The sequence below is a fragment of the Jaculus jaculus genome, chromosome 8 (assembly GCF_020740685.1).
Source record: "Jaculus jaculus isolate mJacJac1 chromosome 8, mJacJac1.mat.Y.cur, whole genome shotgun sequence".
NCBI lineage: Eukaryota > Metazoa > Chordata > Mammalia > Rodentia > Dipodidae > Jaculus > Jaculus jaculus.
The window spans coordinates 54144976-54216759 of record NC_059109.1 but is presented as its reverse complement, the minus strand read 5'-3'; the positions used below and the strand labels follow the sequence as shown (position 1 = coordinate 54216759).

Below are 71784 nucleotides of genomic sequence, written 5' to 3'. Positions count from 1 at the left end.
GTCATCATCAAAGATCTCTTGGCCATCCTCCACATAACCAATACCATCACCATCCACAATCCAGCCATCGTCCTGGCGAGCCTGAACCAGCCTTGAATCAACTTCTTCACAAACACTTGTGAAGTCCTCGACTTCTTATTTATACTTCCCACCAGCTTTAGCCTCTTTCACTCTTTCTAGTGCTTCTTGGCGACCTTTCTTTGACTTTTTACCTCGCCGGGCTTGAGAAGTTACAAAACTCCGTGACTCTGACGCAGCAATGGAAATAAGAGGGCAAGAGAGTGTGGAGACTGTCCGTCGGTCAGGGCGAGGCTACTTACAAACGGACAAACAAACGACCTCTGCGCTGGGTGGCCGTGCCAGGAAGCCGGGTCCCGCACCCGCGGGCTCTCTTCCCAAAAGATCGAGGTCTGTGGCCAAAGAGACCCACGGGGCGATCTGGGAGCTCGCCACTTTCGGGGTGGGGCGAGCCAGCAGAGCCTCCACTACCCGCAAATCCCCGACCCGGAGCCCTGAGCGCCGAGGCGACCCTCACCACTCGCCCCCAGCGCGCAGTCCTCGCCGGGCACAGCGCCTGGCCCCGCAGACTCCTGAACAGAATCTTTTTATTTATTTATTTTATTTTTTAAAATTATTTATTTATATATTTATTTGACAGAGAATGAGGGAGAGAGAATGGGTGCACCAGGCCCTCCAGCCACTACAGAAGAACTCCAGACACATGCGCCCCCTTGTGCATCTGGTTAACATGGGTCCTGGGGAATCGAACCTGGGTCCTTTGGCTTTGCAGGCAAACGCCTTAACTGCTAAGCCATCCCTCCAGCCCTGAACAGAATCTTTTAAAATGCTTGACTAACAGAAGCAATTATTGAGAGTAGTTTTTTTGGGGTGTGTCGGGGGGCAGTGAATAGCATCAATGTAAAAACCCTAATTTCTTCTTAGGGGAAAAAAATTCCTTCTTTAGGAAAAGATCTATAAAGAGAAATGCTAATTGTTTGTCTTAAATATAAAGTTAGCTTAAGTGTACTAAATGTTTCAACTAAAAGACTACAATTAGCAACATGAGTTTAAAAATAATAGTAAGCAGTTTACAAAAATATGAGGATATGCTGGGCATATTAGCACATGCCTTTAATCCCAGGAGTTGGGAGGCAGAGGTAGATGTTGCCAGTCATGTGGACACATGCTTGTAATCCCAGCACCAGTGAGGCCAAGGCAGGAAGATGGATAGTTCAAGGCTTATCTGGGCTGTTGAGTGAGTTCAAGACCAACCTGGGCAACTTAGACTGTCTCAAACTAAAACTCTAAAGAGGGCTGAGGTATTATTTCAGTCATTAAAGTGCTTGCCTCACAAATGTAAGGACCTGATTTCAATCACCAGAACTCAGAGTAAAAAAAAAAAAAAAAAAAAAGCCAAGCTGGGCAGAGTGGCTCATACCTTTAATCCCAGCACTCAGAAGGAATGGAATGAGGTAGGAGGATCACTGTGAATCAAGGCCAGCTTGTTACAGAGTGAGTGAGTGAGTTCCAGGTTAGCCTGGGCTAGAGTGAGACCCTGCCTCCAAAAAAAGAAAAAACAAAAAAGTGAAGCATGGTGACATGTGCTTGATATCCCAGTACAGGCAGATCTTTAGGTGCACTGGTCAGCCAGTCTTGTCTGCTTGGTGATTTCCAGGCCTAGGAGACACTCTCTCAAAAAAGTAACTGGGGACTGGAGAGATAGCTCAGCAGTTAAGGGTGCTTGTTTGCCAAGCCTGACTGCTCAGGTTTGAATCCCTAGTATCCATGTAAAGACAGATGCATGAAGTTCATTTACAGTGGCAAGAGGCGCTAGCATTTCTCCCCCTCCAGTCTCTCTTCTTGCAAGTAGATTAAAAAAATAAATAAAAGGCACATGGTTGTGCCAGAGGAAAGACACCCAAGCTTGTCCTCTGCCCTCCACATACATGTACACACATGTGCATGTACTCCTAGACACACACACACACACACACACACTCACACACACACACACACACACACATGCATGCACCTCCTTTTGTATCTGGCTTACGTGGGTCCTGGAGAATAGAACCAGGATCCTTTGGCTTTGCAGGCAAACGCCTTAACTGCTAAGCCATCTCTCTAGCCCTAAAACATGTTCTTTAGTGCCCTGAAATGCATGCTCTGAAAGATACAAGGGTCTGGCCTATCTTTATTCTGAAGTAAAGGTGCATCTGAAATGTGAAAATATAATTGAATAGAAATCTGTCGAATCCTTAAATCAGATTCTCTCTGCTCTTCTGTTACATACTTGTCCCAGTGCTGGTCTTGAAATTGCTTCCTAGTGTGGCTGCAACTTCTGTGATGCAAAAGAATCACCCATACAATTCCAGGCCTGGATCCTGACTTTAGTGGCCTTGAAAGGACATCTTGTGTAATTTATAATCCAACCCTGATGATTCCTGTGCCCATTCTCCTTCTATCTCTCTATCTCCCTGGGGGAACTTTCCAGTTGGCATTTTCTCTCCTGTTCTGGATGCTTTCTTTGAGCTCACCAGGACATAAAGCTCTTCCTAGTATACTAATGTCATACTGTCTCTGCCACTCCAGAGCAGTGCTCAAACCCGGTGTGTCGCATTGCTTGATCAGAGGGCTCTTCATCCCTCCAGTTCTTGCCTCTGCCACTGAGTGTATGGCATGGACCTACTCACCTCCTTTTGGAATTCCCAATTTCAAGAACTCTTCTTACAAGGGTGCCTACCAGCTGTGCATCCCTCACCCTCCTCAGCTGGGTTTGTTCCCTCCCGATACTTGGTTGGGATTTCTTCTGCTCTTCTTGTCTTTAGAACATCTGATTCATTTCCTTGTCCCAATTAGTCTCTTCACTGCACCAACTCTCTATTGTGTTTCTTTCTCACTTGTCAAATTCTCCTTGCATTTCTACTTGTCCCCATCTTGTCCTTTTGGCCATTACTCTTCACAAAGGTACCTGAAATAAAGATTCTTCCATGACTCACATACTCTGCATATCCCTTGTAGCTCTAGGGTTCCTCAACCTAGAATTTTAATGCTTTGTAAAAGGCCCCTGCTGCACTATTTGGGACGTATAGGTGGGAATTATTTCTAACTCATCTTTGAAGTTCCCATAGCACCTAGCACAACAGTGCCTAGAGGAGGAAACTATTTGCTCAATTGAATTCATGAGCACAAGAAGCTAAGGATAAAGGTAGACATTTCCTTTAATTTACAGGAGGGGACCAAATAGTGCCTTAAATTATTTTTACTGTTTATTAGGAAGTACTTTGTGTGGACCTACGGATGCAAAGTTTTCTGTAGTACACATTCATCGACCTTGTAAGGGTTGTCTCATTCCTTCATTTGCTCATTCAGTGAACATTTATTGATGGAGAAGTGTTAATCCTATAGCTACCCCCTACTGCTCTAAAGAGAGGACATGGTGGGACTCTGCCATTAAGGCATTTATAATCTGGTTGGCGAGTTTGAACTATAAACAAGTGAGTGCCGGGCGTGGTGGCGCACACCTTTAATCCCAGCACTCGGGAGGCAGAGGTAGGAGGATCGCCGAGAGTTCGAGGCGACTCTGAGATTACAGAGTAAGTTCCAGGTCAGCCTGAGCTAGAGTGAGACCCTACCTCAAAAACCAAAAAAAAAAAAAAAAAGAAAGAAAGAAAGAAAGAAAGAAATATAAACAAGTGAATGTAAAACAAAGTGAAGTAGGTGCTGTAATAAAGTATAAGCACAGTCCCAGGAACAGTAGTCCTTTGTTTCTTTTTTTTTTTTTTTTTTTTCATGTACATAAAGGATTTATTTCAATTTACAGTTTTGGTTTTTTTTTTTCAACCTTCATACATACAGATAATATGATCATAATCCCTTTCCATCATCTTCTTTCTACCTCCTGAATTCCCTCCACTGAATCCCTTCTTTCAACTAGTCTCTTTTCTTTTCTTCCTTTCTTTTGTTCTTTCTTTCTTTTCTTTTCTTTTTTTTTTTTGTTTTGGAGGTAGGGCCTCTATCTAGCTCAGGCTGACCTGGAGTCCTTTGTTTCAAGAGAAAGAAGAGAGGGATATTGGAATGAAGATGGTTCAGAACAAGAGGAGCTTGTTGCTCATAGTGGACTCATTGGACCATCACAAAAGAAGCAAAGCTCCTACATTTTTCCGGCCTACCCTGACACCGTGTCTATGTTTGAAGAGTGTCAGGACAGTGGGAAGGAAGAGATCAAATTACTCTAGACTTGTGCTATCCATTGTAGCGATACAAGAATTTGGAGTGACTTTGAGAATGATGGAGCCTTTCTTGGCTCTTGGGTGGGCAAAAGACTCAGGGTTTAGGATCCTGGACTGTCACAGTCACACAAAACTTTCAGTGAGTCGGAGGCTTCTGGGCCATTGTCTTAGGAATTTGATGAATGAAATCCACAGTACAGAGGCTAAGGTTCAGAAAGATTTTATTATAGCTGAGAGTTTTAGGAGGGAGAACTTTAAGAGAAGGAGAGCTTGGGAGAAAAAAGTGGGAGGATCACTGTGAGTTCAAGTCCAGCCTGGAACTGCAGAGTAAGTTCCAAGTCAGCCTGGGCTAGAGTGAAATCCTACCTTGAAAAAAAAAAAAAAAAAAGACAGAACTAATTCAGAGCTCTTGCCAGAGTGGGGCAAAAAGGGGCTCCCCCAAAAATGAGAAGCCCACCTAGAGACCCAGATTGGGGTCTTTTATGGGGCTGGTAAATTCAGTCTTGATGTCAGGTCTTCTGAGAAAGGGCAATCTTCCCAGAAATCTTAATCCTCTAAGAAGGGCCTCCTCAGAAGGAGGAAATCATCTCATAAAGTAGAAGGGCTCTCCCAGGGGGGCAGAGATAAGAAAAGGCCAGGCCTTTCTAACATTTCTGACCCCAGGCAAAGCGAGATGACCTAGATTCTTCCCCTACACGCTCAAAGGCATTCCTTTGTCGGGCACTGCCAGGCACAGGCTGGAGCCTTCAGTAGACAGGCCTGTGATGCTAGACAAAGCTAACGAGCCCCGGGCTACAGGAGGCCAAACCCTCTCCAAACCTGGCACCTCTGAACTTAGACTTTACCCTGTGACCTTTGGCCAGTTGCCTAGGAAACTCCTTATATGGTATCAGCCAGCAACCTTTGCACAGCATTTCCCCCTGTACCATATGCCTTCCCTTTATCATTGTCTACATGCTGGAATGTATGTCCCATATGCTAGTTAGGCATCAGCAAGCAACTTTGTACATCCAATCCCCTGAGGACCCTCAACTGCTTATAAACCCATTTCCCTATTGATTAAACCGAGCTGTTCACAGAGACTGTCTCCCGAAAATGATTCTTTCACGTGCTCACCAAGGTTGTCTGAACACCTTTCGGGGGAACCACAGCCAGCCTTGAGGACCCAGTTTTATTTTGGGAGGAGGCACCCTGTTACCTCTAAAGCCTCATTTCTCCACTCTGAAGAAGCAACCCCAGAAGGGCGTAACAAAAGTAAAGGAGTCAGCAAACAGACTTTACACACCAAAAGTCAGCCTGGAAGTTACAAGTGGCCCCACACCCTGAAGAGTCTGCCTGGAGATACAGCCTGCAGCCTTGAACAGGGAAAACCAGCTCACTTCTCCCCCTTCCTCACTTCTCCCTCCCTCTTTCTGCCAGCACAAAAATGAAGAATAGCCCTGCCATGAGCCACCAGCATGCCTCATGTTTCCAGAGTCCCAGGACTGCTGAAATGTGGTGTGCCCCTCTCAGACTGCTAGTTCTAAGCCTGCCCTTGCTGGGGCTATCTCTTTGCTCCTTCCTTTCAAACTCCCTTCTAAACTTTTCTTTACAACCCTAACTGTGTTAGGGAGTTGGGGCAATGACCCATCTGGAACCATTGAGCTCTGGATCTTGAAGCTTTCTAATCTCTATCTACCAGGAAATTGAGAAGCGTGAAGGTCTAACCAGCTTTGAGCCAGCTCTGGATAGTCTCAAAGATAGAAAAACAGTTGGACATAGAGGACTTCAGTCCATTACTTTTTCTTCCTGCAAAACAGGTCGTGGGCTGGAGAGATTGCTTAGTGGTGAAAGGCCCAAGAATTCAGAAGCTCAGAAATACTATCACACTCCAAGGGGAGCTTAAGCGGGCCCCTGCATACCTCAAACTCCAGTCTTTACTCTCTGTTGGAAGCAAGTGAAGAATCCCTCTTCTCATTATATCAGAGCCCGCTCCTAATATAAAACTAGGTAAAAGGGCATGAGATAGCCCTCAAGGATGGGAAATGAGTAATGAAGTGAACCACTTATTTGGTTTCTGTAAATAGCCTGCACTATAAGCCTTACACTATAAGCCTTAATAGCCCACACTGTAAGCCTTAGTAGCTCGCACCATAAGCTGTAGCAGCCTGCCTCAGACCACCAAGGTCATAGGAGGCTGATACCATACTCTGCTACCCCCATCTAAGGAATTGCGCAAAGACTGACCTCCAAGGTCATAGGAGACTGGTACCACACTCTGCTACTCCCACCCAAGGACCTGCACAAATGCTGACCACCAAGGTCATAAGAGAATGATTGGTCCACGAGGGGCTTGAACAAATTAAACTAATTGGCTTAGAAATTATGGGGTGGCACAAGCTGACTGGCTAATACCCTGCGGGCTCCTGATATTAAAAAAATGATTGGTCTAATGCACAGGCTTTGTTAGAAACCCTATAAAAACTGTCCCGTTCCTGCATTCGGGGCTCTGCAGTCCTCTACCCCTGTGAGGTGTACGACTGTGGGCCCCAGCGCGCTTGGAATAAAATCCTCTTGCAATTTGCATCAAGACCGCTTCTCGTGAGTGATTTGGGGTGTCATCATATCCGGGCAGAGCATAGGGGACCCCCTGCTGGGGTTTTTTCCTTCAGTGGTTAATGCACTTTCCTGCAAAGCCAAAAGACCCAGATTTGATTCCCCTGGACCCACATAAAGCCAGATGCACAAGGTGGCACACGTGTCTGGAGTTCATTTGCAGTGGCTGGAGGCCTTGGCACACCCATTCTATCTGCTCCCCCTCCCCACAAATAAATAAATAAAAATTAAAAATAAACAGTTCTAGCTGAAGGATGGTATAATTCCCCCAGGGAACCAGGTTTCCTGGTGATGTCCCAGTCTCACAAAGGAGGGAGTAGGACCTCAAAGGAGCTAAAATTATATCAAAAGATGACCACCTGGAGAGATGGTTTAGCAGTTAAAGCACTTGCCTATGAAGCCTAAGGACCCATTTGACCTTCCAGGTCCCACATAGCCCTATGCACAAGTACACAAGAATGCAAGGTTGCACATGTGCACAAGGTGGTACATGCATCTGGAGTTTGAGTGCAGTGACTGGAGGCCCTGCATGACAATTCTATCTCTCTCTCTCTCTCTTATACACATTAAAAAAAAAATCCAGGCCAGGCGTGGTGGTGCACGCCTTTAATCCCAGCACTTGGGAGGCAGAGGTAGGAGGATTGTCATGAGTTCAAGGCCACCCTGAGATGACAGAGTTAATTCCAGGTCAGCCTGGACCAGAGTGAGACCCTACCTTGAAAAACCAAAAAAAGGGCTGGAGAGATGGCATAGCGGTTAAGCGCTTGCCTGTGAAGCCTAAGGACCCCGGTTCGAGGCTCGGTTCCCCAGGTCCCACGTTGGCCAGATGCACAAGGGGGCGCACGCATCTGGAGTTCGTTTGCAGAGGCTGGAAGCCCTGGCGCGCCCATTCTCTCTCTCTCCCTCTATCTGTATTTCTCTCTGTGTCTGTCGCTCTCAAATTAAAAAAAAAATCCAGGGCTGGAGAGATGGCGTAGCGGTTAAGCACTTGCCTGTGAAGCCTAAGGAGCCCAGTTCAAGGCTTGATTCCCCAGGACCCACGTTAGCCAGATGCATAAGGGGGTGCATGCATCTGGAGTTCCTTTGCAGTGGCTGGAGGCCCTGGCATGCCCATTCTCTCTCTATCTGCCTCTTTCTCTGTCTGTCACTCTCAAATAAATAAATAAAAAGTAACAAAAAAAATTAAAAAAACAAATCCAGTCTGTTGGGCTTGCCTAAAGAAAATAAATGGCCGGGCGTGGTGGTGCACGCATTTAATCCCAGCACTCGGGAGGCAGAGGTAGGAGGATTGCCATGAGTTCAAGGCCACCCTGAGACTACGTAGTGAATTACAGGTCAGCCTGAGCTAGAGTGAAACCCTACCTTGAAACAACAACAAAATATGACCACCTAATACAAAGGCAGTTGACTCATGGCTCATGGTAATCTATGTAATCCCTGAATCTATTCTTAAAGGGGATAGAGAAGGGTCATGATGACCCAGGTGACAGAAGAAGGATGGGAACTCCTAAGTTGTGAAATTGACAAGTGTTTCATCACTTTCTTGTGAAACTTTCTCTGTGCGGGCACAGAGAAGGATGGCATTTACATACTGGAGGACCCAAACTAAGTATGTGACAAATAACAATGACTTTTGTCATTAGACAGTAAACCCTATTTAATATTCATAACCCTTTTAGATCAATTCTCATTCTTTCCCCCCCAAATATTGTATTTATTTGCAAGAAGAGAGAGCGTGAGAATGGGTTCAGCAGGCCTCTAGCCACTGTAAATGAACTCCAGATGTATGTGCCACTTTGTGTATCTGGCTTTACATGGGTACTGGGGAATGGAACACCTGTCATTATGTTTTTCAGGCAAGAGCCTTAACTGATAGGCCATCTCTCCAGCCCCAATTTTCATTTTTTAAAAAATATTTTATTTATTTATTTTATTTTATTTTTTTGGTTTTTCGAGGCAGGGTCTCACTCTGGCTCAGGCTGACCTGGAATTCACTATGTAGTCTCAGGGTTGCCTAGAACTCACAGCGATCCTCCTACCTCTGCCTCCCGAGTGCTGGGATTAAAGGCGTGCGCCACCACGCCCGGCTATTTTATTTATTTATGAGAGAGAAAGAGACAGATAGAAAGAGAATAGGCACACCAGGGCCTCTAGCCACTACATACGAATTCCAGGCACATGTGTCCCCTTTTGCATCTGGCTTACATGGGTCCTGGGGAATTGAACCCTGGTCCTTAGGCTTTGTAGGCCAATGCTGTAACTGCTAAGCCATTTCCCCAGTCCCCCCAATTCTCATTCTTAACCTCTAATTTATTCCTCTATTACTTTGGAACATACAAGTCATTTATATTGTATCTGTGGTGGTTGATTCATGTGTCCCCCATAAATTTATGTGTTTATAGGTCTCCAGCTGGTGGTAATTTGGGAATTAGAGCCTCCTGGAGGTATTGTTAAGGGCAGGCTTATGGGTGTTATAGCCAGTTACCCCTTGCCAGTGTTTGGCACACTCTCCTTTTGCTGTTGTCCACCTGATGTTGGCCAGGAGGTGATGTCCACTCTCTGTTCATGCCATCATTTTTCCCTGCTGTTGAGCTTCCCCTCCAGTCTATAAGCCAAAATAAATCCTCTCCTCCCACAAGATGCTCTTGGTTGCGTGTTTTCTGCCAGCAACTTGAAGTTGACCACAACATATAGTGACCCATGCATCTGGAGTTTATTTGCAATAGCAAGAGGCCCTGGGATGCCCATTCTGTCCCTTCTTCCTTGCAAATAAATTATTTTAAAAATCTTTTAATTTACGGGCTGGAGAGATGGCTTAGCGGTTAAGTGCTTGCCTGTGAAGCCTAAGGACCCCAGTTCGAGGCTCGGTTCCCCAGGACCCACGTTAGCCAGATGCACAAGGGGGCGCACGTGTTGGAGTTCGTTTGCAGTGGCTGGAAGCCCTGGCGCGCCATTTCTCAATCATTCTCTCTGTCTCTTTCTCTCTCTCTGTCACTCTCAAATAAATTAATAAAAAATGAACAAAAAAAATTTTTTTTTAAAAATCTTTTAATTTAAAAAAATTTAAAAAATTAATTTATTTGAGAGAAAAAGAAAGGCAGATAGAAAGAATGGGCACACCAGGGCCTCCAGCTGCTGCAAATGAACTTCAGATGCATGAGTCACTTTGTGCATCTGGCTTTATACGGGTTCTGGGGAATTAAACCTGAGTCCTTTGGCTTTGCAGGCAGGCACCTTAACCACTAAGCCATTTTTCCAGCCCAATTAAAATATTTATTTTTTTAATTTTTAAACTAATTTTTTTATTTTAGAGAGAGAATTGGTGTACCAGGCCCTCAGCCACTGAAATCAAACTCCAGATGCATGCACCACCTAGTGGGCAAGTGTGACCTTGCACTTGCCTCACCTTTGTGTATCTAGCTTATTTGGGATCTGGAGAGTTGAACATGAGTCCTTAGGTTTCACAGGCAAATGTCTTAACCACTATTCCATGTCTCCAGCCCCCACCCCTTTTTTTAGGTAGGGTTTAACTCTAGCCCAAGCTGACCTGGAACTCACTATATAGTCTCAGGGTGGTCTTGAACTCATGGCAGTCCTCCTGCCTCTGCCTCCTGAGTGCTGCGACTAAAGGCATGAGTCACCATGCCCAGCCAAAATTCACTTAAAGATTTTTTATGAAATTAAAGTAAAGAAAACTCAAACACCATGTGCCTTTAACTGGAGTTCCAGGTCAGACTGAACTAGAGTGAGACCTTACCTCAAATACAAACAGAATCAGTGGAGTATTCAGCACAGAGACATCTCTGTCACACCCTCCGAGGCTCAGGGACCATTGTGTCAGAGGTGGCAGAAAGAAAGAAAGAATGTGAAAGCCAAAGGAAGGAAGGGGAGGAGTGCTTAGCAGTACTGTCTTCCAAACACAAAGTGGCTGATCTCACAGTGGCTGATGCTACCTGCCCAAGATCTGCAAAATAGAGGGGAAAATGATGACGTCAGAACAGAACATGGATGGGATGAGATTCAGTGCAGGGGGGATAGATGAGGTGAGACAAAGGAGAGTGATAGGAGGGGATTATGATCATGGCATATTGTGCTTGTGTAGGGAGGTTGCCAATACACTAAAAAAAAAAAAAAAAAGTTTGATCTGGAGTCATGGCTCAGCAGTTAAAGGCACTTGCTTGAAAAGCCTTACAACTTGAGTCAATTCCCCAGTACCCACATAAGGTCAGATACAAAGTGACACATCTGTCTGGAGTTGGTTTGCAGTGGCTAGAGGCCCTGGCACACCCATACTCATTCTCTCTGTCTGCCTCTTCCTTTATGTCTCTCAAATAAAGAAAAATATTTTTAAAATAAAAGTCTTTTGTTTTCTTAAAGCATTCATTATGTTTTTGTTGTTGTTTTGTTTGATTTTTCGAGGTAGGGTCTCACTCTAGCTCAGGCTGACCTGGAATTCACTATGTAGTCTCAGGGTGGCCTTGAACTCAAGGCGATCCTCCTACCTCTGCCTTCCAAGTGCTGGGATTAAAGGCGTGCACCACCATGCCCAGCCGTTGTTGTTTTTAATGTAAGGTCTCACTTTAGTCCAGGCTGACCTGAAACTCAGAGATCCTCCTACCTCTGCTTCCTGAGCGCTGTATTAAAGGTATGCATCACCACACCTAGCTCCTTATGCTTTTATAGGAGTAGAAAATTTTTTGAGCTGAGGAGATGGCTCAGAGGTTAAAAGCACTTGCTTGCAAAGCCTACCAGCTGAGGTTCAATTCTTCAGTCACTCATGTAAAGCAAGACCCAAAAGGCAACAGGTGTTCTGTTTGTGGGGCAAAAGGTTCATACACACACACACACACACACACACACACACACACACACACAAATAGAAAGAAATTTTTTTAAATTTTTATTTATTTATTTATTTGAGAGCGACAGACATAGAGAGAAAGACAGATAGAGGGAGAGAGAGAGAATGGGCGCACCAGGGCTTCCAGCCTCTGCAAACGAACTCCAGAAGCGTGCGCCCCCTTGTGCATCTGGCTAACGTGGGACCTGGGGAACCGAGCCTTGAACCAGGGTCCTTAGGCTTCACAGGCAAGCACTTAACCGCTAAGCCATCTCTCCAGCCCAAGAAAATTTTTTATATGCAGTAAAAACACTGCATTCATGGCACACAGTAGTCTCCATTATGTGCCATGGTATTTCAGGCAGCATTTGTTGGAAATATGTGGCATGTTGGTATGTGCTCACACTGTGTTTTCAGAACCAAGGCTGCAGTGAAGTTGTGTAAAGTAACACTGGCGTGAGCTGCCAGGAACACCTAATTCATTACCCATTTTGACTTTTGGTTGTTTTGCATTCAGAAACCTTTTAGTGTTACCAAGTTCTGTGTGACCCTGTATTTAGTTATGTGATTCCATGTTGGCTCTTGACTTTAAAGATTTTTTTAAAATTTTCTTTATTTTTATTCATTTATTAGAAAAAGAGAGAGAGAAATAGAATGGGTGCACCAGGGCCTCCAGCCACTGCAAACTCCAGACACATGCACCACCTTATGTGTGTGGCTTATGTGCCTGGGGAATTGAACCTGGGTCTTTTGGCTTTGCAGGATAATGCCTTAACCACTGAGCCATCTCTCCAGCCCTCATGACCTTAAAGTTTAAGAGGTCAAGAGTTGAGGCAGAAGGGCTTCAAGTTCAAGGTCAATCTAATTTATGAGGCAAGCCCTAATCAAAAATAAATATGTAAGGGAATATGAGGGAGGGAAGTAAGAAAGAACAAATCAGAATAAATGATGCATGTGCATGAAAATGTGATGAAATCCATTACTTTGTATGTTAATCTAAAAATTAATAAAAATAAATAAATGTGAAAAATAATAAAAAGTAAAGTAATACCAGGTTACTCTTTAGTATCTGAAGTGGAAAATAAAAAATGAATCAGAGGCCGGAGAGATGGCTTAGTGGTTAAGGCATTTGCCTGCAAAGCCTAAGGACCCAGGTTTGATCCCCTAGAACCCACATAAGCCAGCTGCACAAGGTGACACATGTGTCTGGAGTTTGTTTGCAGTGGCTGGAGGCCCTGGCATGCCCATTTTTTCTCTCTCTCTCTCTCACCGTCCCTCTCTCAAATAAATAAAATTTTAAAGAAAGGAATCAGGCAGTTAGTGGGAGGAACTGATGGAAAAATGATACAAGGAAGGAAGAGATGGGGCCAGAAACAAGTAGTTATTGAGTACCACTAAAATATAAGCAAGCAGGAACTATAAACATCCCTAATTGGTGAGATTAAGGGGGGAAAAAAAGAGGTAGAGGTCAAGAAAACCAAGAAAAACTGGGGAACTTGCCCAAAAAGCAAAGTTGGAGTGGTTGAGGCATATAAATGGCAGGGTAGTACACCCCTCAGTCCCAGCACTAGGGAGGCTGAGGAAGGAGGATCACTTTGAGTTCAAGGCCAGCCTGGGCTAGAGTGAGATCCTACCCCCCCAAAAAAACCAAAAAAGAATAAAGGAGTCAAATATCTTAGGGACTATTAGAGGCTCAACCACAAGGGTATTGAGACCCTCCCTGTTTTATGTAGTTATTAGAAGCTATTTGGCTTTGCTTCCCTGACACATGTCTCAATATTTATTCCAAAGAATGTTTTTCTTATCAATACTGCTTTAGTGGCTGAGACATGCTTAAAGGCTATATGTATAAATGTGTGGCTGAGACCATTTATAGCTGTAAGTATGGCTCTAAAAGGCATACGGGAAACCTCAAGTGTCAGGGAACTGAACTATATTGAAGGAAATCAGTCATCGATCCTGTGCAGACAGGCTTGCCAGGTAAAAGACAGGCTAAGATGTTATCTAGGTCCTGGATATTAATATGGAATCACGACGGTCAGGGAGTGGCTAAATCCATAGACTCTGTTCCCTCTCATGGCTGATATAATGAGAGGGTTCAAGATACAGGTTACAACAGAGGACTAACCATGCCAGACATGGTGGTGCACACCTTTAATCCTAGCACTCCAGAGGCAGAGGTAAGGGGATCATCAAGAGTTCTAGGCCACCCTGAGATGACATAGTGAATTCCAGGTCAGCCTGGGCAAGAGTGAAACCCTACCTCAAGAAACCAAAAAAAATTTTTTAAAGTGACTAACCCGAGTAAGTCTGCCTCTCTCCTTGAAGCTCCTCACAAGAGAGAAAGTGTCTCTAGGGGAAACTCTAGAGAAGGAAACAAAAATGCTCTGGGAGGTGTTCCAGTATATTGTCTTGTAGAAGGGGAGTCACATCTTCAACATAGCCTTCCCTGTACTGTACCTGGACCCATGTGTCTTAAGTACAATCTAGAAAGTGCCTTATGTGAAAGGCTGCCTTGCTCCAAGACACAGAAAATGCTATGCCATCTCAGCATTTACTGACTGCCATGGGGTCACATGTGCTGACCTCTGGCTGGAGGAATGATCCTAAGATTCCCAGAGACATGCTTTTCTTTTTTTCTTGTTTTTTTTCTTGTTTTCTTTTCTTTTCTTTCTTTTTTTTTTCCGAAATAAGGTTTCACTCTAGCCAGGGCTCATCTGGAATTAACTATATAGTCTCAGGCTGGCCTTTAACTCTTGGCCATCCTCCTACTTCTGATGGGATTAAAGGTGTGTGCCACCACACCTGGCTGAGAAGTGATTTTCTTACTAAATAAACATGTCATACAATGGTAATGAGACTTTAAGTCAGGATTAATTTATTAAAATTTACTCTCTTGTTTTCTCTCACTGGGTCTATCACTGTAATGTAAATTAGAGTAACAAGTCATCATATGCTACTTGAATTCATGGAAAGCTGGGTTCTGAGAAGGGTGGTACTCTTAGACCCCAAGCAGATCTGACCTTTACATCCCCAAGATCCTTCTCTTGAGACATGCTTGGCCACCTGGCTCAATGACAAAGCAAAGGAGAACAAACTGCATATAGTTTTGGATCTTGCCTTTTGTTACTTGAAAAGCAGCTCTCTGACATGTCAATAGAGTTCTAATATTTTCTTTTTTATATAATTTTTTAAAATTTTATTAGCATTTTCCATGATTACAAAAAAATATCCCATGGTAATTCCCCCCCCCACTTTCCCCTTTGAAATTCCATTCTCCATCATATTACCTCCCCATCACAATCATTGTACTTACATATATACAATATCAACCTATTAAGTACCCTCCTTCTTTTTTATATTTATATTTATCTATTTGAGAGAAAGAAAGAGACAGGTAGAGAGACAGAGAGCTTGAAAGGACTAAGCTAACCATAGAAACTCCATTTTATAAGTTGACCATAAGAACTCCATTTTGGGGCTGGAGAGATGGTATAGTTGTTAAACGCTTGCCTGTGAAGCCTAAGGACCCCGGTTCAAGGCTCAATTCCCAGGACCCACTTTATCCAGATGCACAAGGGGACCTACGTGTCTGGAGTTCGTTTGCAGTGGCTGGAGGTCCTGGTGCGCCCATTCTCTCTCTCTGTGTGTCTGCCTCTTTCTCTGTCGCTCTGAAATAAAAAACAAACAAAAGTTTAAGAACTCCATATTGTTAAAAATCTTCCATATTGTTCATATACTTTTGTTAAAGGTATTTCCCTGTAGCTGAGCCAACCAATAAAAAGTCAGGTCCCCTATCTGAATACCCTCTATATTTGCTAACATCCTAAAACCAAAAACAACTAGTTTCTTAACTATAGTTACATGGTTACAATGTATTTCTCCACTTGGAACCCACCAATCCTGTTAAAAGTCACTCCACTCTTCCCCTGGCTGTACATTGTTAGCCTAGTACTTGGTTGTGTTTCTCCCAGTTGTGATTTTTCTTTAAGAAGTCTGTAATCCACTCCTTTGTTCAGGGTTGCAGTTCTGGCTCCTGAGTCTGGCATCGTCCCTGATCGATCAGCTGTGTCATGCCTTGACTATAATGAACTTTTTTCTGGTTTTTGTTGAGCTTGAGTAGTCTTGGCCTCATTATTTGTGTGATCCCCTGACCCAACAAGAATGGGCACGCCAGGGCCTCCAGCCACTGCAAAGGAACTCCAGATGTATGCGCCACTCTGTGCTTCTGGCTTATGTGGGTCCTGGGGAATTGAACCTGGCTCCTTTGGCTTTGCAGGCAAGCACCTTAACTGCTAAGCCATCTCTCCAGTTCAAGTTCTGATATTTCTTGCTAGAATACCTTTGTTTTAAAATGAGTACAAGCCTCTAAGGCAATAAACAGGTTTGCCCAAGGCTTATAGAAAGCTATAACTTTAAATTTTAACAACATTTAATCTTAATTTGTTACATGATGTCATGAATGTAAGTCAATTCTTCTAATAAGTCAATTCATTTATATTATTGTATCTTATTATTATAGGGTTAAAATTCAATTTAGTTGGTTTGCACATGATAGTAGTTATGAAAACTGGCTTTAAAATACCCAATTTAGATAGCTATATTTAATCCCAGCACTCCAGAGACTGAGGTGAGAGGATCTCTGAGATCAATGCCATCCTGAAACTACATAGTGAATTCCAGGTTAGCCTGGGCTAGAGAGAGAGAGAGAGAGAGAGACCCTACCTCAAAAAATAAAATAAAATAAAATAAAATTTTAAAAGATAGTTCTGTTTCTACGTCAGGCTTTTAACTACTGGGGAAGCTGAATCTTAGCAAGGTCAAGATTTATTTATTAGTTGATGACTCTTTTTTTTTTTTTTTTTTTGAGGTAGGTTCTCACTCTAGCCTAGGCTGATGTGGAATTCACTCTGTATTCTCAGGGTGGCTTCAAACTCACGGCGATCATCTTACCTCTGCCTCCTGAGTGCTGGGATTAAAGGTGTGTGCCACCACACCCAGCTTGACACACACACTCTCTCTCTCTAAAGTTTATAGGGACTTTATTATATTGGGAGGAGGAAAGAGACAAGTATAAAGAGCTCCTGCCATGAAAAGGTAGAAGCAGGGTAAAGCCCATAGACTTTTCTTTTATAAATCACAAAAACAAAACAACAAAATCAGAAACCAAGTACTTAGCAGCAAGACAATAGACAAGATGCTCTGTAGGTATCTCAGGACCTAGCCTGTTGCTGCTCAAGCTAGCAGCGGATCTTGGTGTTATCCATGTACTGCTGATTTTGCAGGTATGCGTAAACCAAGGTCATGGAGGGTTCTACACAATTCCAAAGGAAAGTCTGGGTTGCCTGGCGATGTGCAACACGGTCAGAGTCCCTGGAAGGACCCCTGAGCGGGACATACATGATGCTGTGATAGAGAGGCCAAAAATGTATCCAAAGAAGTTAGAGATGTCTGGAATGTGCCAAGTCAGCCCAGGAATGCTGTAGGCAACAAGTAAAGCCTGCCTGAGAAAGAAGTCATATGGACTTCAAACAGCAGACTGTAGGGGGAGGGCTACCCAAGGCCTGGGTCTCACATTCAAATGCCACAATTTATCCTAGACCTTGAACATGGAGCTACAGGATTTAATGTTTGCCCTCTACTCCCCCTTTTTGGAATGGGAATGTTTACTCAGTGCCAGTGTATGTTGGGAGTATGAAAATGGTATTTTTGTTGGTTTCCTTGTTTTACAGAGGCTCACAGTTAAGGGATTGCCTTAAGTACCAGTAGACATTGGACTTGGACTTTTGAGCATTGCTGAATTGTTGGGTCTTTGGGGAATTAGTGCATTTTTTGGTACTATATTGGATAGTGGCAGTATACAGGATAATTGTGTTAGACAGAAGTATGATTTGTTGTTGCTTTTATTTGAAGATTAAATAGATTAAGGAGATATGTTTGGGTGTCAAGCAGAAGCCTTCAAAATAGGGTCTAGATTTATTAGTTTTCTCTGGCTATTATAACAAATTACCACAAATTTTGTGGTTTAAAACACTACCATTTTATCCAGGTATAGTGCCCCACACCTTTAATTGAAGCACTTGGGAGGCAAAGGTAGTCAGATCACTGTGAGTTCGAGGCCAGCCTGGGACTACAGAATGAGTACCAGGTCAGCCTGGGCTAGGGTGAGACCCTAACTTGAAAACATACACACACACACACACACACACACACACACACACACACACACACTAGCATTTGGGGAGCTGGTGAGATGGTTTGGTGGGTAAAATGCTTGTACAAGTATGAGGACCTAAGTTTGGGTCCCTAGAACCTGTGGAAAATGATGGGTGTGGTAGTGTGTGCCTTTAATCCCAGTGCTAGGGAGGCAGAGACAAGTGGGAGCCAGTGGAAGTAAAGTGGTCAGCATACCTTTCCTAGGGCCGTGACATTTCCATCAATACTACACAAAGGGGGTTGGACTGATGCGCTTGTTGCTTTATTAGTGCCTCCTCTTCCTGTGAACAAATCTGTCTGAAAGTCAAACTATTACCAGAAGGTTGCCCAATAGTCAGCTGTGTACCTGTAGTCTCAGCTACTCAGGAGGCTGTTTCAGGAGAATAAAAAATTTGAGTTGGGTGTGGTGGTGCACTCTTTTAATCCCAGCACTCAGGAGGCAGGTGCAGGAGGATTGCCATGAGTTCAAGGCCACCCTGAAACTACATAGTGAATTCTAGGTCAGGCTGGGCTAGAGCAAGACTATACCTCAAAAAAAAAAAAAAAAAAAAAAAAGGCAGGGGGGCTGGAGAGATGGCTTTGTGGTTAAGGCATTTGCCTGCAAAGCCAGAGGATCCTGGTTCAACTTTCCAGGACCCACGTAAGACAGATGCACCAAGGGAGTGCATGCATCTGGAGTTTGTTTACAGTGGCTAGAGGCCCTGGTGTGCCCATTCTCTCTCTCTCTCTCTCTCTCTCTCTCTCAAATAAATAAATAAAATATTTAAAAACAAAACAAAACAAGCAAAAAAAAAAAAATGTGAGGCCACTGTGGGTAACTTAGCAAAACCCCTGTCAGGAAACAGAGACAGGGCGTAAAGCTTAGACATATCGTGATTGCTTCACATGTGGGAGACCCTGGGGGGAAAAAAAAAAAAAGAAGAATAGGAGGTATAAGAAAGGAAGAGGAAGAAATTGAAGAAGAGTTGCTTAGTAAACATGGTCTCAGGGTAGGCCAGGCAGTCTAGATGTTTCCTGTGGCTGAGCTACCCTACTTCAGTGGCCTAATACCTCCATGTCTGTTACTGCAATGTCTCCATGGTACGAATTGGCTCCTCATGCCCTTAGTCAAGAAACTATCTTACCAGTATGTTTTTGGAGATAAAATATCTTTTCTGCTATCACAGTTTTTTTTTTTTTTCTCTCAAAATGCCTCTATACAATGGGACAAAGACTTTGAGAGACACTCAAGATCCAAACCATAGCAAGTATCATTTCTGTTGATGTCTGGCCTCATTCCTTTTATTTGAGTCTTCTTATTGATTCTGTTTGAGGGAATACTTTGAGGTGACACCCCAACTTATCGTCTGATTGCTACATTATTTTATTCTACAAATGAACATTATGGAGTAGTGTTAATCATATTTTAAAGTTGAAAAAACTGACCCAAGAGGCTTAGTAATGTCCAAAATCACATGCAGGGAAATTATAAGAATCCCAAGTCAGTCTTATTTCAAAGGTCAGGCTTTCCAAATGTCAGAAACCAAGCATCTACATAGACCTTTGCTCTGAGAACTCAGTATTGTCTGTTAATGTTTTATTCCTTATTTTACATTAGTTCAAAACTGATTGTACATCAAATCATGTTGATAAAGCTCATAAAAACTACACATGCAACCAGGCATAGTAGCTCATGCCTATAATGCCAGCACTTGGGAGGCTGATGTGGGAGGATCACTGCTGTGTTCAAGGCCAGCCCAGGTTCAATTCCCCAGCACCCCGTAAAGCCAAATACATAAAGTGGCACAAAGAGGCCCTGGCTCACCCATAGTTTCTCTCTCTCATACAAACACAAATAAATTAAAAAAAAATTTTTTTTTAAAGACACTTTCTGCCCGGCATGGTGGCGCATGCCGTTAGTCCCAGCACTCGGGAGGCAGAGGTAGGAGGATCGCTGTGAGTTAGAGGCCACCCTGAGACTCCATAGTGAATTCCAGGTCATCCTGGGCTACAGTAAAACCCTACTTTGAAAAAGCAAACCAACAAAGACACTTTACTGGTCTTGGTGGTACATGCCTTTAATCCTTGCACTTGGGAGGCTGAGATAGGAAGATATACAGTGAGTTTCAGGTAAGCTTGGGCTAGTGTGAGACCCTACCTGGGTGGCAGGGAGACACTTTGTTGCTTTCACATATGTAAATAAATTGAAATTCATGTTGTTTCAGTCTTTAGGAATACATAGTTAAAAACATATACATCTTTTTATTATTATTAGCACAATTTGTTTTTTATTACTTATTATTTTTTTGATGTAGGTCTCATTCTAGCCCAGGCTGATATAGAACTATATAGCTCTAGGTGGCTTGGAACCCTACCTCAGCCTCCTGAGACCTGGTATTAAAGGTGTGTGCCATCACGCTCAGCTAAGTTAGCCCAATTTTAATTGGCCAACTGCATACTAGTCAGGACTTTTGCCATTTCTTCTCTACACACGTGGAGTGTGACGTAAGATACTCTGTTTTACCTTGAGTGATGTAACCATTTTTAGGTTGACCTTGACAATACACAACTCAATGGCATTGAGGAAAACTAAATCTCACACTTCCTTTGTTTTGTGATTCTTCTAGAACTTTCTAACATCTCCTGGCTGCTATAGATGATGGTATTGAAAGTTGATGGCTGATGAGTCCTCACTTTCTTGTGACTGGGAATGTCCACACAAAACACACAGCTCTCACATCAAAGGGAACAAGATATACGTTATCCTGGAGCCAAATATGAGTTATATAGGCCCAGGAACACAGATTCATGGTACCTGAAATTCCATGTTCCAATATGATAACCATTTCATGAAGTTTTTATAGTTGCTGAACCACAAAAGGTCATAAATGAAAGTTTTCAAATACACAAATGGAAATATCAGGTAGGCAGGTTACAGCTAAGTGGGAAAATCTCTGCTATAGGCTTCAGATGGTGTCTGGTGACATTCTTAGCCTTTGGAAGCTAGTGGTCTGTTAGTACATTCCAAAAATGTTCCATCTGATCACCTGACAGTCACAAGGACATTATGTCAGACACAGAGGTGGGCAATAAATGGTCAGTAAGGAGGCCAAAGATAGCTCAAGACAATGTGGCTGTGAGTCTGCAACAATCCATCTCTCCACCGTCTGTTGCAGTTCTGTAAGTCACTCGGCCTTGCAGGGTGGTTGAAGTAGGTACTTGCTTGCTGTACTTTATCACCCTTCTCTCAATACGTGACCCTTTAGAGGCACTCACTATGCTATTTTCTGTTGTCGCACATCTAAACCCTCTGGTGCTTGAGCTGCGCTTTGTAGTCTGGCTTTTTCTTTGTCCCTTTATCTTCTGGAAGCTGATTCTGATGAAGGGTCAACACCTGCTGCAACAAGGGGGCAGGGAGGATTCATTTTGCGTGAAGTACACTAGTCAGCTGAGGAAATGTCAGCATCTTCTTCAAATGAATCAGTGCCGCTTTCGCTTCCCAAGACACATAACCTGATAGACCTCCTCATCTTCTGAGAGCTCGCGTTCTGCCTCACTGAGACGTAATTCTACATCAAATTAACCAGAAACTGAATCCTGATCCAACCAACCTCCTAAAGGTTCCATTATACCATCAGGATGGGGATTTGAGGGATTCTCTGTCAATTCCCTGTTGTCATTTGTCTTACAGCAGCTCATCTCCATTACTGCTCACGTAAAGCCAGGCTTTCATCAAACAAAAGGGAAATGTTATCAGATGTGAAGCTTTCTTGATCAATCCTACCTTCAAGGTGATACCTGTTCTCATTCAGACAGGTGCTAAGAGTCTGCCGGTTCTTCCCAATTGATTACTATCAAGTTTCTGTAGATCACTGCATGTACCTTCCTGTGCTGTCGTCATTTGTACAATATGCAACAGGTTGTTGCTTCATATTGATAGGTAGCTAGACAGATGTTAGCAGGCTTGGAGGTTATTGAAGTTCTCCCATATCCTGTCTTCCCCATAACATTGGTCCTCCATAGGATTTATCTTTTAATTAATTTATTTTTATTTTTATTTATTTATTTGATAGAGAAAGCAAGAGACAGAGAGAGAGAAAGAATGGGCATGCCATGGCCTCCAGCCACTGCAAACAAACTGCTAAGCCATTCATCCAGCTCCTAATTAATTTATTTTTGTGTGTATGGGCATTCCAAGGTCTCTTGTCTGCACTGCAAATGTATGCCCGTTCAGCTTTCATGTGGATGGTGGGGAATTGAACCCACACCAGCAGTGTTTGCAAGCAAGCACTTTTAACCATCTCCCCAGCCACTGCTCCATAAGATTTAAATACCACATGAAAGGAAGGAGGGTGGAAATATCAGGCCCTTTACTTTTTTTTTTAGGCACATTAAAGGAAGAGTCACTTTCTCTAGACCAGAGGAACAGCCTTCTGGTTGAGTACAGCCTGTCAAATACCCCTCACCTAAAGATATGCTAACAGGAGGATTATCATATATTCCCAGACTCAAGTACCTTATTCAGAGACCTCTTTATTTTGGGGATCTCTCCCACTCTCATGAGAGTTTTTATATTCCTTAATAAAATCTACATTTGGGACTGGAGAGATTGCTCAGTGGTTAAGGCATTTGCCTGCAAAGCCTAATGACCTGGTACCCACATAAAGCACATGTATCTGGAGTTCATTTCCAGTGGCTGGAGGCCCTGGTGCACCCATTTTATTCCTCTCTCTCTGCTTTCAAATAAATAAATAAATAAATAAAAGACTTAAAATATACCTTTGCCTTGCTCGCCCCCTTGTCCAAATTCCTTGTTTTCTCTTTGGCATGTGGAAATTGTGGTTCTGGTGACCCTTGAGTTGTCTGGCACCTTAGCCACCAGAGTCAAACCCATCTGGGCCGAGAAAGGTCTTGTCATTCTCAAAAGCACATCATTATCATATAATCATAACAACATACCGGCCAAGATAAATTGTAACCTCTTTCATAGTGTTTCTTTTGCATACTGATAAACTTTTAAAACTTCAAAAGCAATGGTTCTGCCCTAACTCAAATCTCTTGTTCTAAAGCTAGAACCTGTGAGGTACTTACAAACACCCACAGACACACTGTTACTGCAGGTTGGCCCGGATCAGAATAGAAAATGTGTTCTGCTGCTGTGACTGCAGGTGTCTCTCTCCATGTTGCCAGGGAGTACAGCTGAGAAAAGACATGGTTTAAGTAGCCTCAGCTGGTGATAAGTCAGGGTGTAACTCCCTCACCTCAGACTCGGACCATGTCTGAACTTGACCAGCCTAACAAGAGAAGCTGAGTCAACCTGGGATGCTTTTTGGTTGGAGTTCAGGTAAAGCTGAGGGGTCAAGACACCCCAGTTCTCTTCACTAGGTACAGGGAAACCAGTCACTCCAGACTCCTCTAACCATTCTAGTTGGGGACTCCGGCCATTGAAACTGTCAGATGCACAAAATCCAGTGAGGTAGGAGCTCAGCCAGAAGGGAGCCTTAGGCTCAGCTTCCAAGGGCTCTGTAAGCCCTCACTTTGTTTTTCTTTTGCAAAAGTAATGAAATAGTTCCAGGAAGTATCCTTTAGTTATGTCAAGTTTTGCTTTATGAAATGTCATGCTTCAGTGTATATTATTGTCTTGTTCTTTTGTTTGGTATATATGCTCTTCAGAACTATCTGGAAGGCTTGAAAGCCCATACTTTGAAATGGTATTGATAGAGATTAGGAGCAAGGCAGCCCCATTTTATGTGCAGCTTAAGAGTGTCACAGGGTTAGTGTGGTGGTGAGATTCAGGTGTCCCCCATAAACTTAGAGGTTCTGAATGCTAGGTTCTCAGCTGATGGAGATTTGGGAATTAATGCCTCCTGGAGGCAGTGTGTTGTTGGGGTGGGCTTATGGGAATTATAGACAATTTCTTCTTGCCAGTACTTGGCACACTCTCCTGTTGCTATTATCTATCTGATGTTGGGCAGGAGGTGATGTCCACCCTATGCTCATGCCATCGTTTACCCCTGCCATCATGGAGCTTTTCCTAGAGCCTGTAAGCCAAAATAACACCCCCCCCTTTTTTTTTTTACCACAGGCTACTCTTGGTCGGGTGATTTCTACCAGCAATGCGAACCTGACTGCAACAGTTAGGGAGATGGCTTAATGATTAAAGACAATGGGCTAAACACCACAGTACCCACATAAAGCCAGATGCACAAATGGTGCATGTGTCTGAAGTTTGTAGGGACCAGAGGCCCTGTCATGCCCATTCTCCCTCTCTCCCCCCTCCTCCCCTCCTTCCTTCTTCCTCTTCTCCCCCCACACAAATAAAATTTAAAAACAATGCACAAAAATACCTACATGCCCTCACAAACGCTAATAACATCCCATGAGAACACATTGTTGGAACAGTCTATAGTCAAGATGCAGAACCAGAACCCCTAACTAGAATTTCCTTATAAGCTTGCTTAGGGGCACTGATTGTCAGCCCATAGGAAAAATCCAGTTCAGGAATACATATTATTTCAGGCAACAAAGCTAATTTACTTCCTCCATTCAGTGTTCCTTTAAAAGAGGAAGGGACATGTCTAGCACACACTCCATGATTTAAGGAACATTGCGGAAGGAAAAGGTGACAGAAAAAAAAAAAATCTAAGAGCCAAAGGAAGGGGAGGAGTACTTGCAATATTGTCTTCCAGGCACTAGTGACGGATGCTACCTACACATGAGCTGCATAATAGAAGGGGGAAAATGGTGACATCCAAATATTCCAGAACCGGAGAGATGGCCCAAGCAGTTAAACACACTTGCTTGCAAATGACCTGGGTTCCACTCCCCAGTACCCATGTAAAGCCAGAAAAGTGACCCCAGCATCTGGACTGCAAGCAAACTCCATATGCATGTGGCACTCCTGCAACTGGCTGTATGTGGGCGCCGGAGACTCGAATCCAAGCCACTAGGCTCTGCAAGCAAGCACCTCCAACCGCTGAGCCCATCAACCTCCCTCATTATTTAAAAAAAACAAACAACTTTTGCTGGGCATGGTGGCGCACGCCTTTAATCCCAGCACTCAGGAGGCAGAGGTAGGAGGATTGCCGTGAGTTCGAGGCCACCCTGAAACTACATAGTTAATCCCAGGTCAGCCTGGACCACAGTGAGACCCTACCTCAAAAAAACCAAAAAACCAAAAAAACAACTTTTTACATTCTTTCACTGTACAGAACATTTTAACAAGTTCTCCCCTCAAAGAACTTTGTGAATACACTTGGGGAAGGTGTGCTACTAGAGAAAAGCACTGGCTCTATTGCAGTCACAGCTACAGGTTAGACATCAAGGGGATGGGGGGTCTGGGGAGAGTCCCCTGGAAGGGGTTAGAGGGTCAACAGTGGGGGCTGTAGGGAAGGAAATCTTGAGCACTGTCTTCAAAGGAAGGACGGGGTGTCCTTGTAGATTGGCTTGTGGGGAAGGTAGCTCTGGACTCTCAAGGGAGGAAAACCTGTTTCTCTGACAGAAGGGGACTTGAAGGAAGAATTTGTGCGAAATCCCTGCTGCCAATACAGAAAAGAGCTCGCAAATTCCAACAGACAGCTTCTTTGTACAGATGCATCCTTCCATGAGATGATGCTCTAACAGGCCCTTTGTTGGACGCTGGGGAAACGCTGCCAACAAAGGCTTTGCTTTATACATGCACCTGCATTGGCCCATTTTACTAGTACAGACACTTGGGTCTCACCTCAGACCCTAGACTTCCTATAAGAGAACCTGTATTCATTCATTCATTCATTCTCTCTCTCTCTCTCAATGCTTACTTGTTTAGCTTTGCAGGCTAGTGCCTAAGATTTTTTAAAATATATTTTGTTTATTTTGTTTTGTTGTTGTTATTTTTTGGAGGCAGTGTTTCACTCTAGCTCAGGATGACCTGGAATTCACCACCTAGTGTCAGGGTGGCCTTGAACTCATGGCAGTCCTCCTACTTTTGCCTCCCAAGTGCTGGGATTATAGGCATGCCCCATGCTAGTATATCTTATTTTTATTTATACTCGAGAGAGAAAGGGGGAGGAGAGAGAGAAACAGTGCTCCAGGGTCTTCAGCCGCTGCAAATGAACACCAGAAGCATGCACCCACCTTGTGTGCGTCTGGCTTACGTGGGTACTGGGGAATCGAACCTGTGTCCTTTAGCTTTGCAGGCTAGCGTCTTAAACGCTAAGCCATCCCTCCAGCCCCTAAAATGTTGACTTATTTACTTGAGAAGGGAGACAGAGAGAATGGACGCGCCAGGTCCTCTTGTAACTGCAGAGGAACTCCAGACTCACGCACCCCTTTGCGCATCTGGTTTTACGTACTGGGGATTTGAACCCAGGCCAGTAGGCTTTGCAAGGAAATGCGTTTAACCGTTGAGCGCTCTCCCCCAGGCCCCCCCCCCCCGAGACTCTACGCTCAACCGCTCCCCACAGCCCCGCGGCAGCTCAACGGCGACACCGAGGGCTGCGGTTGCCGTGGCTGGGCAGGCTGCTTTCAGCGCAGGGGGCCACGGGACCTGGCGGGCGGGGGCGGCGGGCGCGGGAGCGCGAAGCCCCGCCCCGCTCCGCCCCGCCCCGCGCGCCGCCGACGCCGCCCCGCCCCGCCCCGCCCCGCCCCGCCCCGCCCCGCCCCGCAGTTCGGACCCCCGGCCAGGCGGCGACCAGAAACACCTCGGTGCCGCCGCCGACTCCGGACTCCACCCGCGAACGAGACGGCGATATGGCGGCCGCAGCTAAGCCGGAGAACCTCTCCCTGGTGGTGTACGGACCCGGGGACCTCCGCCTGGTGAGGGGGGCAGGAGGGTGGCAGCGGGCGGAGTCCTGCCCGCAGCGGGCCCCTCCCCCGGCCCCGGCCGCGGCCCCGGCCCCGGCCCCGGCCCGCGACGTGGAGGGGCGGGCGGTTGGCCGTTGGCGCTCGCGCGGGTGGCCGGGGAGGGGGTCCCGTGGGACGCGTGCCTCCCGCGCACACGCGTGCCTCCCGCGCAGCCCCGTGCCGGGCACGCGTCCTGCGCGCGCAGCCGTGGGAAACGGATTTGGAAGGACCTTCCCAGTCCAGCCTCTCGTCCTCGCTCTTGGGAAGATTAGGGCTGCTTGGCTTAGGACCTATCCCCCCCCCCCCATCATGTCTGCGGGGCGGAAAAGGGGTCCCGAGGGCATTTAAAAGCAGAGAAACTCCTCTTTGGTCTTCTTTGCTTTTGGAATTGGTAGCGGCTCCTTTCTTAGAATACATTACGGTCTTTGGTGCCAACTGTGACTGAGGATGGAGCTTATCTCTCCTCTCTGGATCACTTTCTAACCTTTGGGGGCGTTCTGTGTCCCTCTGTATCTGTCTTAGACTTTGCTGTGCCCCTGGCCAGGAGGACCAAAGGTCAAAGAGCTGCTGAATCATTCCTTGTGGCCATGCCAGAGTTCTTGGACAGAGTACATCTCAGATGGGCAGGATAGCAGCAGCAGCATGTGGGATGGATGTACCAGCCATCTTTGCTGCTCCCCAACACCTACTTCCGCCTCAAAGAACATGCATCAGGATTTAAATTGGAGACTCACTCATTAGCCAGATGAGCAGTCCTCCATAGCCTCTCCACAGAATGCAAGCAGACTGAGTTTGGCAGCAATTTCAGATTTGTAGACCTTCAGTGCAACTGTAGATTCCAAACTGGAGTTGACACTCCACTTCTTCAGTTGAAAGTACTTTCCTAAGGTGATAGTTTTGATTTGGTTAGCAGAGCCAAGACAAGCTCCCATTCTATTTTTTAATTTTATTTGAACTTTATTTATTTTTTATTGACAACTTCCATAATTGTAGACAATAACCCATGGTAACTCCCTCCCTCGCCCACCCTTTCCCCTTTGGAACTTGCACTCTTCATCATATCCCCTCTTACTCCCAGTCACTCTTTTATTTTGATGTCATCATCTTTTCCTCCTATTCTGATGGTCTTGTGTAGGTAGTGTCAGGCACTGTGAGGTCATGGATATCCGGGCCATTTTGTGTCTGGAGGAACACGTTGTAAGGAGTCCCACCCTTCCATTGACTCTTACATTCTTTCCACCACCACCACCTCTGCAATGGACCCTGAGCCTTTGAAGAAGTGATAGACATTGCAGTGTTGAGCACTCTTCTGTCACTGCTTCTCAGCACTATGGTGCCTTCTGAAACTCCCATTCTAGTGTCATTTCCACTCACCTTAGAGTATCCATCCATTCCCGAATTAGTGATACTATCATTGTTCAGATACAATGAAAGACACAGGTGGATTGTGAAGAAGGGAAAGCTGAACACTTGTTTAGAGGACTTTTAAACTCAGTCCTTCATGTCCCTACCAATTTACTAGATAGAGAGCTAGGCTGGGGTCACAGAGGAGGAGGAGGACACAGCCCTTGCTTCCAAGTGTCCTGAGAGAGCCAGACAGATGAAGTAAGTCTTTACAGACTTGTCTGGCATGACAAAGAATTATCGTGCCCCAACTGTAGAGAAGTTGTGGACAGCAGAGCTGGCCTGTGCCGAGCAGAACATGCATGGGAAAGGACAGAAGTCGAGTACTCTTGGAGAGAATGGTCAGCCCTTGAGGCTGTTGGCACCTGCAGTCTGACTCAGGCCTCCCAGCTGCCCCACTCCTTCCCCAGAATGGTTTTCTCCAAGTCCCAAACTTCTTCCTTCTACTCCCAGGGTATCTCTGTCCCTTTATCTCCTTCCCTTAAAATGAATAGACTCCCAGTAAACCAGAGACAGTAACAGAAAGGGACAGTCTTGGGGAAAGCTTGGAGGGGAAGAGATCTGCTCTCTCTGTAGGAGGACTAAAAACGAAACCCAAGATGCGATGGACATAATAGATTTAAGTAGTAGCATTTGAAAACCTTAGGCTAGGTTAAATACAAACTGCAGTAGGTGAGCGGGAAGCAAGAATATATTTTTTTTTTTTTCTCCACACACCCACAGATTAAAGATCCTTCCATTCCTGGCTGGGTGGGGAATTAAGACCTAGCTTTCATTTGAGTTGGCTACGGACAGGATCTGTTGATAAAAGTAATGGCTCTTACAGAAACAGACAAGGCCAGAAGTGGTGATAGGCTAATCCCTGCACTCAGGAGGCAAAGGTAGGAGCAGCTATGGGAGTTTGAGGCTAGACTGGAACTAGAGAGTGAGTTCCAGGTCAGCCTGGGCTAGAGCGAGACCCAACCTTTGAAAACAACAAAAATTGCTCTTAACCCATGAACTCACGAGTAGGGAATTGTTGCAGAATCGCCCATTCCTGAAATTTGAAGCAGGGTTACAAAGGGTTCTGAAGCCAGAACAGTGGCTCAGGGCTTCCCAGTGCTGCCTTCCCAAGCTGCATAAGGCCAGAACCCCTGCCACATCCAGGGTGCGATCCTGGGCCCACTCAGCTCTGGTAAGCAGGAAGGAAAACTAACACCAGCCTTCCTTCTGCCAGAGAAGATGTGATTTCCCCACCCCACCACTTTTTTGGTTCAGGAAACAAACCAAAAATAAATAAATAAATAAAATGATCATTTGGATATAGCAAGGCTGGGTACCTTTGTCATTTTGATACCTCAGGGTGAGTGGGTTGTGTTTTTATGTCTAGGTATGTATGTACATACATTAGGAGAGACTAGTAGCTTTCTTCATAATAAGGTGGGGGAGACAACAAGTCCAGGTTTATCTATTGTAGATGGAGAAAATCTAGAACTTCAAGGAAGCAGAGAAGTGAGCAAGCAGATAGTACCAGCTCACTGAACTCTTTTTTTTTTTTTTAATTTTTGGTTTCCTAAGGTAGGGGGTCTCACTCTAGCTCAGGCTGACCTGGAATTCACTATGTATTCTCAGGGTGGCCTCAGACTCTCAGCGATCCTCCTACCTCTGCTTCCCAAGTGCTGGGATTAAAGGTGTGCGCCACCACGCCTGGCTTCACTGAGCTTTTTAAAGGGAAACAGTAATAAGGAGAGCCTGGACGGCTGTTAGTCCATCTCCAATGCTGTTGTATGGCTCAGTCATCCTTCCCCTGCTACACTTTTCTTGTCTTGAAAGAGGGAGCCCACACCTGGTGGAAAAGGCCTGTAATCCCAGCTACTAGGGAGGCTGAGTCAGGAGGATTGACTGCTTATGGCCTTACTGGGCTACAGAGCAAGTTCAAGGCCAGCTTGAAAAAGAATAGAAGAGGGACTGGGAAGATGGCTTGGTGGCTAAAGGTGCTTGCTTGCAAAGCCTACTGAGTTTAATTCCCAAGCCGCTCATGTAAGTTAATTACAAAAAGTGGTGTCCAATAGCAAGAGACCATGCTCTCTCACCCAAAAATGAATACATTAAAAAAAAAAGTACCATGGGTGTAGCTCCTGGATGATAGAGTGCTTGCTTAGCATGCAAGGTACCCAAGGTTCAACACTTAATCTCAAAAGAAAGAAAGAAAGAAACTGATGTTAGTATTAAGTTGGTCGTGTTGAAGGTTTAGTGGCATTATGCACCTAACAGCTCAGCACAGCATCCCACATTGCCACTGGTCTATGGTAACTATGGAGTTAGGCAGAAGGCCAGATCCCATGAGAATCAGATTGAACCATCTTAGCATTAGGGAGCTTTCAAATAGGTGGCCAAAGTATTAGTATTAGAATATGGAGCAGGCAGAACCTTATCTTCAATAGCAGCACTTCATTGCAGGCCTCTTTGGTCAGTCTTGAGAAACCTAGCAGAACTTGCTTATTTTGCTGGGAGATAAATGATTAGTTCGTGAAGTTGGAATATAAAACAACTAATTTTTTTTTTTTTCCTCTATAGTTGTGTTGGTGTTTGGGGCAAGTAGAAAATTTTGTTGTTGTTTGGGTTTCTTCAGGTTGGGTCTCACTGTACCTCAGGTTGACTTGGAATTCACTCTGTAGTCTCAGCACTCTGTAGTCTTAGGGTGGCCTCGAGCTCATAGTGGTTCTCCTACCTTGACCTCCCAAGTGCTGGGATTAAAGGTGTGCACCACCAAGCCTGGCCCTAGTTTTTTTCTTTATTGTTGTTTTGTTTTTAGAGTTGCTAGAATGGTAAGGAAAACAAAGGGGAAGGATGCTGGGTGCCTACTGTATCCCAGCCATGTCTTGAGTATTCTAGTACAGTGTTCACAGACTGACTGTGACAAAAGACCAGTCTTCTTCCCTGTCGCTGACAAGGACTGATGTTTGCTCGGCCGTGCCAGGAGACTGCAGCAGCGTGAGAATACTAACCATTTCTAAATGCTGCTCTCAGTTTCTTGACGTTCTCCTCACAAATTAGTAACAGATCAGGGGCCACACACTAAAGGCACACTATATCCTTTCTTCCTGAAAACTGGCTTTTCCAGATTTGAGGCCTGAGCCTCTAGGTACTGAAGCAAAGTAGCTGTCCCCTAGGGAGTTGGGCACCCTGGAGAAGGTAGTGTGATTCTCACCTCATGATTAGATATTTGGGTGGACAGCAAGGTAAAGGAAAAATAATCATTTAAAGTGATGGGTTGATGTTTAATTACAAAGGTCAGAAGAATAGCATCAAGATTGAACATTAATTAGGGTTCTGTAAAGATACTTTTTTTGGCTTTTTGAGGAAATATGCCCTACATAAAATATATATAGGTTTTTTTGAGGGTCTTATAGCACAGGCTGACCTGTAATTCACTATGTAGTCTCAGGCTGGCCTCAAACTCACAGTGACCCTCCTACATCAGCCTCTCCAGTGATGAAATTAAAGGCATGTGCCACCCACCTGGTAGTAATAATAATAATAACAACAACAACAACAATATATGTGGACATGGGTTTTTTTTTTTTTTTGAATGGTTATTCTTTTTATTTGTTTTTTTGAGGTAGGGTCTCACTCCAGACCAGGCTGACCTGGAATTCACTATGTAGTCTCAGGGTGGCCTCCAACTCACAGCTATGCTATTACCTCTTCCTCCCAAGTGCTGGGATTAAAGGCATGTGCCAGAATGCCTGGCAGAATGGACATTCTTTTTAAAAAAGTATCTTTATTTATTTGGAGGGGGGCCAGATAGAGAGAGAATGGGCATACCAGGGCCTCCAGCTGCAAAAAAAAAAAAAAAAAAAAAAAAAAAAACCTCCAGAAGCATGAGCCATCATGTGCATCTGGCTTACATGAATCCTGGGGAATCGAACCTAGGTCCTTTAGCTTTGTAGACAAGCACCCTAACCACTAAGCCATCTATCCAGCCCAATAATACATTTTTAACTTATTTTATTTTTATTTATTAGAGAGAGAATGGGTGCGCCAGGGCCTCCAGCCACTGCAAACATCAGATGCATGTGCCACCTTGTGCATCTGGCTTATGTGGATCCTGGGGAATTGAACCTGGGTCCTTTGGCTTTCCAGGCAACAGCCTCAACTGCTAAGCTGTCCCTCCAGCCCATAATAAATGTATATATTTATTTGGAAGAGAGGCAGATAGAGAAAATGGGTATGCCAGAGCCTCTTCTAGCCACTGCAAATGAACTCCAGACATATGTGCTATCTTGTGCATCTGTCTTTTATGTGGGCATTGAGGAATTGAACCTGGGTCCTTTGACTAGCTGGCAAGTACCTCAACTGCTAAGTCATCTCTCCAGCCTGATAATATTTTTAGAGTGATATTTGTCTTATCTACAACACAAAAACTGTCCCACCCTTGCCATGTCCACTTTACCATTAAAACTTTTGGACATAGAGAAAGAGTGTCATGATCTCCTGTGGCTTAGATTGTTCTGGGCAACCTGTCTCTTTTCCTGGTTGGTTTTATCAGAGCCAGCTGCCTGCTAGTCATTAGTGAGTAGCTGGATTCAATGCATTTACCTGAAAGAGGAAATGCAGACCACTGACTATAGTTGTATCTAGCTGGGCCTACTGGTCTAGCCCAGCTACCCATGGTGCTGCAAGTTCAAGACCTGTTAGGGCAATTTAGTGAGACTTTGTCTCAAAATAAAGCAACAAAAGGGCTAGGTATGTAGCTTAGGGATAGAGTGATTGCCTAGCTTGTTCAAGGCCCATAGATTCAGTCCTCTCTACATTGCAAAACAAAACCAACAAAAACCCTGAAGTATGTTAACTAGACTTATCTGTCAAATGTACCTGAGAGTGAGAATAGAACCCCAAAAGGAGCAGCAGTCCTGGAGAACAGTGGCTCATTGGACAGACCCATCTGGGTGTTCTCAGACCTCCTCAAGCCCAACACATCCAAAGCTGAGTCTCTGCACGTTCCCGTAGGAATGAGGATACCTCACCTCCATTCTCATGGGATCATGGGAAGCAGAAGAAATGCTCCCTGTGAGGGTGAGCAAGTGTTGGGTGTAGTTGGAGGTGAGATTGGTGCACAGTAAAGGAAACAGGCTTGATGTTTTAGGGCCACTGGGAACTGTAAACAGATTTGTAGATGAGAAAGATTGTTATCAGCAGAACAGAGGCTGGATGGAACACGGAGAGCCTGGGAAGAGAACCAACTCTGTAGGCTTTGGGAAAGCATCCAACCTTTTACTTTGACCCCTTGTGTGCCAGGACAAGCGGTAGAACAAAGCCTCTGTGACAAAATGTCCAGTTGGGAAACCTTTGGATTTTCCTCCCACTCAAAAACACCCTACCAATAGCTTAAGGGAAAGGAAAAATGAAGGGGGAAGGGGAGTACAAGCAGTGTCTCCTGTTCTCTGTAGATGTGCTGTGCAGCTCTGCAGAGTTCCAGGAGGCCTGGCATGTGGGAACAAGTGGTAAAGACCGGCTGCCCAGGACTTAACCTTACTCGCCCCCCTGCCTGCTACCCAGGACAGTAAGGCAGTGGGAGTGACTTTAGCTTCACGCAAAGGACAGAAGCAAACCTAAAAGCACTGTTGGGGGCTGGAGAGATGGCTTAGTGGTTAAGTGCTTGCCAATTAAGCTTAAGGACCCTGGTTTGAGGCTCAATTCCCCAGGACCCACGTTGGCCAGATGCACAAGGGAGCTCATGCATCTGGAGTTCGTTTGCAGAAGCTGGAGGTCCTGGTGCACCCATTCTATCTATCTCTCTCTCTCTCTCTGTGTGTGTGTGTGTGTCTGCCTCTTTCTCTCTCTGTCGCTCTCAAATAAATAAATAATAAACAAAAAATTTTTAAAAAACCACTGTTTTCTTCCAAGTCCCTGACTTAAAGAATGGTCAGATTTCTTTAGTTAGTGTGAAAGGAGTAGGAGTACTACTTTCCCTACAACAGTTTTAATTTTTCCAAAGAACAAGGTTGTCTAGAGCTGGTTCAACTGTAGAATAAGGTAGCTACACAAAACAGAGCTTGAGTTTTATTTCTTTTTTGGTAAGAACAAACTTTTTTGCTATGAGTTGGCACTCCCTTTCATGATGATTATCCTTCTCATACAGAAGAGAAAACTGAGGGCACCAAGAGGTTATGTAACTGCCCTAGATACAAGGCGGGTTGAGGAGAGCCTGGTTTGTACATGGACAGGCCTTTCTGGAATCTGACTTTTGCCCAGGCATATACACACAGAATGGCTGGAGGAGGGGAAAACAAACATCTCTTGATTCCTCCTGGCTTTGAAAACCCAGGCAAGATTGGCATAGGATACACTTAGTAAATACGTATTTAGACTAGTTTGAAAAAATACATTTAGGGAGCATAAGATAACAGGATGAGAGACAGTTAAGATGATCCTGTCTGCCTAAAGAGTTCCAAGCATTACTGTGTGTGAGCGTGCTGAAGGGATAGAAGGGAGAGCATGTGATTCACATAGGTACGTCTGTCTGTCTTTTTGGTGTTTTGAAGTGGGCTCTCCCTGTAGCCCAGGCTGACCTGAAATTCATATATTCTCAGGGTGGCTTCAAACTCATGGCAGTCCTCCTACCTCTGCCCTAGGAGTGCTGGGATTAAAGGCATACGCCACCATGCCTGGCCTCAGATAGATATTTCTCTTTCTTTTTTTGGCCACTTTAAAAAATATTTTATTTATTTGAGAGATAGAGAATGGGCACACCAGGACTTTCAGCCACTGCAAACAAACTCCAAATGCATGTGCCACCTTGTGTATCTGGCTTACTGGGCACTGGGGAGTTGAACCTGAGTCCTTAGACTTTGCAGGCAAGCGCCTCAACCATTAAGCCATCTCTCCAACCTACATATGCCCCCCCCTTTTTTTTCTTTAACATTTTTGGTTATTTGAGGTAGGATTTCAATCTAGCCCAGGCTGACCTGGAATTCACTATATAGTCTCAGGGTGGCCTTGAACTCATGGTGATCCTTCTACCTCTGCCTCCCGAGTGTTGGGATTAAAGGCATGCGCCACCATGCCTAGCTCATAATTTTGACACTGAACAATATTTATAAATAAGACTGGTTTGTTTTGAGACAGTCTTGCTATGTAGCTCAAGCCGCCCCAAAACTCTTGATTTCTTTCCTCTGTCTCCCAAATGCTCTGCCTACAAGTGTTTGACACCACACCCAGCTGTGAAAATTGATTTTAGTAAGGTCTTGTGCACAGAGTGGGAAACAGGAGCTGATCCTGAGTTGCAAGGGTGATTAAAGTCATCAAGAAAGAGGACACTGGGTTGGAGAGATGGCTTAGCGGTTAAGCACTTGCCTGTGAAGCCTAAGGACCCCGGTTCGAGGCTCGGTTCCCCAGGTCCCACGTTAGCCAGATGCACAAGGGGGCACACGCGTCTGGAGTTCATTTGCAGAGGCTGGAAGCCCTGGCTCGCCCATTCTCTCTCCCCCTCTATCTGTCTTTCTCTCTGTGTCTGTCGCTCTCAAATAAATAAATAAATAAATAAATGAGGACACTGGGGACTGTAGCTCAGTGAGGAAAGTGCTTGACTAACAATCACAAAGACCTGGGTTCCGTACCTAACACCATATAAGCCAAGCATGAGGACTCTTTTTTTTTTCCTCCAAATTTTTTTAAAAATATTTTTTATTTATGTATTTGAGAGCGACAGACACAGAGAGAAAGACAGATAGAGGGAGAGAGAGAATGGGTGCACCAGGGCTTCCACCCTCTGCAAACGAACTCCAGACGCGTGCGCCCCCTTGTGCATCTGGCTAACGTGGGACCTGGGGAACCGAGCCTCGAACCGGGGTCCTTAGGCTTCACAGGCAAGTGCTTAACCGCTAAACCATCTCTCCAGCCCCCTCCAAATTTTTATTAACAACTTCCGTAATTATAAAAAATAACCCATGGTAATGCCCTCCTTTCCCCCACTTTCCCCTTTGAAACTCCATTCTCCATCATATCCCCTCCCCATCCTCTCTTTTAATTTTGATGTTATGATCTTTTCCTCCTCTTATGATGGTCTTGTGTAGGTAGTGTCAGGCACTGTGAGGTCATGGATATCCAGGCCGTTTTGTGTTTGGAGGGAGCACGTTGTATGGAGTCCTACCCTTCCTTCAGCTCTTACATTCTTTCCACCACCTCTTCCACATTAGACCCTGAGCCTTGGAAGGCGTGATAGTGCTCAATACTCCAGTCACTTCTTTCCAGCACCATGATACCTTCTGAGTCGTCCCAAGGTCACTGCCATCTGAAAAGAGAAGATTCTCTACCAAAAGTGAGAGTAGCATTAATATAAGGGCATCAACATTAACAGACATGTTTACTGGGCAGTTTGATAAGCATAGTATATACAGTTATCCCGACAGCAGCAGACGTTACACCCCTAGGGCTCATGACTACCCAGCTTTAAGTTTTCAGTATCAGAGATGTATTCCCTCCCATGGAATGGGCCTCCAGTCCAATTAGAGGGAAGTTGGTCTCCACCATGACAGATTGCTACTATTGTACCCGTTGGCTCATTTGGCCTGGCTGGCCAAATACAAGATTTACAGTGTCCACTGTTGAGTATCTTCACTGGTGATTTCTCTTTCTCCTGTTGAACTGCATGCAGACTGGCTTCCAAGCTTTCTGTCAGCTGGTCTGCATGGAGGAGGTTATCAGCTCAGTTCCAGCAGGATTTCTCAGTGGCCTTGAAGCCCAAGTAAAGCACGGGAACTCTTCTTTTTTTAATTTTTTTTGTTCATTTTTATTTATTTATTTGAGAGAGAGAGAGAAAGAGAGAGAGAGAGGCACGCACAAATAGACAGAAAGAGAGACAATGGGCGCGCCAGGGCCTCCAGCCACTGCAAACAAACTCCAGATGCGTGCGCCCCCTTGTGCATCTGGCTAACGTGGGTCTTGGGGAATCGAGCCTCGAACTGGGGTCCTCAGGCTTCACAGGCAAGTGCTTAACCACTAAGCCATCTCTCCAGCCTGCATGGGAACTCTTGATTGTGATCCGGTCAGAAGTTCAAGGTCATCACCTGCTACTTAATAAATTTGAGGCTACCCTGGCATACAAATCCTTTTGCACCCGGGAAAAGGAAAGGCGCAAGGAGTAAGAGGGAGGTGGTGTGCAGAACTTGAAGTTATCAAAGCATCAAAGAACAACACTGTCAACCCAGCACCCTCTAGTGTCATGGAGAGTTAGTGCAGCTTGGTCCTCAGCATGTGAGAACATAAAGCGCGCAGCTTATTTAGAGATTGCAGTAGTGATCTCTGGTGGCCCAAGGGTTACTTGGTGTGCCTGACTGTTAATTCTGAACTTGAATCTCACCACTTTCCCACCCCCAAGTGGGGGGTAGTGAGGCTTACTGTGGCTGGAGGCAAGTAGAGGAAGAGTATACTGTTGAACTGTGAAAATACTTGGGGAATTGGCCAGTGGTGTGAGGGGTTGTGGTTCCATGTCAGGAACTTAAGTTGTAATCTATATATTCAATTTAAATTTCAGTTTAAAACTCACTCAGCAAAACAGAAACAAAATTTTACACAGTAGTCCCAGATGTGTGATTTCAACTGTAGGACCAGTTTCTCTGAGGAAGATTTTGATGACATCATTCTAAATTCTAATTGAATTTTAAATTCTTTAAATTTTTGAATTCTAAATGAATTCTCTTCCTTCTATAAACTACTGAGATTTAAAAAAACAAAAACAAACAAAACAACAACAAAAGACTACCTTAAGGGGCTAGAGAGATGGCTTAGCAGTTAAGGTGCTTGTCTGTGAAGCCTAGGGACCCAAGTTCAATTCCCCAGTACCCATGTAAACAAGATGCACAAGGTGGCTCATGTGGCTGGAGTTCATTTGTAGCAGTTGGAAGCTCTAGCATGCCCACTTTCTCTTTATATATATGCTTTTCTTTTTCTCTCCCTCCTTCCCTCAAATAAATAAAATACAAAAAAAAAAAAAAAAAACTACCTCAAGTGCTTTTCCTCAAGCATGAATCAGGCTTGGACCACTTTATTTATCTGTCTCTACCTAGTGACAGAAGGCTCTGTCTGCCTGCTTGCCTATCTTCCATCCCTCCATCCATCCATGTATTATCTGTTGTTGGTCTACCTGCCAGTCTACCTATATACCTGGTGACAGGAGGCTCTCGCTAAGTTGCCAAGCCAGCCTAAAAGTCCTGAGCTCAAGTGAGTATCTTGTCTTAGCTCCGGCAGAAGCTTAGCAGATTAGTAAATTTCCCATTTTTCATTCCCAGCCTATAGGGAAAATGGCTTAGTATCCTGTAGTGCCCGTGATTGTATTGAGATGCTCCCTGCAAAGCACCTAGCACACAGCACCTAATAGAGAGGCACCATAGTGCAGAGCCAAAGAGTCAGCATTAGCATTGAGTTTCCTCCACAGAAAGAACTGGTAATCTGAACTGAATGAAAACTTTAGACTTTATGTGGAAGCACTGTTTAAGAAAATGGTTGGTTATTCAACAGGTACTACCACTTGGGCCTGGGCCAGGTGCTGAAAAGATAGAAAACACAGTATTTGGCACAAGATGTTTATTATCTAAAAGTCTCAATAGTAGCATTTCTCTAGTGTTCTATGGTGTCAGTGTGATTTAATGCTGTGAGGCTATCTATGAAAGTGGCTGTAGCCAGGCTTGGTGGTACATGTGCCTATAATCTTCTCACTTGGGATTCATGTATTTGAGGCCAGATGGGTACAAAGTGAGGTCCAGGATAGCCTGGATATATAGTAAGACCCTATCTCAAAAAATTAAGAACACTCAGGCTGGAGGGATGGCTTAGTGGTTAAGGTATTTGCCTGCAAAGCCAAAGGACCCAGGTTCAGTTCCCCAGGACCCACGTTAGCCAGATACACAAGGGGTGCGCACATCTGGAAATTGTTTGCAGTGGCTGGAGGCCCTGGCATGCTCATTCATTCTCTCTCTGTCCCCCTCCCCCTTTCTCTGTCAAACAAATAAATAAAATAAAATATTTTTAAAAATTAAGAACTATGTCTGGAAAGATGGTTTAGTGGTTAAGGCATTTGCTTACGAAGCCTAAGGACCCAAGTTTGACTCCCCAGAACCCATGTAAGCCAAATGCACATGGTTGTTCATGCATCTGGAATTCATTTGCAGTGGCTAGAGACCCTGGCATTCCCATTATTTCTCTCCCTGTCAGTGTATTAAATAAATAAAACAATAAATTTTTGTGAAAAAAATTCATTTCCTTTAATACCATCACTTGGTAGAGGTAGGAGGATCACTGTGAGTTTGAGGCCACCCTGAGACTACATAGTGAATTCCAGGTCAGCCTGGGCTAAAGTGAGACCCTGCCTCAAAAAATCAAAAAATCAAAATAAAATTTTATGAAAGAGAAGCAGCTTGGGAAACTTGGAAGGCAAAAAACTTTAAGCAGTGACTCCTTCCAAGATGCTTCTTGGGGCTCACTTGTCAGTTGCCTAACCCAGCTGACAGCTCTTTATATCAGTTCTGAAGGACACTCCACCATGGGAGTACAGTGAAAGCGAGTATGGGAGTCAGACACACCTGTGTTGAGCCCTGTTAATCCACTGTCGGGTGATAGGATCTTGACCAGCTACATAATTTCCCAGCCTCATGTTTCTGCTGTGGTGAAGACAAAACCCCAATTGCTGTCTAGCTTGTAGCAGATGCTGCACATATTTTACATGCCCTCTCCTGGGCTTCTTGACTCCCTCAAAGAATTAATAAAATGAATATGGGGTTTGGTCACTCAGTGGCCTTCCACTTTGATATCTTGACTTTACTCTGGCCGGTTGCCAAGGAAATAAAAGCTTAGTAACCAAATTGTATTCTTTATTTTTTTGGTTTTTCGAGGTAGGGTCTCACTCTAGCCCAGGCTGACCTGGAATTCACTATAGAGTCTCAGCGTGGCCTCGAACTCACAGCAATCCTCCTACCTCTGCCTCCCAAGTGCTGGAATTAAAGGCATGAAGCACCACGCCCGGCTCCCAAATTGTATTCTTAATATTAGCCATGAACACCAAAATAGCTCTGAATGCCTTTTGTACCTGTAAGTGGCCAAAATGCAGGTGCCATGTGTTCACAAGGGGTCCTGACACTCCACATGGGGAATTTTGGACAGGGAGACTGGGTCTCCATATGTGCTGATGGAAAGAAGTTAGTGCAGGCACTCCCACCTGCCCAGAGACAATGGCCGTCACATGTACCTTTCAAAAATGCCATCATCGGTTCCTCATAGGAGTGTGCCACATAAACAAATCTGTGAGAACATGTTCTCCCAGTTTGGAAGGATCCAGTATGGAAACAGATCTAGAGACTCAAGGGCAGTTCAGGCATCCTTTCTCCATTGGGGTATTATCTTGTCCACATTTTTCTTGGTTCTGAGTAAGTTGCACCAAGTGGATGGAATGAGTTTGGCAATGTAGAGTCAGCTGTGGTTTACAGGGCAGCTGGTAGTTTTCCAGAGAGGGAGCACAGCTTTTGTTCTGGGCTGGAGAAATGGCTTAGCAGTTAAAATGCTTGACTGTGAAGCCTAAGGACCCATGTTTGATTCTTCAGATCCCATATAAGCCAGACAGACATACAGGGTGATGCAAGGTCACATATGCACACAAGGTAGTACATGCATCTGGAATTTGATTATAGTGGCTGGAGGCTCTGGCATGCCAATTTTCTTTCTCTCTCTCTCTTGCTCTCGCACATTGAAAAAAAGGCCATTCTGTTGGGCTTGCTTGAAGAAAAAACAAAAAAACTTTGTCCCACTCTGTGACACATCACTAATGACCTTGGCTCTGTGGTTCAGCAAATTGGTGAAGAGCTAGACAAGTTACCTATCCTGCCATCAGACATGCCCTTTGAGCACTTACAGGTAGCAGTAAGGTCTGAGCCTGTGTTAGTTCTAAGAGGAAATACCAAATGAAACTCTACTTGAATGTTTAAAACTGAAAAGTGTTCCTAAGGCTAAGTTATTATTCATACTAAACAACCTTTTCTTATCTCTCTTTTTTTTTTTTTTTAGGAGAATTATGCAATCCCTGAACCGGGCCCAAATGGTAGGTTCTTAGGAAACAACTGAAATTTACTTCTGATTGTTTACCTTAGTGGCCTGTGCCATGTTCCCTGCACCTCTTTTTCTGTTGTTGGTTATTTGTGCCTCCTTTAAAAAGAGAAACACAATGATGCTCTTGTTAGGTCACCTGGTCCTTTGTCCACAACTTGACTCGGTGGTAGCTTTATCTTGTATACTATACGAAATAAAATAATCAGTGATAGAACCAGAAAAATTATGGTATCAGATTGCTAGAGAGGTTTTTTTTTGTTTTGTTTTGTTTTGTTTTTAGGTTTTTCAAGGTAGGGTCTCACTCTGGTCCAGACTGACCTGGAACTCACTATGTAGACTCAGGGTGGTCCTGAACTAGTGGTGATCCTCCTACCTCAGCCTCCCGAGTGCTGGGATTAAATGCATGAGCCACCACCCGGTTCCTAGAGAGGTGTTTATTTACTTATTTGTATTTGAGAGAGAACGAAGCAGAGAAAGAGAGTGAGATTGGGCATACCAGGGTCCTTCAGCCACTGCAAATGAACTCCAGAAGCATGTACCACCTTGTGCATCTGGCTAACATGGGTCCTGGGGTATTGAACCTGGGTCCTTTAGCTTTGTAGGCTAGTGCCTTAACCACTAAGCCATCTCTCCAGTCCTCCCAGAGTTATTGTTTTGTGTCTGACTCAAAGGCAGAATTATCCTCTTTTTAATATAACAACTGAGTCACCTATCTACCTTATTAAGTTGCCAAATCAAGTTTAACCCTAACCCAAACATTGAAAAGAAGTGAGTTTACAGAACTTAATCTCTTAGCAAGGAGCATGGGAGCGTGGTGGCAGTGATATGCAGTGGGGGGCGGAGGGGCTGGAGGGAGCCTGTTCCTGCTCTAATCACCCAAGCACACAAGGTGACTGAGCACACCTGGGGCAGGGCTCCTCACACCTTTGCTCCACTCCTTCCCAGCCTCTCACTGGGTGAGACCACTGGGTGAGCTGACAGGCATGTTTCCTGGTGTGGTGTTTTTGGACCTGGGGAGATCACGCCACCTGTTGGCTAGGGTAGAACCTTGCTGATGGTTTCCTAATCCCTTCCATCCAGAATCTACCTTGTCTGTAGGACCCCAAGATGTGACTTCGGGCAATAGGCAGTCTCTGTAGGGAGCTCATATCCAATCACCCAGGTCCCTTTTCTGTCCTCTTGGCATTGGGATGTTCTCCCCCAGGCTGGCACACCTCAGCCTGGAACCACAGCTTCTGTGTGAACATCAGACTGAAGGCAGCTTTCCTGGTGGCTCCCAAGCTTTGTGACCCAAAGGGCAGTTGTGTTATTGACTTGCAGCGATAAGATAGAGACAATAGCTATTTCTATCTGTGGTTAGGGAGCAATGTAAGTTTAGAGCTTACACATTTTCAGGAAGATAGCATGTTCTGAGAAGTGAAGGAGGTCCCTCACCAAGTCCACGTTCCAGAGGTAGCCACACAAGGCTGTCATGGACTATGAAAAACCCTCTCTGAAGTGGCTTTTCTGACCTCCTCTCTTCTGCTTTCATTCTCTTTTCTCTTTCTATGCTTGAATGGGAAGGGAGAAAGTGAATATTCTACAAAGTTAGATCTTGTCTCTTGGCAAATTAATAACTTTCATAAAGAGACTCAGAAACTTTTCTTGATTCCAGTGATTTTTCCCCCCTATCTCTTAAAATGTTACATATTTTGCTTTTTGGGGGGGTAGGGTCTCACTCTAGCACAGGGTGGAATTCACCCTGTCGTCCCAGGCTGGCCTTGAATTCACAGTGAGCCTCCTACCTCTGCTAGGTTTAAAGGCATGTGTCATTACCCTTGGTTGTTTTCCCCTATGTTTTTATTTACTTAGTGAGACAGAGAAAGAGAATATGAATATATAGGTGTGTGCTAGGGCCTCTTGCCCCTGCAAGTGAACTCCAGACATATGTGCTACTTTGTGTATCTGGCTTTATGTGGGTACTGGGGAATCAAACCTGGACTGGTAGGCTTTGCAAGCAAGCACCTTTAACCACTGAGCTGTTTCCCAGCCCCAGTATTTCCCTATCTTTGATCCAGAATTCATCCTGCTACTTCTAATTCTCTTCACTAAAACCAAGGCCACATCTGGTAGAATTTTATTGATTAATTGATTTTTGGCAGGTGGTGGATAAGACAACTGAGGTCATAAGAGTTTTCGCCCTCACTGTCTTTCTAGGGTGGAGCTTTTTCTCAGGGAAATATTTGTAATATGATCCTGTCAGTCAGACAGAGCCAGTAGTCCTTTGGTACTTATTTCAGCTGAAAGGTTCAGTATCATCATTATTTTAAACTTGGAGTTTTGACAATAACACCACCAAATGAATTCAAGCCCTTGGAAGAGAAACACAGGTTAAAGTCATTGGATTGTTTAAAAAAAAAAAAGTTGGTCTGGAGAGATGGCTTAGCGGTTAAGCGTTCACCTGTGAAGCCTAAGGACCCCCGGTTCGAGGCTCAGTTCCCCAGGTCCCACGTTAGCCAGATGCACAAGGGGGCGCACGCGTCTAGAGTTCGTTTGCAGAGGCTGGAGGCCCTGGCGCGCCCATTCTCTCTCTCTCCCTCTATCTGTCTTTCTCTCTATGTCTGTCACTCTCAAATAAATAAATAAAAATTTTAAAAAAAAGTTGCACCTTTAAGAAAACAAGGACCATGAAGAACTCAGCCTGACAGGTCACCACATTTGGCAAGCTGAGATTCTGCCAGGTTGTTCTCAGGAGCAGATAAGAATCAGGCATCATGGTAATGGGCTGGAATCAGTTACCTCTTGGGAAACAGCTTGTTTTCTTAAGTGGTTAATCCACCGCTTCCTCACAATATCTTGTTTACATCATGATTGGTCAGAGTTCCCCAAACAAACAGAACAAATAAGATACATGTGTATATGCATATATACGGAGGTGGGGTGAGATGGAGAAGAGGGAGGTTTACTTTAAGGCATTGGCTGTTGTGATTGTGGGAGCTGAAACATTGGAAGTTTGCAAGGCAGAGCAGCAACTGCTAACTAAGACAGTGTTTCCATGTCGCAGAGTTGAGGAAAATTTAGGAAATTTCAGTTTTTGCTCCTAAAGCCTTTACTTGATTGTTTAAGAACTACCCATATTTTGGAGGATACGCTGATCTACTCAAAGCCTACTGATTTAAATGTTAATTGAACTAAAAACAACCAAAAAAACAACAAACAAGCCCAGTTTCTTGGCAACATCAACACTACTGTTTGACAAACTTAGCCTTCACCTGCAGTTAATGTGTTCTGTGGAAGCTGCTCTGCCTTGCTGTTGTGATTGTTTGCCTCTGTGGCCCCCATGTGTATCAGACCTTGAGAACCCAGGCCTCTGTCCTGTCCAGAGGGAAAGTGCTGTCTCAGCTACAGAGAAATTGTTCTTGTGTCACTTGTCTTCTTCTTTCTCTTATCAGAGGTGCTGCTGAAGATGCATTCTGTTGGAATCTGTGGCTCAGATGTTCATTACTGGCAGCATGGTCGAATAGGAGATTTTGTTGTGAAAAAGCCAATGGTACTTGGGCATGAAGCTTCAGGAACAGTTGCTAAAGTGGGATCGATGGTAAAGCATCTAAAACCAGGTCAGCAAAGTCCTTTGGCTAACTGATTCATGTATTCATTCAGTCTAAGTGTCTGTGTGTGCTTTCTCTGAGCCAGGCCCTTGGTCATGCACTGAGGTAAAACATGAACAAGACAGTGTTGATCCCACCATGTAGGAATCTTACCTTCTGCAGAGGGACACAGACCTGGGTCAGAAAGTAGGCACATAGTCACAATGTGTAAAGGAGAGTGTGATAGGCATGTATGTCTTACCTAGATTCTGAGCTCCTTTGAAAAACGGACAGCTCATCTACTACTTGTGAAGGGAATTGGGAAATGAACTAGATACAGTAGAGAAAATACTCCAGCTTTGGAAACCACAAACTACCTCCAAATGCTAAGAACGAAGACTTTAGATGTAGTCTTAGATTTTTATTGGATGGCTGGGAACATACCAATCTAAGAAAACCTAGATTTTCTTAATTCATTCTCCCAGAGGGAGGATTCTCAACTATAGCAGACTGTGTTGTTCCCTGACACAGCAGATCAATTTCAAGTTGTTTTGACAGACAGCTGTTGGCATTAACTTTCCTTTGCTAAGAAGGCCATTGCATGGCCTGGAGATGACTTCCAGTTATTTGGAGGAAGCTAGGGGTTGGCAAGAGGTGCCATAGAATAGTGCAGAGTCTTGGCCCAGTGACTTGAAGAGGGATTGACAAATTCCAAAGATGTTAAACATGTGCTCGTTAAGGATTCTTAAGTCAGGACCTCCATTCATCATTTATAGAAGTTGAGAAAGATGTGGTATTACAGGATTGTTCCAAAGTGGAAGGCGTACTTTCTAAAAACCACTGCCACCACTGCTGACTGTGGGACCAGGTTCTCTTAAGTTCTAACAATGCATGGTAAGTGTCTATTATGGGTTCAGTCCTGTGCTCAGGTACCTTGACATTTTATTTATGTGTGTGTGTGTGTGTGTGTGTGTGTGTGTGTGTATATACACACACACACACACATACATATATATTCTATATGTATGTATGTATATATATTTATATATGTATGTATATATGTATGTGTATGTATATATATATGTATGTATGTATATTTATAACTTAGACCAGACCATCATCATAGCTGCACATCAAAGCATTCAAGCCTTGCCTCATATTTTCATAGCAAGTAAAGAAGAAATATGTCTGCATGCTCCATGTACTAGATACCCCTTTTGTAACAGGTTGGGATGGGGGCCTCCTGGTTTGCCTTAGAGATAAGACTGGTTCTGTGTTTCCCAAGCTGGGGAGCAGCTGTGGATGTGCAGGGATCAGTTGGATTGTCGCAGTGCAGGCCAAACCTTCTAGTGAAGAAGTAGGCTGGTCCTTTCCTCTTAGCGTGAGAGTCTTTGCTGTGCCCTGTGTTTTCTTCAGAAGCACTAAGGGAGCAAGAGATGGCTCATGCCTATAACTGCAGTGTGCAGGAGGCTGGATGGAATGGATTGCTGAGATTTTGAGGCCAGTCTGAACTAGAGTGAGATCCCCAACACAGCTGGGTATGGTGGCACAAGCCTTAACTTAACCCCAGCACTTGGGAGACAGAGGTAGGAGGATCGCTGTGAGTACAAGGCCACCCTGAAACTATATAGTGAATTCTAAGTCAGCCAGGGCTAGAGTGAAACCCTCCCTCAGGGGAAAAACACACACACACACAAACCAAAAACAAACAAAAAAAACCCACAATAGCTAGCAGGCTGGGCTTGTTTCAGATACCAGGCTCCAGGGAAGTGGGTGGCTCATTAAACTGGATTTTTCCATCTGGCATCAGTCCATGAACAGACCTCCCGTCACAGCATCTCTTATTCTGCTCTTACTTTCAGAGGCTGGAAAACAGAACCAGGCCCAGGAGAGGTCAAGTTCTGCTTCCATAGTCGGTCATGGCACCATCTTTGTTTTCCCTTCCAGGTGACCGTGTTGCCATTGAGCCTGGTGCTCCCCGGGAGACAGATGAATTCTGCAAGATTGGACGATATAATCTGTCACCATCCATCTTCTTCTGTGCCACGCCTCCTGACGATGGGAACCTCAGCCGATTCTATAAGCACAATGCTGACTTCTGCTACAAGTTAGTGTCTGCAGTCCAGCTACCCCCATGGGACCTTTCTCTTGTTTTGGTTGGTTGGTGATGTTTTCTTTATTCTTTTCAGCTCATAATTCTGAACTGGAGGCATTACTCTGGTAGGCCTGCCTTCTTGGTGGTGTTAAGGGAAGGTAGCCTTCTTGGGGCTCAGATGGACTCACAGTGGCTGGTCTTTCAGTCTAACTTCCCGTCACTGTCACCGGGAAACAGAAAATCATTGCTGAAGTTACACACCTCTCCAGCCATTCTGGAGAGAACGTATCATGATTTATCCTCCTCTTGGTTTTGCTGCAGCCACCAGACAAGGAAAATACAACAGCAATACCTGAGAAGGTGGAGTGTGAGCCAGACCATGAGTCGTGGCATACTGGATCCATTCCAGTGGTCTTTGTGACTTTAGGGACATGATCTGACCTTCCTAGGCTTTGGTTTCATTTAGTCACTGAAAGACCTCAGTCAGACGATGTGTATGATGTTATTGTTATTAGTTATCATTGCTATGTACGTGTGCATGTATAACATGCTTTGCATTCCTTCTTATGAACGATGATGAGGTGGGCACCTTTACTGCTCTTTTATGCTAGTTACCTGAGGCAGAGGGAGGCTAATAGACTCGGGCACAGAGCAGAGCCAGGAGACAAATTGCCTCTGCCCTATCCTTATGCCCTATACTTCACCCTTATACTTGAAGTGGCCTTGGGTTGAGTGCAGTGTTGCGCATTCCGCATGGGGCTTGGTCTCGGAGCTCTCGGCTGCTGGCGCTGCTCCCCTTTCACTCAGCCTGTGCTTCCCTTCTTCTCAGTGGTGACGGGCTGCGAGCACCAGGCACAGGGCAGCCTGACATATCTGAAGCCCCTCTTCATTCCCAGCCCCCACCTTCGTTTTTTTTCCTCAAGATAAGAGTCTCACTCTAGCCCAGAATGACCTGGAATTCACTCTGTAATCCCAGGCTGGCCTTGAACTCTCAATAATCCTCCTACCTTTGCCTCCCAAGTACTGGAATTAAAGGTGTGAGCCATCACATCCTGCTCTTTTTTTATATATAATTTAAAAATTTTTATTTTTATTTATCTGAGACAGAGGGAAAGGGGGGGAGAAAGAGAATACTATGCCAGGGCCTCTAGCCCCTGCAGACGAACTCCAGATGCACCACCTTGTGCATTTGGCTTACATGTGATGTGGAGAATCAAACCTGAGTCCTTAGGCTTCACAGGCAAGTTCCTTAACTGCTAAGACATCTTTCCAGCCCATCCTTTTCTTTCTTTTTTTTGGAGCAAGATCTCACTATATAGCCAGGATGGCCTCAGAGTCAGATACCCTCCTACCTCAGCCTTCCAAATGCTGGTTATATATAGAGCGCTACTCCTGGCTGGATTTGAGTTTTTTAGTGCTCATTGCTCACCCCCCCCCCCCCCCGCTCACCACCACTGCCAGCAGAAACCCAGATAGGAGATATAGGCTAGAGACCTAGTGATGGCTTGTTAGGACCCGCACCTTCTGTAAGAGAATGGAGGTTATAAGGGTTGAATATACCTTTCAGCAGGTAGTTTCTGAATCAGCCCATCTTTTCCTGGGTTCTTTGCCATGTCAAAGCTTAAGGAACATTTTCATGGAAGACAGAGGAACACGGTAGTAAAGCTCCCTTCCTTGAAGTCTAGATTATCTTTCTCCTTTTTATATGGTCCTGAACCTTATTATGACCTCTGGTGTTCATAAAGCTAAGAGAAGTCACAGCTGGAAAGAAACACGGAGTCTTCTTATTCCTGTTCCCTGGTCAGTGGCAGAAGGGCAGCTCCATGCTTCTCCTACATGCCAGGAGCCCTGCTGCCATGGTTGGCTGTGTTGGTGCAGGTATAAGGAGGCAGCACTGGCCTGAAAGATAGAATATTCAAACAGGCAGCAGTATTTCCTCACCACCCTCTCATCCTCAACCCCATTTTTTTTTCTCTTCTTTTTATTAAAATTATTTTCATGCATGTGGGTGTGTATATATGCCAGCCATATGTGCCGCTTTTTGTGCCTGGCTTTATATGAATGCTAGGGAGCTGAACCCAGGCCAGCAGGCTTTGTATGTGAGGGCTTTTAACTGATGAGCCATTTCCCCCAACCCTCTCCCTCTCTCTCATGCATGCATGCCATGTGTCTTCTCTCTCACCGTCTCTCTAATAAATACATGCATAAACAAGTATTTTTTAAAAGCCAAAGGAGAGGGGTGCTCAGCTCAGAGTCCATCTGAGCTCCATGGGAGGCCTGGATATGAAGGGGCAGGTTGTTGAGTCTGAGAGTATGCATCGGAGGTTCTCAAGAGACTTTGTGCTCTTCATTACTCATTTTTAAGCCTTTCCCTTTATGTAGAACATGCCTGAGGGTGAGTCGAGTGTGGGTAAAATGAGGAAATGGTGTGAGGGAAGAGAAGGCTGGGGAGGAGGGGAGGTTGGCCAGCTGCAGGCTTTGCCGTTTATTTTGTCAGGACAGGAGCAGTGCCAGGAGGAGTGGGGGAGGAGCACGGGAGCTAGCCACGCACTTGCTTCTTTTCGGGACTTGAAGGTGTTCGTGTTCTTGCACATGCAGGTCTTGGGGGTACTAGGTAAATCCTGGACAACAAGGACTCAGCAAAATTTAAATATTAGCCACAGAGCCACTTATGTCGCGAGGCAGTTGATGGGGACCAGCTGAGGATGTGCAACCAGGATGTCTTGGTCCAAATCTTGCTTAGAATCAGCCTATCCTGGGCCAGTGTCTGGACGGCACTGAGCTTTGGTCTCCTCTTTTGTAGGATAAAGGTGAAATAAAGCTTGCTGTGCCTGCCTGACAGTGTCTTTCTGAGGCTTAGATGAGCTAATGGGTGAAAAAGTCTTTTGCAAATGTTCATTATCATTTGTGGGAAAGGGGATGGAATGGAACTGCTGTTGGGTCACATTCAGCAGTGAAAACCAAGAACCCAATGGGGAAGGTGACACAGCATTTAACCAGCTCTGTCTGTTCCCATTCTAACCAGTCCTGGGGCAGCCAGGCAACTACTGTCACCAGATGTGGCTCTTCTGTAATATATACTGGGGAGTGGGGGGGGGGGGAGTGATGCCTGCTGTTAGTCACTGGTCTGCAGAACTGTTGATATTCGAGATTGTTTGCTAGTGTGAAACCAGATATGCTGTAACTTTAAGAAGCTGACGCGATGTTGCAATATGGTTATGTTAACCCCTTGTGAAATGAACTTTATTTGTTATGATAACTGCACCTACCACCTTGGTGTATGTTACAACAACAACATTGTGGGCTGGTAGAATGCTTGCCCTGCATGTGTAGTCCTGGGTCTAATCCTCAGTACCACAAACAAAATCCCCAGAAAACATAATATTTTTGCTGAACTCTGAAATGATTTCTCCACAGAAAATTATTTTCATGGGGGGCAGTGTCCCATGGCTTCTGGAATAAGATCTATTGACTCATAATTTAAACCATTTGAACCATAGTTTTGAGTATTGGGAAAAATGATTTAGCCCTTTAACTGTCAGTTTCTTCATAAGTAAAATAGGGATAATCACTCCAAGACTGATATGACTAAAGGCATGTAAATGCTCAGTAACTGTTGGCTGTTGTGATAGAACACTGTTTTCAGTACCATAGTTAGGCCAGAGGGTCTAATTGTGCGTGTTGGATGATTCCTCAGGCTTCCTGACAGCGTCACCTTTGAGGAAGGTGCCCTGATTGAGCCACTATCTGTGGGGATCTATGCCTGCCGGCGAGGTGGAGTCTCTCTGGGGAACAAGGTCCTTGTATGTGGAGCTGGTAAGGAGCAGAGGACACCTGATCAGAAATGTGATGACCCCCCTTGCCCATCTTATTCCTCCTCTCAATGGCTAGAACTGGTTCTAGAATCCATCTCAGTAGGGAAGATTACAATATCTCATTCAGTGACTGGAACTTTGCTAAATAAAATGAAATGTCTATGCTGGGTGTGGTGGCACATGCTTGTAATCCCCAGCACTCAGGAGGATGAGGCAGGAGAATTGCTGCAAGTTCCAGGCCAGCTTGGGCTACATAGTGCGTCTCAAAGAAAACCTAAGTAAATAAGTAAACAAATAGATGTCTACAGATATGATAGTAACTAATATTAGATTTCCTAGGCAATATAACCCTTTATTTGCTTAAATAATAAATCCTGTGATGATTTTTTGTTTGTTTGTTTTGGTTTTCCGAGATAGGGTCTCACTCTAGCCCAGGCTGACTTGGAATTCACTCTGTAGTCTCAGGGTGGCCTCATGGCAATCCTCCTACCTTTGCCTCCCGAGTGCTGGGATTAAAGGCGTGAACCACCATGCTTGGCTCCTGTGATGATTTTTAAACTCTTGGCAAACTAGGGAGATATTTTTAGAAGTAAAGGGAGGGGTAACTTTTGGAACTTTAAAGGCATCCACAGAAGTCATGGCCTAGCCCCATCCATGAAAGAGGTTGTCCCTGTCTCTAGCCAGCAGGAGGAGGGAGTCCAGACTTCTATGCCTCCAGCTCTCTGCTGCTTATCTTCTGCTCTAGCCTAAGCTTTTAACTTCTGCTGACACAGACAGACAGACACATACACAGCAAGGGGGGGAGGGGGGAGAGGGAGAGAGAGAGAGAGAAAGAGAGAGAGACCTTCATCAATATGACCTAGTATTTTTCATGCATGTTTTTCAGTCAGTGGTTTTCTTTGACAGGATAAGGTAGTAGCCATTGGTTTCCTAAGAAGGATGGTGAATGTAGAACAGATCTGGCTTAATTAGGGCCATTTAAGTATCTATCATTGAAATGGCAGGGTGGGTATGGCTCAGAGGTTGAGTGTGCTTGCTACTTAAGCATGAGGGCCTCTTGGCCAGAGACTGCCAAATTTGATTTTGCCGGAACCCATGTAAAAAACTGGGCATGGCCATGCAAATCTAACCCCAGTCTGTGGAGGGTGGAGACTGGAGCATTTGGGGCTTGCTGATGGACAACAGCTCAAGGTTGAGGGAGAGGCCCTGTCTCAAGGAAATATATGGATAGAGGATAAGGGAAGGATGCCCACTGTCATCCGCTGGCCTCTATGTGCATGGGCATAGGATGCATGCAAAGGGAAACTGCAATACATCCAGGTGCACATGCTCACAGAAATTCACTATCAGCAGGAGGGAGCCATGGTTAATATTTTGGTGCAGAATGAGCTTTACATAAGATTTTTAAAATTTTTATCATCCTATTTATTTATTAGATACAGAGGGACAGAGGGAGAGAGAATGGGTACACCAGGGCCCCTAGCTACTGCAAAGAAACTCCAGGTGCATGTGCCACAATGTGCATCTGGCTGACGTGGGACCTGGAGAATCAAACCTGGGTCCTTAGGCTTTGCAGGCATGTGCCTTAACTGCTAAGCCATCTCTCCAACCCAGGTTTTTTTTTTTTTTTTGAAGGTAGGGTCTTGCTCTAGCCCCAAGCTGACCTGGAATTCACTTCATAGCCTCAGGGTGGCCTCAAACTCACAGCACTCCTCCTCCTACCTGTACCTCCCAAGTGCTGTGATTAAAGGTATGCGCCACTGCACCACTGCGCCTGGCTGTTTTAATTGTGTTTTGAGATAAGGTCATGCTTTTTAAATTTATTTATTTATTTGAGAGTGACAGGAGAGAGAGAGAGAGAGAGAATGGGTGCACCAGGGCCTCCAGCCACTGCAAATGAACTCCAGATGTGTGCGCCTCCTTGTGCATCTGGCTAATGTGGGTCCTGGGGAATCGAGCCTTAAACCAGGGTCCTTAGGCTTCACAAGCAGGCACTTAACCATTAAACCATGTCTCCAGCCCAAGATAAGGTCACGCTATGTAGTCCAGGCCCACTTCCAATTTATTATCTTTCTGCTTCAACTGCCTAAATGCTGGAATTCCATGTCTGTGCTACCATGACTGGCTAGATACTGTCTGAATATGTGGGTTTCTTTTCTTTTCTTTTCTCTTCTCTTCTCTTCTCTTCTCTTCTCTTCTCTTTTCCCTTCCCCTTCCCCTTCCCCTTCCCCTTCCCCTTCCCCTTCCCCTTCCCCTTCCCCTTTCCTTTCCTTTCTCATGGAGCCCAGGCTGATGGCCTTGAAATTCAATCCTCCTACCTTTACCCCTTTGGTGCTAGGATTATAGGCAAGTACCACTACACCTGGTTTTATGAGGTGCTTGGGATCTCCCCAGGGTCTCATGCATGCTAGGCAAGCACTCTACCAACTGAGCTATGTATCTTTCCTTGTGTGAGAGTTTTAGAGAGAGAATGGGACCACCAGGGCCTCTACCCACTGCAGGTGAACTTCAAGTGTATGCACCACTTTGTGCATCTGGCTCTATGTGGGTACTGAGGAATTGAACCCGGGTCCTTAGTCCTTGCAGGCATTTACCGTAACTGCTGAGTCATCTCTTCAGCCCCATGTGTGTGAGTTTTCTTCAAGACTTTTTTGAGGGCTGGAGAGATTGCTTAGTGGTTAAGACCTGCTTTCAAAACCTAACTATCTGGGTTCTGTTCCCCAATGCCCATGTAAAGTCAGATGTACAAAGTGGTACATCTGTAGTTTGTTTGCAATGGATAGAGGCTCTGGTGTACCTATTCTCTCTCTGTTTACAAATAAATAAATATTTAAAGACTTTTTAATATTTATTTTTTTATTTGAGACAGAGAGGGAGAGAGAGAGAATGGGTGCCCCAGGGCCTCTAGCCACTGCAAACGAACTCCAGACACATGTGCCACTTTGTGCATCTGGCTTTATGTGGAACCTGGAGAATCGAGCCTTAGGCTTCGCAAGTTCCTTAATGGCTAAGCCATCTCTTTACACTTTTTGAGACAAAGTCTTGCTGTGTATCTCAGGCTGGCCTTTAAGTAACAGTTCTACTTTAATCTTCTCAGTGCTGGGATTACAAACATGAGCCACCACATCTTATGTCTGTTATTCCCTTTTAAACAATCAATATTTGGGGCTGGGGAAATGGCTTAGTGGTTAAGGTGTTTGCCTGTGAAGCCTAAGGACCCCGGTTCGATTCCCTAGGACCCACATAAGCCAGATGCACAAGGGGGTGCCTGTGTCTAGAGTTCCTTTGCAATGACTGGAGGCCCTGGCATGCTCATTGTGTCTTTCTCTCTGCCTCTTCCTCTCCTCACAAACAAATAAATAAATAAATAAAATGTTTTTTAAATTACTTTTAAAAAATCAATATTTTGTAAACTGTTTCCCATGTCAGTAGATGGAAAATTATGGTATAAGTTTTAGTAGCTGTGTTCTATCTTTGCAGTATATTTATCTGATGACCCTTTTTGACATTTAAGGTATTATTTTTCAGTGTTTTTACTTTCTGGAGGACTCACACAAAGTTGTTTCCAAAAAATGCATACAGAAATCAAACTCAAAAGCTATTCTTGGGCTGGAGATATGGGTTAGCAGTTAAGGCTTGCCTGCAAGGCCTAAGAATGCATGTTCGAATCTGTAGGTCCCACATAGCCAGACACACATGTTGCACATGTGCATAAGGTGGCACACATGTCTAGAGTTCATTCACAGTGGCTGAAAGGCTCTGGTGCACCCATTCTCTCTTTCTTCAAAAAAATAATAATAATAAAAACTATTCTTTATTATTCCATTGTATTGGTCTGGGTTTCATATTAAAACCATGGAATCAGCTAACATGAAAATACTGTGGTAGTGGGTGGTTTGGGGCTAGTTCTTGGATGCCTAAGTATCTTGGCACTGCTTGAGCAAGTGGGTTAGTCCAAGGAGTGAGCCACCTTATTTAAGGGGACTCCACAGAGGGTGACAAGAAAGGATGTGCTTCTCCTTAGAGAGGGGTTGATAGGTTCTCATGAAGGTGGGAATTAGGAAAAATAAAATCTACACCACCTGATTCTTATTCTCTGTTTTGTTTTTTTTTTTAAAGATTATGTCCAGCAGTTTCTAAGAGAAAGTGGGAAATTTCTAGCTATGTGGTGATGGGATTAAATACAACCTACCACTAGGAATGTGCTTCCTAAGAGAATAGTCTTCATACATCCATTCACACCTGCATTGATAAAGAGTTTGAAAGTCTTACTGTGTTCCAGGCACTTGCATACAAATGGTTATTACATTATCTGTATGTGGAGGTAATACTTGTTTTACATACCCACTGAAGAAGCTTTGTTCCTGTCTGTTGCCCAGATAAGGAGGGAAGCTGATGTTTAATAACACACATACTTCATTCTTTTTTGCTTTTTTAGGACCAATCGGGCTTGTCACTTTGCTTGTGGCTAAGGCAATGGGAGCAGCTCAAGTAGTGGTGACTGGTAAGATTTTCTTTTAAAATCATTTCTATGTGACATTTGTTTATTCATTTACTTTTTTACTTACTTATTTTTTGTTTTTATTTAATTTAATTAATTAATTAATTTATTTATTTATTTATCTAGCTCAGGATGACTTGGAATTTACTATGTAGTCTCAGGTGGCCTTGAACTCACAGCGATCCTCCTACCTCTGCCTCCCGAGTGCTGGGATTAAAGGCGTGTGCCACCATGCCCAACTGTTTTTATTTTTACTATTGACAACTTCCATAATTATAGACAATAAACCATGGTAATTCCCTCCCCCTTACTTTCCCCCTTTACAACTCCACTCTCCATCCATACCCCCTCTCCCTCTAAATCAGTCTGTCTGTTATTTTGACGTCGTCATCCTTTTCTCCTAATATAATGGTCTTGTGTAGGTAGTGTCAGGCACTGTGAGGTCATGGATATCCAGGCCATTTTGTGTCTGGAGGAGCACATTGTAAGGAATCCTACCCTTCCTTTCACTCTTACATTCTTTCTGTCACCTCTTCCACAATGGGCCCTGAGCCTTGGAAGGTGTGATAGAGATATTTCAGTGCTATGCATTACTCTGTCATGTCTTCTCAGCACAATGGTGCATTTTGAATCATCCCAGAGATCACTGCCATCTGAAAAGAGAAGTTTCTCTAACCAAAAGTGAGAGTAGATTTAATATATGTATATGAACATTTAGAAAATTGTTTACCACTGGATATATATCTGTAGAAGGATGAAAATAGATTCTTCTCTCTCTCCATGCACAAGAATTAAGTCCAAATGGATTAAAGACCTTAACATCAGACCTGAAACTCTGAAACTGCTAGAGAAAAAAGTAGGGGAAACCCTTCAACATATTGGTCTTGGCAAAGACTTGAATACAACCCCAATTGCTCAGGCAATAAAACCACAGATTAATCACTGGGACCTCATGAAATTACAAAGATTTTGTACTGCAAATGACACAGTAAAAAAAGCAGAGGCATCCTACAGAATGGGAAAAAAATCTCGCCAGCTATATATCTGATAGAGGATTAATATCTAGGATATACAAAGAACTCAAAAAGTTAAATAATAAGGAATCAAACGAGCCAATCAAAAATGGGCTATGCACTGCAAACCAACTCCAGACACGTGCGCCCCCTTGTGCATCTGGCTAACATGGGTCCTGGGGAACGGAGCCTTTAACCAAGGTCCTTAGGCTTTAAAGGCAAGAGCTTAACCGCTAAGCCATCTCTGTAGCCTTGGCATGTGGATTTTGATAACATAAAGGGTGGTGTGTCCAGCATCATAGTGTCCAATGGAGAAGTTTCCCTCACTGAGCCACCATGCTTCACCTATTCAGTCGCTCACTCTACTTAACTTCCTTTTTCTTCTCTCTGGAGTTTGCCATTTCCATAATGTCATAGCTAGAATTACAGGGTGTAGTTATTTTACGCTGGTAAGTTTAAGGACACTTTCAGTACCACTTGGGCAAATACTAAAGTTCAGTTATGGGATGCATGGTAATGTTATGGAGAAAACCATCAAACTGCCATGCAACGGTCATTGTCCATGCTGTTTTGCATTATGAGAGAAATGTGTGGGATTTTTGTCTTGTTCCACATCTTTGCCGACCTCCTTTGTTGGTTTTAGGTATCGGTGGGGGGTACTAGAGACACTTTGTAAGATGGTTGCATTTTTTGTTAAAATGAATTGGGGGATATATCTCCACATTAAAATGGTAAAAGACTTGAAAAAAAATGGGCTATGGAGCTAAATAGCGAGTTCTCAAAGGAAGAAATATGAATGGCATATAAGCACCTAAAAAATGTTCCATGTCACTAGTTATCAGGGAAATACAGATTAAAACTACATTGAGATTCCATCTCACTCCTGTCAGACTGGCTACCATCATGAAAACAAATGATCATAAGTGTTGGCAGGGATGTGGAAAAAGAGGAACCCTCCTACACTGCTGGTGGGAATGCAATCTGGTCCAGCCATTGTGGAAATCAGTGTGGAGGTTCCTAAAACAGCTAAAGATTGATCTACCATATGACCCAGCTATAGCACTCCTAGGCATATATCCTAAGGACTCATTTCCTTAGAAGTACGTGCTCAACCATGTTTATTGCTGCTCAATTTATAATAGCTGGGAAATGGAACCAGCCTAGATGTCCCTCAACTGATAAGTGGATAATGAAGATGTGGCACATTTATATAATGGAGTTCTACTCAGTGGTAAAGAAAAATGAAGTTATGAAATTTGCAGAGAAATGGATGGATCTGGAAAGTATTATACTAAGTGAGGTAACCCAGGTCCAGAAAGCCAAGGGCCACATGTTCTCTCTCATATGTGGATCCTAGCTACAGATGATTGGGCTTCTGTATGAGAAGGAAAATACTTAGTAGCAGAGGCCAGTAAGGTAAAAAGAAGATATAAAGGGAAGAGAAGGAAAAGGAGAAGGGTACTTAATAGGTTGGTATTGTATATATGTAAGTACAATGATTGAGATGGAGGTAATATGATGGAGAATGGAATTTCAAAGGGGAAAGTGTGGGGGGCGGTGAGGGAGGGTTTACCATGGGATATTTTTTATAATCATGGAAACTGTTAATAAAAATTGTGAAAAGAAAAAAAATAAAAATAAAATTGAAAAAAAAATTGTTTACCAGGCATTTTGGTGAGCATAATATATATATGCATAATAATTTAGCCAGATACCACCAGGCATTACACCCCTAGGCTCATGACTAATCCTGTCATAAGTTTTCAGTATCAAGCAGTATTCACTCCTGTGGAGTGGACCTTTAGTATAGAGAGCAGTTGGTTTCCCTCCTAACAGACATGCCACTATTGTACCTGTTGGCTCATTTGGCTTGGCTGGCCCAGCTTAAGGCTTGCAGCATCCTCTGTTGTTTATCTCCACTGGTGATTTATCTCTCTCCCATAGAGCTGCATGCAGCATAGCTTTTTTTTTTCCCCCCAGATTTCTGTCAGCTAGCTGGTCTACACGGAGGAGGTTTTCAGCTCAGTTCCAGCTTGATTTCTCAGTAATTTTGTAGCCCAAGCATGTGGATTCTTCCGCAATAGGGTCTTACTATCTATTCCTGTTGGGAAACCAAGGGCCTCAGCAATGGCCTGTAATGTTTTGGGGCCATCAGTGACCTCCCTGGCCAACAATTCACTGAAATTTTTCTAGTATCAACCTAGGGCTTCTGGATGTGCCATTGTCCAAAAAAATAGGTTTCCATATGACTTGTTCATACCCATACAGATTTTGAGTAACCTTCCCACCCTTCCTCTACTCATTATCTTCCCCTGACCTCACCTAGGCCTTTCCATCCCCAGTGATCTGTTCTTCTACTTACATACATATAATACCATCCCCTTAAGTCCTCCCCTCTCCTCCCTCCCTTATAGCCCCTTTCTAGCTTACTGGCCTCTGCTTCTTTTTAAATCTTGAGAGGGAAACAGTTGGGCCTGTAGTTTGCATCAGGGCCCTGGGATCAGTTCCTTCTAAGTTAGTTTACTTTCTGTTGCTCTTTGCTTGTTTGTTTGTTTTTTAAAGTGTGATGCTAGAGCCAGGCATGGTGGTGCATGTCTTTAATCCCAGCACTCGGGAGGCAGAAGTAGGTGGATCACTGTGAGTTCAAGGCCACCCTGAGACTGCGTAGTAAATTCCAGGTCAGCCTGGACTAGAGTGAAACCATACCTCAAAGAAAATTTAAAGTGTGAGATACTAGGTTAACTGGTTTTTTTTGTTTTGGGGGGTGGTTGGGCGGGTTTCAAGGTAGGGTCTCACTATAGCACCGGCTGACCTGGAATTCATTTTGTAGTCACAGGGTGGCCTCGAACTCATGGTTGATCCTCCTACTTCTGCCTCCTGAGTGCTGGGATTAAAGGCATGTGCCACCATGCCCAGCTTGAGCTGGGTTCTTTTAAAGAAATGAGGTTTGGCTAGAGCAGCTTCTGCCTCAGAGCTCATAGATCTTCACCACAAGCCACTGAGCATCTTCCCAATCTCTGAGCAGACATCAGCTTGGAAAATAAAACATCTGCAGAAATGAACCTGTGTGTTACTGGCAACAACACCACTCAGCCTTCCATGCAGGGTGTGCTCCAGCAGAGTGGAGATGGAGTCCCCAGTCCCATTCCTATAGGGGCAGAGAAGTGCTTGCGGGGCACCCCTGGGGCCTCGGGAGTGAAGGGGAAGGAGGACTGTGCAGGAACGTGTGGCACACACCAGATGAAATCGACGGTGGTGATGAAGGCTGGCCTGGCATCCAAATTTAAAAAGGAACTCTGTGTGCCATGAGCTCTTCTGAGGATCCACCTCTGACAGGATGTGAGCATGGTGGTTCTGATCTGGAGATTGATGTGGACCCTGAGTTGTACCCAGGGGAGGAGGATTCATGTGTTTGGAGCAAGTCAGAACTGACACGTTCTGAAGACCCCCTTGGATCACTGCAATGGTGCCCTGTGTCCACTGAAGAGTTGACTAAGGCATTTGATTTCTGAAGAAACAACTCAGGAAACCAGGAAGCAAAGGAAGAACTGGAGAACAGGTGGGCACAAGGGCCCAGGCCTGTAAGCAGAGCTTCCAGGACAACTGAGGTGGAAGTGTTGCTTGCCTCCAGGAGTTGGAGTCAAACCTGTCTTGAAGAACTAACCCTGTTTTATAAAAGAAAAGACAATAAATTCTCAAATGTAATTGAAAAAAAAAATCAGGTTTATTTAGCTCATTGGATCAAAGGGGAAGGGTCCAAGATTATATAGCCCCATTAGTTTGTTCTGAGTGAAGATTCTGGCAGATGGCATTGTATTGCTGAAGAGATCACATTGTGAGACAGGAAGCCCAAAAGATTCAAGTTTGCCACTTGAATAAAGCTCATTGACTCTTCAAGACTGGCTCTTAACACCTTGCATTGGATCTCATCTCTTAAAGATTTCACTATCTCAGAATTGCCACACTGGAGACAAATCATCTACCTGTGACCAGAGCACTTCTTGAGGCACTTAATTCTAAAGGGGCTCTACCTCCTTTTTCCTGATTTCTAGGAGAAAAGCCCACCCAGGGTTGACTAGTTCAAGGCTCAGGATGAATCTGTTTTGTGAAAAGAGGCAAACTGCTGTAGATAAAAAAGAATGACTTTTTATGTAGGGACCACTTACTGTCCCTTTAGTGGTAAGAGGAGATTCAACAGCCTTTTATTTGCCCCAGCTTATGAGGCAAAGAGGGAGTATTTTTGTGAGTTAATCATGTATATCATCAATGTGTGGTGTATACATGCTTGTGTGGAGATGTAGAAGGGTGTGGGGATGTGTTGTATGAAGAAATGGTGTCAGTGCATGTGTATATGTGTACCACATGGCCTGTGACTGAGAGTGTAGAGGATGTTGGGCCTGATCAGCATCTCCACCCACTGTACTGCAGCTCTTGCCATCAGGTCTTATATCTTCAGTGGATTATTCCTCCTAATCAGTTATCTGGCTTTTCAATTTGAAAGAAACTTTTTCTACCTTTAGATCTGTCTGCAGCCCGCTTGTCAAAAGCCAAGGAAGTCGGGGCTGATTTCACCATCCAGGTTGCCAAGGAGAGCCCTCAGGAAATTGCCGGGAAAGTGGAAGGTCTGCTGGGCTGCAAGCCAGATGTCACCATTGAATGCACAGGAGCAGAGTCCTCCATCCAAACAGGCATCTATGTGAGTGGACTGAGGGCAGCTATCTGGTGGGCAGCACTGGGGGATTGCATAGAGTAGTGAAGGAGACTTGCCATCAAGCTTCTCCACCAACTCCAACTCCCCCAAGCAGAATTAGCTAATCTCTCAGCATTTTGGTTTCTTATCTCTGTGTGGAGCTAATACTTACTTCATATACTCACTGAATCATAACGAGGTTCAAATGTGAAAACAGATACACATGGCCTGCAAAATTTTTGCATGGCCCCACCTTTAGGATGGAGTCTTCTTCAGAATTACAAGACTGTAAAGCAGTACACTTGGCAAAACCATCAACAGGAGGGACAGGGAACCATGCCTTAGTCAAGTGAGAAATCCCTATTTAATTTTATTGTGAAAAATTATAGTCCTTGAGTAACTGATACAAAGCAACAATCATTAATTCAGTTAGTCACAAAGGTGAGGTGATTTTTCAGAGCCATTTGGCTACCTTCCAGAAGTAGAAAGAGATAAATTGCCCATGCCTGATTTTCCCCTTAAGGTCCCAACCCACTGGAAATGTATGGGAAATAGATGGAGTTGGGGTAAGGAGTGGCATTTACAGATCAAAGTACGAGAAAAGGACCCTGTGGGGGTGGGAGTGGGGAGCTTTTGGGTTCCAAGCCATGATGTATGCCAGTCTTCCCCTCTGCCTGGTACTTCTCAGACATATGCCTGATCTGGACAGTTGTTCTGAATATCACTTACCACTTTACACTGAGACCGTCCTGGCGACCTGGCTTCAAGTGTGTGATTAAAGTGGTTGAGTTGGGGCCAAGGCCTCCAGCCCTGCCTTTTTCCTTCATTTCCTCCTGTGTAGTGGGTGTGGGGATGGGAAGAAGTTGACACACAACAGCACTGTGATGGAAGGGGCTAGGTCAAGGACAGTAACCAGGAGGAGCTCCAGTCCCTGCCTCCAGAGGGCTTTCCCGCAGGGGTATATGCTTCCTCCTTCCTGGTCCACTCACCTGGCCACTTTATAGCATGCGAGACATTGCAGGAGGGCTCTAACACCTCTAGCTGTGGCACACCCTCTGTCCTGGTGCTCCATAAGAGTTGCTGCACCTCTTCCTGCTGAGATGCCCAGTGCCATCAGGGGCAGAGGAGCTGGTAGGAGGGAGGTCCCTCGGCCCTTCCTGAGTTTCCTAGCTCCACTGTCATGTGGGAAAGGGTGAGAGGGCCTGTAACTGAGAGAGGTGATGGATCTTTGTGTGGTACATCTGCTACTAATGGCACATTTGGGGCATCTGCTGGGTGCCAGGTTTTGGGTTGGGTAAAGTGAGGATGGTGTGCTTACTGTCTTCAGGTGGTTAGCAGGTCAGTCACAGAGGGGCAGGAGACACTGAGGGATTTAAAGGACATGGTTTTCCTTCCTCCTCTGTCCTAACATTAGGGAATAGATGCCACCTCTAGCAGTTGATAGTGCAGGCCCAGTAGGCAGACCATGGGGCAGGAGGTGGGGGGAGCATTGACATGAACGTGATGTGTGAGAGCCTCACCAAGCATGAAGTAGTGTCTCCCGTGACATGGTGAGTGGAGACATCATATATGACAGGTGCTTTAGAATGCTGTGACTACCCTGCCAATAGGCAGGTCAGGCACTGGCATTAAGTATGAACATAATCTGAACATGACTTTCCTGCCTGGAGATAGATGACTGGATGCTATTTGTTAGGTTCCCTTTGGGCAGAACTGATGTTATTTCTTGGTGTACTGATCATATCCACCTGGTAAGCTGGTCTGAGCATTCCTGGCCTGTGCTCAGCAAACTGCCCCTGGCTGCTTGGGATGGCCACTGGGTGGTGTACTTCCTCATTGTCAGGGAGAGCCACTTGCTGAAGGGGAAAATATTTTTCCTGGAAAATTTCTCAGTCAAGAATTTTCTGTGGTCTAATTTATAATTTTGACCTTTCTTCCATTTTTCCAGTACAGATGGCAATATTTTCCCATTGCACATATGTTACCAAGTGGTTTGCAAGTGATTCTGTACTTCAGCAAAAGCATGAAACATGGGCTGGAGAGATGGCTTAGCAGTCAAGGAGCTTGCCTACAAAGCCTAAGGACCCATGTTCGATTCTTCAGATCCCACATTAGTCAGATGCGCAAAGATGAGGCATGCACAAAGTCACACATGCCCACTAGGTGGCACATATGTCTGGAGTTTGATTACTATGGCTGAGGCCCTAACATGCCAATTCTCTCTCTCTCAAACAAAACAATAAACATTTAAAAATATGAACATGATAGCCAGGTGTGGTGGTGCACGCCTTTAATCCCAGCACTTGGGAGGCAGAGGTAAGAGGATTGCTGTGAGTTCAAGGCCACCCTGAGACTCCATAGTGAATTCCAGGTCAGCCTGGGCTAGAGTGAGATCCTACCTAAAAAAACTGAAACCCCCCCCCCCCAAAAAATATATGAATATATGAAACAACCAAGGTATGGTAGCACACACCTTTAATCCCAACACTCAGGAGGCAGAAGTAGGAGAATGACCATAAGTTTGAGGCCACCCTGAGACTACTTAGTGAATTCCAGGTCAATCTGGGCTAGAGTGAGACCCTACTTGAAATCCTCCTGACCCTTCCCCCCCAATAAAAACCAACATGAACCAGCCAAATGTGCCATTACTAGTGCCAAATACTGTGCAGGCTCAGGGTCCTGCAGATTAGAAGCCACAGCAAGGGGAGTCAGCCCACACCGTTGGAGTCCCAGGCTTGGCCTCTTGTCTGGGTCTGGCTCTTCCTATGTGTGTCCTTCACTGCAAAGTGGCTGGGCTGCGTGTCTTGTAGCTTTCTGTTTCGTATGTGGCATGGTCTTGGTAAGTGCTTCTGCCACTTCTGACCATCATGTCCATTCTCATAGCATGGATCATATTTTACATAGAGACCATCCTGGCGACTATCCAAACACTGGCAAGGGGGAGCTGGCTATAACACTCATAAGCCCCCCCCCAAAATATATCACCCCCAGGAGGCTCCAATTCCCAAATTACCTCCAACTTGGCACCTAGCATTCAGAGCACACGAGATTATGGGGACATCTAATTCAAACCACCACATTCTACATATAGATATTCATTTTTTCCCAGCACCATTTGTTAAAGAGGCTTTTTCTCCAATGAATATTTTTAGCATTTTTGTAAAAAAAATCAGATGGCTGTAGCTGCTTAGGTTAATATCTGGGTCCCCTATTCTGTCCCATTGATATATGTCTATTTTTGTGCCAGTACCATGCTGTTTTTATTACTATGGCTCTATAATATAGGTTAAAATCAGGTTTGGTAATACCACCAGCCTTATTTTTGTGGCTCAGAATTGCTTTGGCTATTCAAAGCTTTTTTTATGCTTCCAGATGAATTTTAGGATTTGTTTTTTTCTATTTTCTATGAAGAATGCTGTTATGAGGGTTGCATTAAATGTGTAGATTGCTTTTGGTAAGATTGACTCTCGCCCCCGCCCCGAGGTAGGGTCTTGCTCTAGCTCATGCTGACCTGGAATTTGCTATGTAGTCTCAGGGTGGCCTTGAACTCATGGCAGTCCTCCTACCTCTGCCTCCTAAGTACTGGGATTAAATATGTGTGCCACCATGCCCAGCAAGATTGACATTTTTATTGGTTTTTCCAGTCCATGAACATGGGCTATCTTTGCATTTTCTAGTGTCTTCTGCAGTTTCTTTCTTGAGTATTTTAAAGTTTCATTGAAGAGATCCTTCACTTCCTTGCTTAGACTTATTCAAAGGTACTTTATGTTTTTTGATGCAATTGTGAATGTTTCCCTGATTTCATCCACAGCATGTTTGTTGTTAGTATATAGGAAGGCCACTGAGTTCTGTGTGTTGATTTTATAACTTTGCTGAAAGTATTTAGCAGCTCTAACAGTTTGATGGAAGAGTCATTGGGGTCCCTCAAAACTACTTTTTTTGGTTTGTTTTTATTTATTTGAGAGCGACAAACAGAAAGAGAAAGAGGCAGATAGATAGGGAAGGAATGGGCACACCAGGGCCACCAGCCACTGCAAACGAACTCCAGATGCATGCACCACCTTGTGCATCTGGCTTATGTGAGTCCTGGTGAATCGAGCCTTGAACTGGGGTCCTTAGGCTTCACAGGCAAGCACTTAACTGCTAAGTCATCTCCCCAGCCCTCAAAAACTACTTTTTTAAAACTGTATTGACAGCTTCTATACATATAGACAGTATACCATGATCATAATGCCTTGGCATCACCCTTCTTATTCTCCTTCCACTGAGTCCCTTCTTCTTTCCAACTAGTCTCTCTTCTATTATTTTCCCCCTCCTATTATCCAGGTCTTGTGTAAGTAATATTAGTCACTAGAAGGTCTTGAGTACTATGGCCACTGTGTGTCTGGAAGACAATATTAGATTCTTTCTGCCACTTCTTCCACAGTGATCCCAGAGCCTTGCAGGGTGTGGTAAGTATTTAGAGGACAGTTTTGTGGGCATAATATATTTATTCATGCAGAAAACAGTAGTATTTTCCTCTCTATGGCTTATGACCTCCCCAGCCATAGGCTTTTGGTTAGGTTTCCAGTAGTAGGCATGAATTCCCTCCTTCTCAGGGAGCAGGCCTCAAATCTAATCACAGAGCATGTAGTTTCCCCCATAACAGACATGCACCATTGTAGCAGTTGTCACCATTGGCCTGGATGGCCAATTGTGAAGCTTGGAGAATCTGCTGCTGGTTAAGGCCGTTGACTTTTCTCCACAGCAGGTGGCACAGGTCTTTCCAGCGTCTGACAGCTAGTCAGCAGGGAGGAGGCTTCCAGCTCAGCTCCAGCTTGAGTTCTCAGTGTCCTGTCACCTGTGTGTGTGGAGTTTTCAGCAATAGGATCTTCTCATCTAGTTTTAATGGTCAACCAAGAACCTTAGCAATGGTCTATGACGTTTTGGGAGTATCAGGAGGCTTTCTTGACCGATAACTCACTAGATGGTTTCCCACCTGTGGCACTGAAAATTTTCTACAATTTGTGCACAGCATTTTTCACTCCCTCACAGGGTACTTCTGCCAAAACTCTTTTTTAAAGAAAAATATTTTATTTATTTATTAGGGAGAGAGAGAATGGGCACACCAGGGCCTCTAGCTACTGCAAATGAACTCCACGCGCATGCATGCACTGCCACGTTCATCTGGCTTACGTGGGTTCTGGGGAATTAAACCTAGAGCCTTAGGCTTTGCAGGCAAGTGCCTTAGCCACTAAACCATCTCTCCAAACTCTCTTTTTAATATATATAGTGTTATTTACATAGAGAAGTAGGTTTACATATGACTTCTTCATAACATCTTTAATTTCTTTTAACCCTCCTCTACCCTATTCCCTCCCCTGAGTCCACTTAGACCATTTCACACCCTGTATTCTAACCTTCTGCTTACCTATCTACTATTCTATCCTTCAAGCCTGCTCCTTTCTCCCTGATAGCCCCTTCCTAGCCTTCTGGCCTCTGTTACTGGCTTTTATTCCAGCTGATATATAAATCTGAATTTTTGAAGCCAGGATTCATATATGAGAGAGTCAAAATGACTTTTTTTCAAGGTAGGGTTTCACTCTAGCCCAGGCTGACCTAGAATTCATTATTTAGTCTCAGGGTGACCTTGAACCCCTCCTTCCTCTGCCTCCCAAGTGCTGGGATTAAAGGTGTGAGCCATCACACCCAGGAAAACTATTTTTAAACCACAGAATTCCAGTAATCCATTTGTGTAGAGGTTGCAGTTTCCTCAGTGTTTGTGAGTTCAGAGGGTGATTCCTTAGGAGTCTGATTAAAATCTTGCCTCTTGGAGGGCAACTCAGGAGGAGGAGCAGGTGGCTAAGGCATGGAAGTGGCTAGTGTCAGTATCTGGAACTAAGTATTTCTTTGTTTATTTTCTTTTGTTTCACTTTTTTCTTTAGTTTTTTAATATAGGGTCTCACCCTAGCCCAAGCTGACTTGGATTTCACTCTGTAGTCCCAGGCTGGGCTTGAACTCATAGTGACCTTCCCACCTCTGTCTCCAAAGTGCTGAGATTCAAGGTGTGCACCACCATGGCTCAGCTTTGTTTTTTGGGGGTTTTTTTTTGAACAAACTTCAGACACATGTGCCACTTTGTGCACCAGGCTTTACATGGGTACTGGGAAATTGAACCCAGGTTGTTAGGCTTTGAAGGCAAGTGCCTTAACCACTGAGCCATGTCTCCAGCCCAGTTTCACTTTTTTGAGATAGGATCTTCCTATGTAGCTGGCCTGGTACTCCCGATAGCCAGGCTGGTCTCAAACTCTTAGTAATTCTCCTGCCTCAGCCTTGCAAGTGCTAGGATAATAGGTGTGTACCACCACATCCAGCTGGTGTTGAAGTTTTAGAAGTTGTTTCCACTCTCTGATCTTCCATCTGTCACATGTCATGTCTCAAGATCTTTTTTTTTTTTTTCTGGATTTTCAAAATACGGTTTTGCTCTAGCCCAGGCTAGCCTGGAATTCACTATGTAATCTCAGGGTGGCCTTGAACTCACAGGAATCTTCTTACCTCTGCCTCCCAAGTGCTAGGATTAAAGGCGTGCACCACCATACCTGGTTCTGTGTCTCAGGATCTTTAAGAAGTGCTGTTCACTCTGCTGCTGGGTTGACTTTGGATGGCATGTGGAAGAGTTTAGCAACATAGCAAGAACCATATTGTGATTCTTTTGATTATCCACATTTTCTGAGTTTTCTTCTTATTTGTTTAGGCCACTTGCTCTGGTGGAACTGTAGTGATTGTGGGGCTCGGCTCTGAGATGACCACTATACCCCTAGTACATGCAGCTTCCCGAGAAGTGGATATCAAAGGCGTGTTTCGATACTGTAACACGTGAGTATACTGTGGGTAAACCAAGGTGACCAGCACCAGTAAGGCTGGGCAGGCCCCATGCAGTCTGTGCTTGTTTATTCATGAGGGAGGAGCACTCTGGCAGCCACACAATATGATAGGGCTCCTAAGAGAACATGTTCTTCTTCAGAGGGAGGGGCAGGTAAGGAGGGGAATTTGAAGAATACTTTTAGTGTTCTGCCACTCGCCACTCAGGCCATTTCCTTAAGTGGCTGCCCTCCATTTTCTCTCTTTAAAGGGAAGAACAGGTCCATTCTCGGGGAAGAAGGGTTTTAATTGAGCCTACTGATGTTTTGCAGTCATACCCTATCCCCCTGCTATGGTACTTTGTCTGGGGAACCCTTCCCCAGTGTTGCAATGTCTCTTAGTCCCAATTTAAAGTCTAACTCCTTGCCCTCAGTAGAGCATGGGTCTTCCAGAAAACCCTGCTAAGCTGAGTTGCTGACAGGGGCAACTGGATTATCTAGACTGTCTCCCTGAGGTTATGCTTTCTCACAGGCCTCCATGGTATAGCTTATGCCTTCATGTCAAAGGTCCTGTAGGCTTTATGGAAAATATTACAAATGGAGGGATAGGATGAGAGTGGGACAACTGGAAACAGTGTCTGTACGTGTAAATTGCAAACCATAAGGTCATTTCCTCCACTATCACTCTGAAATTGATCTTGCGGAAGCACTGTGCTAGAAATACAGATGGCAAGGCTGTTTTATGCTTGGAACTGTTGATTCTTCCTGAAGTTTGAATATAATGCTTGTGATCTTTTACAGGTGGCCGATGGCAATTTCCATGCTTGCTTCCAAGACATTGAATGTAAAGCCCTTAGTCACACACAGGTTTCCTCTGGAGAAAGCAGTGGAGGCCTTTGAGACATCCAAAAAGGGATTAGGGTTGAAAGTCATGATCAAGTGTGATCCTAATGATCAGAATCCTTGATGCAGCTTGAGCCAGGCCCTCATCTCAGCCTCTCAGCATCTCAGGGCTAAATGGCTGGGCAGGGGTAGACTTTGACACAGAACTTTCTTTTCTATGATAAAAAATAATTACTGTAATTCATACCAAGCACTGAGCCTTATAGAGGAGTTGATATGCCCTAAAGACTCAAGTAGGGACCTCATAGCAGAAGGACCTGCTTGTGCTAAGCAGGGTCGAGCACATAGGGCAGAGTTACGGCTACATGCGCTGGGAACTTCCACCTTCATGTAACAGCGCCTTCGGGAGGAGAGCCAGTGTGCCCCTGGGTTCCAGCTCTCACTGCCACTGGCCAGGGAGTGGGGCTTTTATGAGTAAATCACCTTACTAATACTTAAGTGGCCCCAGGACTTATTTTCAGGGTCTTTCAGGGATGTGAGTAGTTGTATTTTAGAGCACAGTGTTTCTTAACTAAGTAGTGTCTGGCTTCATATAAGGAGAAAGAAAAGGAACTAGTTTTCTGGTTTCAGGATAATTTTTAAGCCAATTGAAGGAATAAAATGAAGTGTCATGAGGTCACTCCAGTGGACATTCCAGTGGACAGAGCGAGGGCACTTCTCACTCCTGCTGAAAGACAACTTCTCAGCCCCTGTCCCATGTGTACACTGGAGGACTGCCTTCCCAGTGCTGCTCGTCCATGTGAAGGCATGGGTCCTACTGCTAGGCAATCAGGAGATCTCCATCTGAAGACATCTATGGTCCTGTCTGACTAGACAAAGAGGACTGACTACCTGAGTGCTTGATTTCCCCACCCACAGGATTGTCATCCCCTCCCAGGCTCACGTACATGATTATTAGACAATTCAGCTGTTCTGGTTATCATAGATGGAAGTGTTCTCTTCCCATAGCCCTGATACCTGTTAGAGGGGATCTTGCTGAACTTATTTTAATCATAGGGATTCCTGTATAAGATTTGGGTCTAAATCATACCCTTTGTGATTGTGAGATAAATCAGGAATGAGGATACAGTAGCTGTGACATAACTTGGGTTGTATCCTTTAATCCCTCACTTCAGCTGTGGGCGAACATGTTTGAAGAGATTCTGGTGTTCTTTATAGCTGGGAAAGACCATGGCCGGTACCTGAAATTTCTTAAACTGCTTTGGGTAATAAATCCTGTTGCTGGTCTCTGACTCTTGTTGCTGTTTTTCCTGTTTAAGGAGGTGGGGGGTACTGAGGTTACCTATTTCACAGAAAGAATAACCCTGGGGCTTTAGCAAGGGGCATACTTTTTGTATACAATATAATTTTATTAACTGCTGTAAATTTACATGAAGCCTTTCTCATCCTCATAGCAAGACAAGTACATTAATGATTATATTGTAGGTGATATGTACCTGTAATCTCAGAGTTTCAAAGCTTTTAGTAAGAGGATCATGAATTCCAGGCTAGCATAGTTACATAGAAAGCAGAGAAATCATCTGGAAAAAGTTGTACACTGCTTTTTTCTCTTGCCCTGTGACAGAGGCTGGAGCATGAGACTGCTGTCCACACACACACAGCAGCCACAGAGCCCAGCCCTTCCATCTGTCAGTCCTGTTCACTTAGAACCAGACTTGCCACTTGCCCTTTCAAAGCTCCTTCCAGCCTGGGGATCCCAAAGTGTCTTTAACCTAGAAGGAGAGAAACTTCCCCTTCTAGGTAGACACTTCTGATAGAAGTGCAGACTAGCGAGGCAGATTCACTGTGTTGAATGAAAGTAATAACTTTTTCTTCTTTGTCGAGGTAGCGTCTTGCTCTAGCCCAGGCTGCCCTGGAATTCACTATGTAGTCTCTGGGTGGCCTGGAAGACACGTTAATCTTCTACCTCTGCCTCTGAATTCCGAGATTAAAAGCATGTAGTCGCCCTCCCATCCAGCTTGATAGATAACTTTTCTTACAGCTATGGTGGCATAAAGTGGTTGAACCTGAAAAGTACGAGTGAGCTACAGAGGGGACAGGGACAAAAGTAGAGCCATAAAGAAAAATGTGTCACTTTCCACAATTGTGCTGGGACTAAATCTTGTAAATTAATGTGTGGCACCTTCATTTTCTGGTCTCTTGTGGGCTTCATGCTTGTGAAATTATGGAGAACAAATGGGCTGACCAAAAATACTTCAGAGCTGACTTAGTAGAGTGCAACTGTAATTCCAATACTTAAAGGCTTGAGATAGGAGGATCGTGAGTTTGAGACCAGCCTGGATTACATAGTGAGATGTGTTAAAACAACCACTAAAACACAAAACAGTTCAGAGGATTCTTTTCATTTGTAAATTCTATTCCCAAGCTATGGGTTCCCACACATCATGGAGATGAAGAGTGGAGGAGGCAGGGGCGGCCCGGAGGCTCATTAAGCCCATCATGGTGAAGTATTACTCAACTGCCGGGGGGCTCCCTCTGCATCCTTAGCCAGATGCCCCACTTCTCAGGCGGGCCCTCAAGAAGCCCATTCTTTCCTAGCACCTCCACAAGGTCAATGTGATTGAATCAGTCCCGGAACCAAGAATATAAATTCCCCACAAACTCCCCAGCCTTGGGAGGCCAGGCGCCGTGGTATGCTCTCATCAGGCACTGGCTGACTTTCAGTAAACACCCAGGACCCCACCCAGCTGGCACTCCCAGCACTGGGACCGGGTGGGGTTAAGGGTAGAGAGATTGGAAGAAGACCCTGTAGGACACCTTAAGGGTAAACAGGGGAGGCTGCCATTCAGACTTACCAGGAGGAATTGGCTCCAGAAACTCTTGTCACCTTTGGTCACAGACGATGCTAGTATGAAGTCACTTCTGGACTTAGTCCCTAGCTCTAACCCAGTCTGTCCTGTAACAGAGTCCTGCCTCCTCTCTATTTTGCATAAAGGAAACCTATGTGGGCCATTACTGGAGCCTGAGGTCAGGAGCGGAGGAGGCAAACAGGATGTATTGAATATTTGCTTTTCTCTCAAACTGTCCCCTGTTCATATCAGTCTAGGCTCAAGGTTCAGAAGCCCGAAGATAGGGAAGTACTGCGTGGGCAGCCACCGAGGACAGAGGCCGGGTCTTGGGACATCCAGTCAGGGCCATATCCCTGATGGCAGGCAGCTCTGGCATCTGCAGCCCTCCACTCACAGCAGGGTGGAGA

The 71784-nt window shown here is 44.6% G+C and overlaps 1 protein-coding gene and 1 pseudogene across 1 annotated transcript; one reads left to right on the top strand and one right to left on the bottom strand.

The window, feature by feature from the left end:
• LOC101612369 overlaps positions 1-3329 on the bottom strand; it is a 7763-nt pseudogene extending 4434 nt beyond the window's left edge.
• A 23176-nt stretch (positions 3330-26505) lies between these two features.
• On the top strand, positions 26506-69820 carry Sord (sorbitol dehydrogenase). The gene is made up of 9 exons (XM_045157715.1): positions 26506-26658; positions 41125-41158; positions 44598-44762; positions 46680-46839; positions 50525-50643; positions 55081-55146; positions 60677-60852; positions 67580-67701; positions 68487-69820. The coding sequence occupies exons 1-9, from the start codon at positions 26593-26595 to the stop codon at positions 68650-68652; spliced, it is 1074 nt and encodes a 357-aa protein (XP_045013650.1). The 5' UTR covers positions 26506-26592; the 3' UTR covers positions 68653-69820.
• The last annotated feature ends 1964 nt before the right edge of the window (positions 69821-71784 follow it).

Bases quoted from the DNA above. Each gene is read 5' to 3' on its own strand.
- Sord (XM_045157715.1), top strand. From the start codon at position 26,593: ATGGCGGCCGCAGCTAAGCCGGAGAACCTCTCCCTGGTGGTGTACGGA. The intron at 44,763-46,679 runs GTCAGCAAAGTC...TTTCCCTTCCAG, and splicing joins GGTAAAGCATCTAAAACCAG to GTGACCGTGTTGCCATTGAG. The intron at 67,702-68,486 runs GTGAGTATACTG...GATCTTTTACAG, and splicing joins GTGTTTCGATACTGTAACAC to GTGGCCGATGGCAATTTCCA.